This window comes from Oryzias latipes, chromosome 8 (assembly GCF_053564925.1).
Source record: "Oryzias latipes strain Hd-rR chromosome 8, Olatipes_Hd-rR_3.1".
NCBI lineage: Eukaryota > Metazoa > Chordata > Actinopteri > Beloniformes > Adrianichthyidae > Oryzias > Oryzias latipes.
In genome coordinates, this window is record NC_136244.1 from 19,463,215 (window position 1) to 19,532,491 (window position 69,277).

Consider the following 69,277-nt stretch of genomic DNA (forward strand, 5'->3'; position numbering starts at 1 on the left):
CAACTATAAAGGCAATGAGCGATGATGCAAGCCAGGAGAAACAGCAATGAAAGGGAAAGGCAGAAAAAGAAAAGGCTGAAGATACAGTTGGAAAAGCATATTCCCTGTCGGAGACACAGAGAAAATGCAGTGAATTCTGAGGCTTCTGTCAATCGATTCATCAGTGGATGAGGACACCGGCAGACAGTTTTGAGTCAGTCTGTGCCAGGTGTCCTTTTGACACGTGTACTGCTCTCCCAAATGACTTGTTGAGGCAGGAGAGTGTGTGCGGCTGCCACCAACACCAATTAAAACCTCTAATTAATCAGTGCTATGTAAAGAGAGACAAGCATTCCTGATGGCAGGAAGCACACTAACGAGAAGGAAAATCAACAACACAATACCAGTCTGATTTACCTTTTCTTCATGCTGCTCCTTAATGGCACTGCCACAGACTTGCAGGGTTGTTTTCGAAACACTAATACAAGGCAAAAAATGTATCTGACAAAGGAAGTTAATTTTCTTTCCATATTTTTGTCCACGCTTTTGAATTTTATGATTTGATTGTGTCTGGGCTAATAGATGCAATAGGTATTAAATAAAACAAAAAAAAAACAGTTACAAGTAAAAATTTAAAAAAAAATGGTCTGAAAATTGAGCTTCTCTGCATGTCACACTAAAGCCTTTGTTGTTCATTAGTGTCATAAAGGTTTGAACTTTCCATGTAATACATAGAATGCAGTCATGCATGTTGTGCAGAGAATGGATGGTTCCTCTCATCCTCAACTTTCAAAGAGTGCAGTGACTTCTAAAGAGATCTTTCATTTTTTCATCTTCATGTGTTGTGAAAGGACTGAAGCCCTAAAAAAAAGTCTCTTTCTTTCCTCATTGCATGGTGGAGTTTTTATTAAACATTCTTGGTTATGGTAGCAGTGAAGCTGCTGGTTTCTGACAATATTTCCATAAATTTGAAACCCATTCAGTGTATTTTAATAGAATGAGTGAAATTTAGTTGTTTATTCAGCTCAAAAGACTTTTCGCAATAAAAAACAATTTCTTGGATACATTCTTTAAATTAATTTAGCATGAAAAATAACTAAGAAACATTTTTTTTTCATGAGTTGATCGTTTTGTTTTTTTTTATTAAATTTTAAAGCTGCAGCATTTGTGACAGTAAAATTTTAACAATCTAAATTATCCTCAAATCAACTTTAAAAGGTTTATTAAAATGCATTTTTACTTCTCTTTTTAGATGCTGTTGGATTATCAATAATATTGGAGAGTTGCTGCCAAATTAACCCCCATGATCCCTCAGTCATTACTTGCCTTTTTTTAAATTACGGTAACTTTAGTTTTACATTCATATGTGATGTCTTTACACTAATATGAGTCAACATGCAGTTAAATGACCTTTACTATTATATTTTTAAAATATTAGTTAAAACTTGGCTTAAAATTATCTTTTATGCTTTGTAATATAGATTTGCAATGAGCATATTATATACTGTTTAAAGTATTTTTCTTGAAAAACACAGATGTGATTCTGATAAACCGCATTCAAGCACTTATATTATTTTGTTGCTTTTATGGAGTGGAAAAGGAAAGAAACATAATGGAGACGGCTAAATTTGGTTCAAAAGAGGCTGCATAAAGTTCTGCAGCTTTCAACTCAAATTTTGCTGTAAATATTTCAGTCTAATAGAGAATGTTTAGGATTTATGCTTCTACATATTTGGAGTCTGACTTTGTTGTAGAGCAACTGCTCTTGTCTATATACTTGCTCTACTTTGCATCCTTTGCTGTTTTTTGCTGGGTTCAGGTCAGAAAACAAAGTTTTTGTCATTCAGTCAGCCACCAGCTAATATTTGTTCCATAAGTTTGAGCACATAGAATGAGCAAAATATATGAAGAACGGGAACTAGATCAGGGAAAATGGAAAAATAGAGAGAGAGTTGAGCTCATAATAAAACTGGCTGTTATGAAACAAAATGTTGAATATTTTTAGCTCACAAATACATTTTCTTCCCAGTCCAAACTTTGTTGAATGCAGTTTTAGGGAATATATCTTGGCAGCCTGTGTTTTGTCTCCACAAAATAGCTCATTTTCATATCTTGCCCTTAATTCAGTCTCCCAGACGGAACCCCCGCTCATGTAGAATACAAATCCCACAACTTCATTTCAAAGCGAGACACCCAAAATCTCAGCATGACCACGGCCCAGTGAAATGGAACCACTTAATTAAATGACCTTCTTGGGGGACATTGAAGCTGAGAAGTTCAAACCAAGAAAGAAGTACTAATATAAAGTTCTCCTCTGTTTGCTTCTCCTTCATCAGACTTCAACAGAAGAAGCCTGATAGGTACTTAATGTGTTCTAATAACAAGAAATCTGCTATTTTTATATCTCAGAGTTTGGTTCAACACATTTTATTACTTCCACAATGAAAAAACTCAGAAGGTGGGCTAATTGAAAACATATTTTTTTAAAGGCTTTTCAGTTTATTTTTAAGGTTTATGGCTCTATCCCCTATGTGGAAAAGTATTAAAATTATTAATTAAATTATTCAAAAAAGGTTTTCTAGTTGGTGAAATTTTACACTGTGCACTAGTGACAGTAACATCTGTTCTGGAACTGCCATATTCCAAAGATCATGATTTACCAAGAGTTAACTGAAATAGAATGTAAGTTTAAATTAACATAATATGATATATTAATATGTGAATGTTGCTAGGAAAAATGACTAAATATTAAAATAATTAGAAAATAATTGTATAAGGTAAACTTGGGTTCTGGTCGTAGATCTTTTGACTAAACATTTATGCAGATTAATACCACAAAGATCAATCGCAAACAAAGTTTGTTCTCTATTTAAAAATGAGAAAAGACAAATCTGCACAATAACTGGTCCTTTTCAAAGGTAGCCTTATTTTATGCTGCAACGAAAGACAGTTAGGGAGGGCAAAAAGCTTGTCTTCTATGTCTAAAATAGTTTCTACAGTCTTTGATTTTATCTCAACTGTCGCCTTCATGAAAAAGGATTTCATGTCGTCAGAGGTCAGTCGAAGCTTTACGGTATTTCTGGTCGGAGATAAGAACACTGAACATCAATCAACATTTCAGCGGCTTTATTATCCCTTCATTTTCCTTCGTCCTGTTCAGGGTTGCACAGAGGCGGCAGTCAATCCCAGCTGTCATCAATATGAGGCGCAAAACTGTCAGTACAGGTTGCCAGTCCATCACGGGCCACACAGAGAAAACTAACAAGAGCTTTGATGTGTTCTTTTGAAAGAGCAGACACATATGCTCTAAGAGATAGAATGGAGAGACGCCTCTAAGCTTTAATGTTTTATAGAGGAAAAAAATGTCTTTCCGTTTGTAAAAATACATTTGGTCCAAGATGATACAAATACAGCTTTTATCGTTATATTTTATCATCATCTTACACCTGCCTGATATAATTTACTGAATTAGAAACCGACAACACCAGAAATGCCAGAGGTGGTAGACACTTCCAGCTCATCTTTGTGGATATTTAGTTTCAAAGAAAAGCAAATTACAACTTTGGGGATTTTATTCCAACAGAAGCAAGATAGTATTTGAAAGGGGTATTCACTCAGCCTTGCTTTCCAGAGCAAATGACTCACTCTAACACTGATTGTTATTTACCCCTGATACAGGATTCACTCTTATGTTAATGAGCTAGATGTGAGTAATGAAGCTGAGTGCTATGCTGCAGCATTTTGTTTGCATTAACCCCAGCTCTGCTACAACTGAAAAAAAGCTTGCAAGTAAAACACATTGATTAGTGCTATTTGTTAAAGGCTGTTTCATATTTGCAAAATGCATTGTGGTCTAGAGAGGCCCATAAGCGGAAAAGATACCGCAGATGAATCTTGTTAAGCTGCCAATTGTCTTTAGATTCTGCAAAGATGCTGCAAAACCTTGATTTTTAATCATGGCTGTTGGAATTCAAGATGTCGCACAAACTAGGAATTTGAAATATTAATAATTAGGAGATTGTCAGTTACTTCTTAAGACTTACTAAGTCCACAGAGATGCAGAGGATCTGAAGGGGTTGCTTCTGTCCCTGTGCTTTTACTTTGCAGACACTGCTGGAAGATTGATTTTTCAAGATCTTTAATCACCTGTGGCGCAATGAACACCAAAATAATTGCTTATTTTCTATCAGCACCCAGTATATTAAAAGAGCTCAGGAGATGATTTAGATTTTACAGAGACATCATTAGTGAATGCTCGCTCATTTTACAAGCTTTTTTCTGGATTAGAAAGACCTTCAACTGGTTTGGGATTTTGTTTTTTCATTTATCAACCCATGGTGTTTGAAGATAAGCAGCTGGATCATTGATTTTGTCAAAATAAAGGCTGCCGTTGAAATTTTCTGAAACCATGACAACCACATGCAAAGTCCGGTTAAAAAATGACTAAACTGTATTAAACACCATAGTATGTCACACTGGACCCACTAGGTATTTTTTCCAGAATGGAAATAAGGGAAAAATGTAGAATCAATATAAAAGTTATATTTAAGTCCCACTCCAGTGATCCCAGTGGTTTTTTAACCCATAACAACACAGACACATTTTTTTCTTCAAAATAAATTTGTGTATTTTACCACAAGCCAAGTGGACCACAGAATCCATTTCTTATATTTTTCTGTTATACTGATGTCACCACGGGTGTTAATCATGATTATGCAGTTTTTTGCACATATTTTATAAAAAACCTGTTTAGTTTCTGTAGAGCAGCAGTAGTTTTTTTAAAATGTCCCTCTTATGGGTGGGACTGTTGACAAAGAGCAACCCCGCCCCCCCTTTCCCTCTCTGTTGTTGAAAGCTTGGAGCAGGGAGCTTGTGGCCACAGGTAGTTGTGGTGTAGAAAATATATTTTCTACATCACAAATACCATCTTTTTCAAACTGCATTTTTATGCTCCTGATTTAAAATTATATGAATAAAGAAATACTCAGAATTGCAAAATTGTGCTTAATTATTTTCCAATATATATCCCCCCATCATTAAGAATGCCACAAGTACATGTTAAAAACACGACAAACACATTTTGGAGTGGGACATTTTACATATTTCTAGAGAATTTCTATTGCAGTCTATTTGTCAAAATGTTGGTTTCTGGCAAACTTAATTCAGGTTTAGGTCTGCAATTTGACTGAGCCATTACAATTAATCTTTTCTACTAAACTTTCTACAAATTTGCTGATATGCTTGAAAACATGATCCTGCACCGTTTGATTTTAGTTGGGCTTAAAGCCGCAAAGCATCTTTGTCGTCTTTCAGATACAACAGGCCATCCGACAACGGATGTTTTCAACACAGTATTATTGCTTCCAGCAACTTTCCAAACAAGCTGTTTCAGTGGAAGTTTTTTTGCTTGTTTGTTTTTTCATACGTGTACTGTCATGAACTTTGACATTTAACCTGCAAACCTGATTCAGATGTTCAACATAGAAGATTCTTCTTTCATTATTATTTTAAACTTTTTTCCAGACCTTGCAGAGTCTGACCTTCAGAATGATCTTTCTGGCACATCCGCCTCTAAGTGGATGGAAGCATTTTCCACTTCCACATAATTAAGTCTAGATTATTTAGACTTACCACCACTTTTGGACCAATGTGCAACCAGCTATTTTTCTGCAATCCTATCTGAGTGTTACAGATCTGCAAACATTCAAAACCTAAAAGTATTTTCACCTTCATTCATCAGAGCATGTTTGTAGACTCTAATAATGTTAACACAAGTCATGCATGTTATATTAGATAGTCCATACTTCCATTTTAGTGCTGCAACTACTTGGTTTTACATTTTTGTTGGGTAAGACAAAAGCAAGAGCAAAAATCTTTAAATTTGAAACAGACATTTTATAGAGTTTCCAACAAAAATGAATGAAAACAAGATAAATATGTATTAAGTACAATATTATGCATACTGGGGGTTTTGGGTCATGACTGGTATGTTTTTAAAGGTAAACAGCAATGACTCACACAGGTCACAATGAAGCAAAAGCTCTACTTTAAATAGCACTTTCAACAGCTGGGTTGAGCATCGGTGAGCACGGCATGCATAAAAGATGAACCAACTGCAACAGATGTTTTGTTCTCCTCTGTATGATGTGTATGTATTTCAGCATTAACATCTCTACCGGGGTGGGCTAAGATGTCAGCATGCAGAGCTGGCTCCCAGCTGAGCCCAGCTGCAAAATCTTGGCAGCTCCCAGTTGATTTTTCTTTCTTTTTTTTTTTTACATTTTTGGAGAAAAGCTGACCTTTAATAGGTCTTGCAATATAAGCTTTTACATACAGAAAAAGATCTATCAAACCCACACCCCTGCTAAAAGCTTCTATTCCTGAATAGATTATAATTTCTTATTCTCTTTGAAATTATGAGGGAATAATTCATTTAAGCCTCATTATTAACGGAGGCTGTGTTCTCTGTCTGCGCAAAACTATTGTTGCTTGTGAGTTTTGATGAAAGTGGGGCGCATGCCAGTTTGGGGTTATTTAATTAGTCATTAAAAATCCTGTGGTTTTGAAGCCAGTACAATTTAATCAGGTATGCAAATGCTGGCCTATATTGAGAATAAAATTATGCAGAGGTGTCAGCTGTAAGAAACAACACAACAATGCCACCTATTGAGAACAAGGTGCATATACTTAAATGAAATCTATAAAGCAACCTGTACTCAGTCCAAAAATGTAATATACTTCAGCTTTATTAGCCTCAGTCCATTTTCTAGGGCTTTTTATTAGATACGTTGCTGGAAATTTGTCCTTAAGTGCTGGAGAAATATGACAGACATCCAGTAAAACAATTCGATTTTTGAAAAATAACTGATTATCTTGTAAAATTAAATAAATATTACATATAATAAGGGAAATATATATTTTTTTAAGATTTACAGTATAAAAAAATAATAGAAACAAATAAAATCTTCAAAACTTTCATAAACAGCAACCCATGTGCATCAACTGTTTATTTTCCAAGGCCAGAGACATCATAACCACTTCTAATAGTGAAATGTGCTCTAAGTTTATTAAATGTGAAAAAACAAATGAGGAAAAAAATATATTATATGCAAAAGTGGTACGAAATGCATTTAACCAGAAAGGCACAAAAAGACACATTAAGTGGAAAGGTATTGCTTCCTGCTGGTTCTTCTGCAACATTAAAACATGAGTCAACATGTGTCAGACAATTCTACATAAAAACAGTACACAACATTACATACTTTCGGTTTTCTGTTGCAATAAAACATTCTTTATTTGAAAGGCTAAAAAGCTAATAAGACAATATTGGTGTGAAAGCTAAAATATATATTATAATATAAATACAACGGTCTTAATGAACCATATTTTTTATTGTGTGCATTTATAACTCCCTTTTGTGGCCACGGACCGTCCAATGGTTGTGCAACGAGAAAAGGAACATCTGAACATTTTTCTTACTACTTACAACTTCTGTCAAACATGAATATTTATTTATATACATTGGTAATAAATTAACTTTAGTACAATTTTTTTAAGGTGGTTTAAAAAAAAACGTCTGTTTTTCTTGGCATCGGATGGTCAGATGGAGAAATGACATTGCTAGGATTGTCTGGTCCTTTCACAAATTGGGTATGATCCTGCCGTCCACAGATTTGGCCCGTTGAAAATGTAAAAAAAAAAAAAAAAAAAAAAGGAATCATTCTTCCTCCCATGTTTGCTCAAAGGCTGTAACACTCTTGAAACAAATAAAGCAGGTTATTCATTCTGAATTCTGCAGTGGAGCTGGCTGTCGACTGAGCTTGTCAGTTTTAAGCAGGTGAGGTAACTTCCTCCTTAGTGTTGCAGGTGAACACTCAGTGGAAAGATGGCAGCAGCCATGATGCTCCTCCTCCTGGTCCTCAACTGCATCTTTTTATGTTCGGAACCCAAACTCCATAAGGCCACAGAATGACGCAAGCCCTTCCACTGCAGAACAAGACTTTTTATTCTTAGGGGAGGAATTGAAAATTTGAAGCGAAAAATCCTTTTTGAGTAACTACGATTGTAAAAATGGAAAGTAAGCCACGAGGATCACACTGCTAGCACCGTTTCTCTTCGCATGTAGGGCACCACTCTCAGGAAGTCCAGTGCTTGTTTTGAATCTTTTCAGGCAGTCCCAACCACAAGGTGATGAGGCGTCTTTATGGTTGGTCCAAGAAAGAACCACAAACAGTTTTGTGAAGTGTTAATCTGTTTCCTATTTTTTGAGAGTAATGCTGACATAAGAAGTAGGTATGTAGCCCTCATCTCCATTGTTCCTCCGGACTCGGGTCCAACCATCACCTTTGTCCTCCTCCACCACAGCCAAAGCCTCCCCTTCCTGCATGGCGATGGTTCCTTCACTGACACCTAAAAAGGAGTAATAGATGACATGAGCCAGATTTCACTGGTTTCTATGTGTGACAGATGTAACATCTGCATGCTATAGATTGTTTCAATTTTGTACTTTAAGTGTTTTTCTAGCTCTTGACCCACAAACGTGATAGGATCATCTCCGGCCCATGAGCTCATTTTTAAATATGGCAGAAATCTCTCAAGAAATACAAATTTGGTGCTCAAAGTCCCATAATGCCTTGCAGCACCAACCGTGCCAATGAACAAGCTAACAGCATTTTAATAGCTGAGACTTTCTGAAGAACAGGAAGAGAAATATGCAAAGGTAAAAGTAATAATCCTATGCTCAACAAAATATTCCTAATTTTGAATCCCTCCCAGAATATGTGGACATTTACAAGCTTCTTTTGAGCCCACCTGACTTCAAGAAACTCATTTCTAGGAATGTGAATATTTTTTCTGAAAAACTGGGGTGTAATACTTTGTGTGTGAAAAATTCTTGGGAGGAAGATCTGGGATTACAGATTGGGGATAGGCATTGGGAGAAGAGCCTGCAAAATATCCACTCTTGCTCCATAAATACAAGGCTTCAATCAATTCAATTTAAAGTACTGCACAGGATCTATTACTCAAAGGTTAAATTACACAAATATTTTCCTACCATTTCCCCCATATCCGACCGCTGCAAATATGCAATGGGCACTTTGACTCACATGTTCTGGACCTGCCTTAAATTGTACTACTTTTGGCAGGAGATTTTTCACTGGTTTTCAGATTTATACAAGCGCACCTTGGTACCGGATCCCAAACTAGCTTTGCTTAGAAATAGTTCATCCCTTCTGTACCTTCCATACACAAATAACAATTGTGTATGGAATGGTAATTGCAAAAAAAAATCATATCAACATGCTGGAAATCTGACACTGTGTCTCTATTTAAGATGTGACTTTCTGAACTCACCAGTGTTTTGCACATAGAAAGGATTTGATATGTTCTGGACAATAAGCATAATGTATTTTTTGATGTGTGGCAGCCCTTTTTGGATCATTTGAAGTAAAAAAAAAGTGACAACCCGCCCACAACAGATTAATTTAGCCGCTTTTCCATTTTTTTTCTCAATTGCTTGGAAATGATTTTTTCAAATTGCAGTGTAATATTATGTTCCCTTTGTAGTCTTTTATTCCTTGCCCTTGTTCTTGTGTATTTGGTTGTTTTTTTTCCGGTTTGTTTGTTTGTTTGTTTGGTTTTCCTTTTAGTGGTTCAAATGTATATTGTATAAAAAAAAAGAAAAAGAAAAAGATAATGATCCTATGGAGTAAAAAGCATGATGGAGCACTCTTTATGCCTTGCCATGCTCGGAGTGAATGCAGCTTGAAAGTCAACATATACTGTTCATAACCTGGCATTAAAACAAAAATAACTCGTGAACAAAAAAAAGTCTATTACTCTACTCAAAGAAAAGAAAAAAAAAATCAAAAAAAGTATTTATTCTTTTTGGCATTTTTTCTGAAGTATTTACTTTTTTTTATTTTAGAAGCAATGTTTTGTTCAATTATAAAATATATTTGTACATTAACTTTTTATTTTTGATTCAAGCTGTTTTGATTGTTTTATCAGAGAGACTACCATATAAACCTCAGTCTGGTTGTGCTCCATAAAAATGAATCCACTGTACGTCAAAGTCTTAATTGTGTTCTAGGTTTTAGTTTCTGATTGCGTTTACAGCATTTTTTTCATGAAGATAAGTATTTATTATTGCAATAAAATGTAAGGAACTACATCAAAGTCTCCCTGATTTATTAATCATAATAATATCACCCAGAAACTGACTCTGCAGCATTGATTTTTTTTTTTTATGTACTATAGCGAGTTAAAGCAACCTTTGACCTACCAGGGAAGTTGTACAAGGCGATGCATTCCCCGATAGGAGCTGTAAGTTCTTCATCGTCAAAGTCATCATCAAACTCAGCATAAATGGCTTGGGAGGGATCCGGAGTGCTTTCATCGGAATGAGCTCCATCGGGACTGAACAGGAAAAACAAAGGTTTCCTGTTCAGAAGGAAAAACTCATTTGTGCTTCAAATACAGTCTGTGATGGGAGTTCAACCTCACCTGTATACATCATGGGCTCCATTATTGTTAAAAGACTGGGCTCTATAGCGTAGCGTGTCTCCTCGGCCGCCTGCTTCAGCCAGCCAAGTCTGCACAGCAACCAAAGAGAGAATCAAAGATGTTCATAGCATTTAAATGGATCCTGGAGAAAACAACCTGAAGACATTTTGAAAAAAAAAAAAACACACAACTGAGGATTACCTCATACTTGCTCATATCTCCTCTAAGCTGCTCTATTTTCTGGGATGTTTGGTTAATTTGGGGTGCAAGACTAGCCGGGTCTCCCATTTGAGGATTTTTCTCATAAACATCTTTCATCTTTCCAAGAGCTTCACTAAAAAGAGAAAGAAAAAAAAGAAGACTTTTGGTGAAAATCTCTTCCCTGCAGGGCTCAAAGTGGCTAAACAATTCACTCACTCACAGACAGAACAGAGTTGTTTACTCTGCATGAATATTGGATCTGTGCTTCCAGCAGAGGTTGTAACCGAGGTTTTTATGAATGCATGAAAACGCCCCCTATAGACAGATGCAGGCTAACGCACACACCTCTTATCCACTTCCTTTTGCAACTCTTTGCAGATTTCTTCAAACTTCTGTTGTAACCTCTTCCTACGCTGCTCTGGAGGTAAGTGGCCAAAGTCTTCAGTCACTGTCGGCTGGAAGAGGTCACAGGAAGGGTGGGTTAACATGAACTCCGGCCTACATTCGACATTTTCCCAAGAAAAGGCCAAAAACCACACATTTGAGGAGAAGAAACACACCAAGTGGTTTCAGATCAACTCAAACTTTAAATTTAAAACTCAAGGTGTTACTGAGCTGAAGACAAAACAGCCACCCATGAATCATAAAGGTTGAATGTAAAGCCCAACCCACAACAGCAACACTAAGTCCCGTTATCTTTGGCAGAGTAAAAATAAAAATCTTAGTGCACAATCTCAACTCATTTTTGATGTCAGCAAGCATGGAGTTAAATCCCTTAATAATTATTTTATGGTTGTATTATGATATCCACACATGCATTATGTTTTTGTTGCAACCGCAAACTAAATGTATTCATTTGCAAAGAAAAAAGAAGAACAAATGCAGAATATTTTTGTGCTTTTTACATACTTGTCCTCTTGTAAAAAAAAAAAAAAAATTGTTTTTCACACTTCAAACATATAAATGAACCCTATAACCTCTGACTTTTGATATGAATCGAGCTAAACTAATCCACCAATCAGCACCTCTCTGCTGACCACAGCCAATCAGCACACCACCATATACTGGTTAATCAGATTTTAAAACATTTCACGAATTAATGAAAACAAATTTTTTCTTCTTTTTTTTTCTTGTAGTCAATTTTCTAAAGCTGAGACTTGGTCTATCTCTGTCACTGTGAACAGTGGAAGGGGGCAGATGACCTTGGAAGTGTGGCAAATGAGAACAGTAGAGTGGAAGGCCATTACAAATGAAAGTCAAAAATGTTTGTTAATAACATTAAAAAAGCAGTTATTTTAGTCGAGATGCCACTACTAATTCTTAAAGAAGCTTGTATTGGTGATTTAAATAATGATGATACTAATATTGACCCAGAAATTGAGGGGGCAAAGCTTTTTGCTAATGGGGGCAGAGGTCCCTAGCCCTCCTGTAGCTCCACCCCTGACTGTCAACTGTTTCATGTTACTCAATTTTCCTTCTGGAAAATTGTTATTGGGCGTGGAAAATTTCTCTATCTGCTTTAGTAGAACCAAAAAGTTGATTTTGAATAATTTAAATGGCTTTTATTTTTCCAAAACTAAATTATGTTTTCACAAATTTCTCTGCAGAGATCGGTAACCTTAAACTAAAGAATGAGCCATTTCAATTTCACTATGTTTTGTTTAATCTATTTTAATTCATACGTTTAACATTTTTCAATCTGTAGACAGGAGAAAAGTGCTGATTAGTGGATATTTTTAGATTAAATGTGTCAAAAGTCAGACGTTGAAACTTGCATTTGTATTTCTTTGCACGCACTCATAGAAAATACTTGTGTGTGGATGTGCCATTATGAAAACCTGACCAAATTTTACCAGACAAAATTTCTTCCATCTGTATGTCTTTTTCACACAGTCTCACAATATTTTTTGCATACACAAATCTTTTTTTATACAAGCATTTCCAAAGAAGAAAAATATCCTGCTCTGCTTAATGTAAATATGAACAAATGTTGCTTGCATATGCAAAAATTACTTGCTTGCAAGTGGAGGTCTCATTTTGCACGTGTTAAATAATTATGGAAAGAATAAAACTCCATGAACAAGTTTCAGTCCCCTCTTCCGCCACCAGATGGCCACCTTTTCATTACAGAACTGGACAGTTATTCTGAGGTACTAGGTCTTCAAAAAAAAAAGGGGGGGGGGGGGCTGTGTAAAGGAAAAGTGGCCATTTTTGTGTTTTGAACAAATGAAACCCCCACACCAGTTTTTTTTTCTGTCCACATTACCAAGGCCTTCTCTGGAGTCACTTTCTGAGGGGGAAAAAACAAACAAAACAGCACATGTATGGAACAATCTTACACCAGAAGTTGTGACCAGCCTATAATTATAGTTTTCTTTACTTTAATGCATATTTCTGCCATAAGCTCTACATGGTTTAAGACCAATTCGTGGAAAATGTCATCTAAAGAATTCAGTGATCCTTGCAGAGGCCAAATTGACACCCGAGCACAGGAGGCGAGGTCTCCGGGAACCCTGATCACCTCCTTGTCACTCACCGATCTCCTGAGTGTCCGGAATGAAGAGATTCTGGGTTTGACTGTCTTATTGATCTCCTTCAAACAGTACGACAGGGGGTCCCGGCCAAACTTGGGGGAAGTTGATCCATTAGAGGGTGAGGGGGTTGGTGGTGTGGAGAAAGGAGTGAGTGTGGAGGAAGAGAACTGAGCAAGACCAAAAGTACCAGCACCCGAGAGTAAGGTATGCAGGCATAGGTCAGAGGAGGAGGAGAGGGGCAGCAGAGAAATGGGGGGGGGGGGACAAAAAAAACAACAGGGTAACAAGGGGAAAGAAAAAGACACTGTCAACACCTCAGTGCACCACAGTGCCTGGGACAATACTGCAACAAACCCAGCACATGAGCCACAGCAGCATGAAAGAACAAACACACATCTCTGGCTCTTCTAAGCAACATGTTGAACAAAACAAGAAAAAAATTAGGCCAATCCAGACCAAGTCACCTAATTCTCCCTACACTTTTATTCCAAAAATACAATAACTACAGTTTCATGGCAACAAAATCTGTTTCAGGTAATTTTTGACTTGACGTATACTTTGAGATAAGTTAAGAAGGTCAACTATTTCTTTCTTTTTATGTCCTATTTTATTTTCAAGACTAAATATAAATCAGGCCATCATACTCTGCTTTCCATTACAAGAGCTTGCTTGTGTCTGATGGTGTAGCGCTCCCTGAATAGTTCATGTTTGTGTCACAAACTTGTGTTTCCTTCCTGCTGCCCAAAAGGCAACTGGAACGAGTTCCTACCAAACAACAATGCATACAAGGAAATTTCCCAGGAGGATGGAAAAAAAAGACCGAAATAATAAAAACATATGAAATCTCTGACATTTAAAAGAAAAAGAGAAAAAAAAGTGATAAATGCTGAACCTGTGTGCAGCAGGTTTTCGGCTGTCAGTCTAATATTTTGCATTGCCTCACTAAATTTGTAAGACTAATACACAGTATCAAATTTGCCTACCTGTGTTATTTACATTTATACTTATACACATTAATAAAAGGAAAAGGCTCCTTTAAGTATTTTTTACAAATCCAAGATATAAGTAATTCCTATATGGTTGGAAAACAGAGGTTGTTTGTGGTTTATATAAAGTTACAGGAATGTCTTTTATCAAGACCATTTTCAAATTTCATGCTCATACCTACATTTCACAGTAATTTTAAATATTTCCAAATGTAAACATTAGTATCATTTTAAATATGGTAACAAATATACATATATATTATATAATATATATGTTTAGCATTTAAATCTACATGTGTTACGTAATAAAACACATGAGCTACTTGTCAATTATGAGTTGGATTTTAATTAATAGCTTCAAAAAACAATAAAGAATCAAATATTGACTTGGTAGAGCTGTGTGACTGTGTATGGAATGACCAGCAACACAAAAAACACTACACAAAAGCAATCAGCCAGGGCTTCACACAGGGGCCACAGCAGCCCAGCACCTGCAGTCAGACTCAAGCAGAAGGGGGGCGCAACTAAAGAAACTTTAAAAAACAGGCAAATATGTAATGCTAAAATGTTGTTTTGATTTATAAAAAGACCTTTTTACCCTCCATTTTCCACCCTCTTTTGATATAACATTCTTATGAGTTTATCAATTACTTGTATTGCAATAATGTGAAGTCGGTATTAAAGCTGGTGCGGCTGGATCACGGCGTTCCAGAGGGTCTAAAATAAAACGATTTACCTGTCCATAAAATATGGCATATTTCAACAGTCCAAGCTAAAGTTAGCTGAGCCATCATAGCGACTCGGTGTGGAAAATCATGTTCAGAGTGAAGCGGCACCATCCTGACTGACCTACATAGATAATGCTTCAGTTCACAAACCAGTACAGTTGTTATAAATAGCTTGCATATCTACCATGGTGGAGTCGTGTACATAGATTTTTTGAGGTTCATGAATGTTCAGTGTTAGAAAAAGGTTAACTCGAACGCCGCCTGCAGTTAAGATTCGTACAAGGAAGCGTGGGAGTGGGACCTATTAGCTAAATGAAAATGGAGCCGTTTGGCTCACGGCCTTGAACACTGAGTGTCTAAAAGAGCCGTATAACAAGGTCCCACACGTAAACACTGGGGACGTGAAGTACAGCACTGTTATTATGTGGGCATCCACCACTTTGGTGCTACTTGTCCTAAGAGTTATGGGAATGTAAGTAGAGGGGAGCAGTTAATAGAAGTGTTTAGGGACCTTATGTGAACCAGGAGTTCTTACGCCAGGACAGCTAGCCTTCTGTTCCCACTCCTAACGCTTAATTGGTAAAACATGACTGATGACACAGAGCTGTGCGACACACACATACAAACAAAGAACAGGAAGAGTGCGCAGCGGAGCAAGGCCAACGGGGCATGCAAGGCAAGGAGAGGTGCTGAATAAGCAAAACACTGCAGAAAAGAAAGAAGTCATCGTTTAGCGTGGAGAATGGAGGAGAGGACTATTAACTGGTTGGTGTTCAGCCACTCGTACCACCAGTTTGATTTGGGCCGTTTGACATATTTATCATGGGGAAGTGAGAGAGACTCCGTTGTGATTCGGCCCCTAACGCCGGGATCCAGGCAGCATAATGGATGCAGTGTGTTTGTGGACGCCAGCAGAGGAAAATTGACTGTTGTTTGGGTCCCGTGCTGTTAAAAGCACAAGCGCAGCAGAATGCTGACTGCCAGCTGACCTACTGGAACCTCGCTGCAGAAATGGGGAGGGGGTGGAAGTCGAGGTTTAGTCACCTACAGCCAGGGAGTCATGCAAAGGTCCTGTGCTGGATGCAGTCATTTACTGTGAAATCCAATCATGCATTAATATTACCAAGCTTAAGAGTTTAAAAAAGACATTTTCAGTTGTTGCATGTGTGCCAAAATCCCAGAAAGAACATAACCGCTCTCTGAAGTGGATTTTCTGATTCTGCCAAAACGTTAAGACCATTAAAGCTGGGAGATGAGCAGCATTCAAACCTTTCAGTGCTGGGCAAAAATTAGTGCTCTGATACATTACACTGTCCTTACCTTAGTCCTCCTGCTGAAAAGCCAAAAGTTTTTGCTCCTGTTCTTTCCCAGAAGGTCTATAGGACCTTTAGGTGTACCCAAGCTACTGTCGGACGAGGCTCGATTGATTCCCTGACTGTAGTCCTCAAACTCCAGATCTCCAGGTCGCTCAAAGCCAGATTTATTCTGTTCTATTACAATCCTGGAGTCCTAAGTTTAATGGATATATATAAAAGAGTTAATTTTAAGAGCTTGGTGATAAAAAAAAAAATGCACAAAAGCACAATAATCAGTAATTTAACGCAACTCACATTCTTCTCATCAACACTGGAGCCGGCTTTAGTAATGCCCTCCAGGCATTTGCCGATGATAGGCATCACTTGCTTCTCTGTGTCCGAGAACAAGATGTAGCCTTGGGCCAACTTCTGCGCTCGCCTCTCATCCAGATCCTGCAATTTCTAAAGGAGGAAAATCGTTTTTCACAAACTGCAATTAAAAAAAAATAGACAACTATGTCTATTTTTATTATATGGAAAATAAAACTATTATTATTTACAATAAAATTGGGAATCCAGGTAAACAAAATACTGCATTTACTGATGAAACCTTTAGGTTTGATTAATAAAAACAAACAGGATCTAAAAGGTTTTTTTTTCTTAACACATTTCTTCTCCTCCTAGAAGTCGCCCCCTATTGGCTGCCAGATGTCACAGGTTTGAGGTCATTTGGATAAAGTTTGGTTCTGTTCTTTTTTTTTTCCTACGTTTTTTTTACTGCAGTAAATGACTAGAACAAATCCCAATGAAGAATTTTTCTACAACTAACTGAGATAAAAGACCCTGGAACACCACCTTTCACCCCTGGAAAGCACAGATGTTGACCCAGGATGCCACGCTGCCAGAGAAAACTCACATTGAAAATGAGGGGCATGTCATTAAAATAGAACTGGTTCTGCTCCTTGTTGTATTTTTGGAGCTGAGCAGCGTAGTCATTCTTGCACTCCTCTGCTATGTGTGCTTTTATGTGAGCTTGCTGTTTTGCCTAAAACACACAAATGAAAACACAGGTAAAAAGGTGACTCTGCTCTTGTTTTGCATCACATGAACCATGTGTGATGTAAATACATTTCTGCAGCTCCTACTTTTTCAACGTCGGCTTTGGTAGCGTTGATGTCCTGGTCTGTCTTCTCCGCGTGCTGTGCCGCTCGTTCTGCTTCCCTCCATTCTCTCTCAAAACGTTTTTTGCTCTAGTGAGGCGGGAGATTTAAAGCCAAATAAAGAAGAAAAGGATGTGACTTTAAAATGAAAGAGGAGTATCTCTTTTGGGTTTTTTTGACCAAAGTTTTATTGTCTAAAAAAAGGAGATCAAAGTTTTCCAACTCTGGGATTAAAAAAAAAAAATCACCTCTAAACAGATCTTGGGTTAAAAACAAGTTTAAACCACATCTGCTTGTTTGACTATAAACAAATAAAGCGACATGACAGAATCCATGTGGCCAGTAACTCACACAGAGCTTCTGGTGGCGTTCCGTTTACAACATAGTGTGTTCTGACCAGTGCTTTGAGTTGTAGCGGCACTCACATTGTCCAGCTGCTTGTAGGTGCTTTCCAGACTCTGCTGGGCCTTCTTGGCCTCCATTAAATACTGCAGACATTCATAAAAATAGACAGAGTGAGGGAAGGGGTCAGATGACATTGAAAGACACACAGAGAGTGAGTCGTGTGGAGGAGCAGACAGAATAAACAATGATCTCTACAAGCCACGCCGCACAACAGACAGGAAAACAAACAGCCGTGTGTTTAGCTGAGACATAAATTCGTCAACTTTTGCAATCCAACCCTACAGACAACGCATTTCTCGTTTTGACCAATGATCCCGAAGGAGACACTAAAATGTATTTCCTGCCGCAGCAGGGAGATATCCACCCCATCCACTCTCCCCCCATGCTTTAAACTCCTCCTTCTATGTGTTGTAACTTAAAAATATCTTTGGTTTGGTTTCATCAAATAACCTTGCTGCAGTGTGCAATTGTGCTGGGGGCGGGCTTACTCCGTACCAACAGTCCCGCCCACAACTTAGAGGTCAATTTCTAATGAACTGCTACTGCTCTGTAGAACCTGGGTCATAAAAAAACATCACTTTTTATTTTTATTTTTGGCTAAAACTGCAGAATTATATTTAAAAGAACACTAGGAATGCTGTTAGACAAGCTAAAAAGATGATCGAAGTTGGACTTTAAGGAAAGTTTCCAGTTTTGAACATCACGGAAAAGTTACCAAACTGAGGTAGTTAACAAGGGAAAGACTGCCAAACCAGTTCATTTGAACCTAATTGAACTTCCGAGCAGGTGCACTCTGTGCATCCTGGTCATTTGCATATCCAGCTCACCGTCTTTCGCTCCTGTTTGATCTCCTGCAGGTACTTGGTGAGATCAATGCAGATGTTCACAATCAAGTTCTCTGCAATCAGCTCCCTCTGGCCTGCGTAGTCATTCATCTCATTCAAGATGTCCAAAAACGACTGGTGGCTGGACAGCCTGTCGTTAGAGAAACGAGGGGAAGAGGAAAGGGTGGAGACAGAGGGACATGCTGATAGGAACACTGATATGGTGATAAACACACAGAGCTGAGTGGAGGATAAGAAGACCGTGATTCTCTTATTCCTGCTTCCCTCTGAGGGCATTTATTTATCCCACAAGCATTGGTTCCACCACCATACACAGATAACGCCAACAACAGCATGATTCCCGGCAGCTTTAAATGGGATCTTATTTGCCGTTTGTTCCAGTTTATTTATTGAGAGTGTGAGAGGCTTTTGGAAATGATGTGAACACTCCAAAACTTTAAAATGACTCACCTGCACTCTGGCTCATCTTTGTTGCTTCGTTTTTGGTTATATTTCTTTGAAAGATTCCTGTGGAGAGTGACAGTGCAGGACAAGTCATTGGTAAACACGTTTTGGTTTTTGTGAATCAATGGCTGCTTTAAAACTAAAAGTCCACCATCAACATATTAAAATAGCCATTCTTCCTCCTTTCGCTCTTCTTTTAACCACATCCATTTGATCATGTGGCAGTCTGCTCCCACTTCCTCTCCTCCCCAGCAAAGCTGCGCACTCCAACAGATGTGCTTCTGCACACGGAGAAACAACTGGAGAAAGGAAGAGCTGGGGATAAAAGGAGGGGAAAGCCAGCCAGCACACTGCAGCTGCAGAATCGGACCAGTGTTTCACATAAACAAACCAGATTCTGTCCCAACGCAGTCATGAGACCAACAAACATTCATAAACAACCCATTTAAGCACACAAAAATTACAAAACACAAGCCGCTTTTGAGCAGCAGGCTTGCACATTAGCATTTGACACAGTCAGCGCAGGAAAAAGGAAGAAAAAAAAAAGGAGCAAAAAGAAAGGCAACAAGAGCGAGGCCTACCTCAGCTGTTTGGCGTAGTTCTGCTCAATCTCTGTTCTCTCCTTTACAAACTTTGCATACTTCTCCACCAGCTCCAGACCAGACTGTGTGTGCTTCTCTATGATGTCATATTGGTCCTGGGGGAAGGAGCATGGGAAACAAGTGAGGAAAAGCCAAGTCAACAGCAGGCAAAGTGGCACATGTTAACCTCTAGGTTGCTCCTCCGGTCTGGTTTAAGGACAGGTTGAAGATGTTTTAACAGAAAACCATAAAGCTGACACACACACACACACACACACACACACCCACACACACACACACACACACAACAGTGTCTTTTTTTCTGCACACCAAGGCTGCAGGAATGTTCCCCATTTGTGTTGAATGAGCTGGTCAAAGTGTGTAAATATTTTTATCATTTAACTCACCAAGGAAAGACATCTGAAGGGTCTCTTACAGTCTATTACAAATATGATGTATTTACCTAAGAGAAATCTTAAAGAAACACAACCTATTTACAGTCATTAATCTAATCTATGACAGGATTGATAGGATTTTCTTCAGGACTGTTTCAAACAGTCCTTCTTTGTTCTTCTTACTCCATCATTGCTTATCTTCTGACACCCTCAAGCCCAGCCAAGTCTAGAAGAAGTTATTTTTCTGGCTGGTGGTTTTGCTGAGAGGAGATTTGTAACATGTTAGGCCTTGTTTTTCCGCACCTTTCAGGTGAGCCAAAGACTTGTAATCCGAGATCACAGGGAACCTCAAGCAAAGGAAAGGTGTTGGAGATTAAGATGGATAACAGCAGCACTGAGTCTCAAAAATAGAAAGACATAGAATACATAATATTTCACCAGAGAAACCCCTCAAAGTGTGGAGTTAAGATGGTCTTGCTTTTAATATAAACAGAAAACAGTCTATACACTTTTTTTCTGTACAGTGCATTAAGGTCTAAAACAGCTAATTGTTCTACAACTTCTTTTATTTGCTGTTTTTACATTACTGAGTGAGGGATACAAACTACAACTGTTTTTCTAAGAAATGGTTTTTATGTCAGCTATAGTTGCAAAGTACAAGAAAAACTGAAAATGAACGTGGAATATTTTGGTGGTAATATGAATTAAATTATATATTTTTAAAATGTTTTTTTTTTATTCTGTGTTCTCCTTTAAGTTTAATGTAAATTGAGGTTGGCCCATTAAATAATTTTCTTTATTGGTAGACAGAACTCAAAAACCTGCAGTTCCTTATCTCAAATTCAAAAGAGTATCCTTTGCTTTTTTTAAAACTTCAAAATTAGTGTTGTTATTCTGATATATTAAAGTATGGTGCACGCGTTGATCAATTCCTTTCATTTCTTACCAGGGGCTTCAACTTTTTTCAGAATTGCCTCAAAAATTGCTTGGAGGAAAATTGTTCAAAAGTGATGGTACAGGCTTAGCATAAGGAGGCAGACTGGATGATGGGTTGTCATGGAAACTTAAAATGTCCAAACATCACCATTTAAGTAAAAAAAAAATTGTATCATAGAATGTTTTACATTTGGGTACATTTAACTCATCCTGGGAAAACTACATTTGTTCTGCGTGGTCCAGTTTTCAGTCTGACTTAGACCAATGCTGAATTTATAGTGTAAGCAGTTCGCTGTTCCTCTAATTTTGACTTGTGGCTTCACACAATGTCTGCAGTCTCACAATACACAATACAATGCCAAATTGCAAATAATCTGTTACAGAGAAATGCCATAGGTAAAAAAAAAACAACCTATGTTTATTTTATTCCAACTGAACAAAAAAAAAAAATTTACCGTAAATTAATGATGAGGTCAACATCACAGCAAATCAATCAAAATGATTAAATATACTCTAATCTGTTCAGTTTTACTGAAGAATTATTTGTGACTCCAAAGAACAGAAATAAAATCAAATAAAATATAATAAAGTATGAAATCCACAATTATACAGTTTGAAGTAAAAGGGGTTTAAATAATCCCCATCCTGACCATGTGCAGAGCAGCTGGTGACCGTATAAAGGAGGAAATATGCCTCTTCTTATTTTCTTTTTTTAAAGAAAAATCCACTGCAAAGGCAAAACGACAAAGTGTGGACTTGGACCTTAACCAGTTGGGGTTGAGGAAACATAAAAAAAAAAGAGACTGAAATGTTACAAAACCCCAGTGCTTTTGTGATATGCACTATGAGAAAAGAAATACTGTTTTGTTGGTAAAAAAAAAAAGGAAGGAGAGAAGAACTGATAGCCACACAGAACTAAATAGGATGACTTTAGACAACAATATCTATACAATTCATCCAGAGATTGTCCTTCTATACGGTAAAGACTGTGTATCGAGGCTCTACACGAGAGGAGCTTCACATTTTTTCACATAGGCTTTGATAGCCAAATAACCTGACATAGATTCACAGAACAGGCCCAAACCATGATGCTACCAACAATATTGATTACAATCCAACTGTTGCAAGTCCTTTTCTATTTATTAATTTAAAAAAAATTCTACACATTCACATCATATTTTACTTTTATTTTTTTACATATTTTACTCAACATAGAAAATATTATTGCAATTATTTGCAGTTGTGCTCTAAAGTTTCTAGCTCATGCAGCTTGTAGGAAAACTTTATCATGTTTTCTGTTTTATTTATTTTACAAACTACATTTCATCTTTAGCTCTTAGTATTTTACATATTTTGTCTGCACATATTTCTTTTGTGGTTGTTGTCTTTGTCTTGTTTTCCTGCTGCTAAGCCTGTGACATAGTTGATGAGGTGGGTAGAAGAAGAAAAAAATGCAGGTAGGCATTTATTCACTTGAACCAGCTCGATAAAAACCACAGCTGCTGCCGGAAACCTGTGACTGCAAACATGGTTTTCAACAAATAAAAGGCCTTCTCTCAAGTCAAAGCTTAGTTTTTCTTTATGTTTACGCTTTCAAGTTAGTACATTAAAAATATGTTTTTTTAGCCGTTGATCATTTTATGAAGCAAAATCTGTGTTTCATCAATAAAAAAAATACTGAATAGAAGGACACTTGTTGAAACCACATTAACCATTTCCAAAACCTAAAATGCATTTTCAATTAACTAACACATACAAATCCCATTTAAGCCATTAAATGCATCATGAAAGAAAACCAACTTTTTTATGACAACCGTCACAGGAAGAACAACTATGTTCAGGTAAATAAGGCATCCTATAGGAGTTACCATCACAAAGTCATTCAAAGAAGTTATCGATATTCCAAAATTAGCTTTAGAGGTTTTAGAACATAAACTACCACAAAATTTTCCTTAGTTTAGTTTCTCTGAGTCACAGAAGAACAATCCCAAGAATTCTTTCTGGGTGACATTTTAACCCGTTAAACCCGCCGTGTCATCAAGTGAAAGCCGCAAAGCATCTGAAGGAGCTGCACAGGAAGTCACTTGATAACATTGCTGCTGTGAACATCAAGCCCTGAGTCACTGACTATCTGAACTAGAGGCAGATCTGCCACACAGGAGGGATGTTCACCATCACCCCCTGAAGAAGACACGGGGATCTTGCATGGCACAAAGTGTGGCTTAAAATAGCCACCAGATTACAATCAGGGGACAGATGCCAAAGGGTTGACTTGCTCCACAGGTTGACTTAAGAGCCAAACATTCACAAAACCAATTAGGGCTGCAGAGCTTTGTGCAGCTAGACAAGTGAGATCACACCAAACACAAGAGTCACGGTAAAATATCCACAACACCTAAAATCAATACTAGATTTTATGCATTTATCCATGACAGTTTATTAGGTTTATTGTTGAGAATTTCAACTAAGTCTATTGTAAAGTGGCACAACTAAATAGAGGGGGGAAAAATCTGGAAAAAACAAAAAAGCCTAAGTAAAATGTTTGATAAACACTGGGTCCTTGCACGAATCAAAGTAGGACAAAAACTAATTAGGCTATCGCAGCAACCAGCACAGGATGATAAAAGGGACAGGGGAAGAGGCCTAGGGGGAGACTGCAATGAGGTCAAAATCTCCCCTACCCTGCATCTCTGCAATGCTCCACTTCAGACTATTCAGGTTTACAGGGAGCATGTGCATGCTTCTGTTCTGAACATGCTCAATCCTGACAGTGGCGATATATAGTTTCTGAACCCCTTCATTTAAATGCATACCCAGTCCTGCGCGCGCACAGAAGGTGCATGATGGTACAGCAGTGATGTGGGATGTTGCCAAGAAACAGCACATCAGCTGATCAGATCTCTATGTAAACTAACACAAAGGACGCTGTCGTGCATCGGTGACTGAACAGGAAAAAAAAATGCATGTTTGCTGCGTCCTGTTTGAAAGAAAGATGACTTTAATCTAAAAATGTTAGAGCAAATAAATTGTTTGATTTTACTTTGAAGTAAACGTTTAAAAGTCGAGATGCGTTCATGACCAAACTTTCTTTAGACACTGATTACAAGCTCTTTTCCAACTCTCGTCTTTCAGAGTCTAAAAATATGTATATTTTTCACTTTCTGAGTTTACACAAGAGTCGACTGATGAACTCACCCAAAGGTCCGTGCCCCAGTCCATGTTCCGCTGGGTTTGCAGCGCTTTCTCCCGAGTACAAAGAAGTTCTCCAAAGTTATCCCAGCCGCTCGCAGGGAGGGAGGCCCCGCAAAAAGCTCTAATCCCGACGCGCTGAATCGGCCTCAAACACGACACGCTGCGGGGTTGATTTCGCTTGCAAATCACGTAAAACCCGCATCAAGATGAAGTAATCAACCTGGGCTGGCAGTCGTTAGGCTTGTTAGTCCAAATATTTTTCATAGCAAAGGAAACAGGGACAAACTGGCTCTCATGTCCGCGTCACTCCCAAATCCTAAATCTTAAAGGGCCAGCGCGCTAAAGCCAGGCCCTCCGTGCCACATCCTGACGGCCTGCAGGGGCGCGTCCAGCACACAGGGGGGTCAGGGGCTCAACAACCAGTACGGGTGACTTCACTGAAGCAGTACTCCAAATATGTCATATAGACAATTTCATCTGACTTCAAATGAAAAGAAAAACAAATAAAAACAGACATTTTCAAATGTGCCATTTTGGTCTCTTATTCTAAATATATATTGAGATAAAAAAAAAAAACATTTCAAAGCAAACAAAACGTTAAAAAAATTACAAAACAGAAATGATTGTTCTTAACATGCATACACATAAAAAATCATACCAAATATACTGCCAACCTTCACTAATAAAAATAACTGACATTTACCAGCTCTGTTTCTGTATCAAGTTTGCAAATATTTTAACACAATTCAGAAAAACCTAGCTCAACAGACTTCAAAAAAGGATTATGTCTGTTGTTCAACATTCCATACACTACCAAAACTGAATGGTTAGAAAGAAAAAAACTTTATTCTTGCAAAAAAAAAATTGTTGTTGCAAAATAATTTTAGTTTAAGAAAACATGTCTTCTTGACTAGAATTTTCTTTCTCAAGAAAAAAAAGTCTTGGTAAGACAATTTTTTTGTGCTTATTTAAAGAAAAATTTTCACATTTTAAGACGTTTTGACTTATTTGCAGAGTAAACACTCCTCTGATTGGTCAAAACTATTATAAATAATAAAAATAAATTCTCAGCTTGGCAGTCATGCAAAAAGGAAACGGACCTTGACTACAGTTAGCGTGTGAAATGTAGCTGCAGTCAAAACTGCAGTAGAAGAGGTCTGCCCTTCTTTACTGTCACATGCCTGTAACTGTTGGCAAACTTATTTTGGGGGCAGCAGCAGCTCAAAGTGACACTTCCAGTCACAGCATCTGATCTCAGTGACTCTGGTATCAACGTTAAATAATATCTGGTTTGTTTGGTGAAGGAAAGCTTAATGAGATTTATATTTATGTATTTACAGCTTTATTCTAAATACGTAGGCATCAATTGTTGTCTTCACATGCACAATCAGTGCCCAACTGCATGCAATGGTGAATTGGACACTTTTGAAGATAAAGCTGTTAAAAAATGATATTTTTTACTCATTTTATATCCATAAAAATAGGATATTGCGTATTTAATTTTAACACTGTAAAGCAATGACACAGGATTAATTAAATCATTTTATGAAAAAAGGAAAAACCTTTTGGTTTGGCTTTGATTGTTCAGCATGTCCACAGCCAGCTGAGGAAGATGAAGTTCCTCATGACCACCATATCAACCTACAGTCAGCAGACAGTCTGACTTATCTTGAATTTTGTACAATACTTTCTGTACTATCCAGATAAAGTGTAAAACAAAAATTATTCCAAACAACTTCAGATTTGGATACCTCTTCACAAGTAGCATCCAGGCTTTAACTGTCTATCAACGCTCATATTTGCTCAGAAATGCTGAGTCTTCTTTCAGTTCCCCAATGACGCACGACGGGTCTTGGAAAAATGAGTTTCACTTTATCTTTGCAGAGCTGAAACTGATTTATTGAGTTGATCAGTACCAGGTTTGTAGTATATGTTTGATTAGAAATTCAGATGTATAAAGAGAACGATCATCTCAGCGCGGTTGCATTGACACGGTTGCATTGACACCTCAAATTTGCCTTATTTCTTTCCACAACAATTTAATCAGGCTTTGTGAACAAGTAATATCGGTTACGTCCAAACAACTCTCAGTTTCCTTTTTTGAGTACAGTTTTTACATTTTAATGTGCAAACTATTACGTCATAACCGTAAGAGTTTGTCACAATTTCCTAGCATATTAGTTGCTTGAGAAACTGAGTAATGGACCAGCCCCCTTTAAAAGTAACCGTCTCCAAAGCTAAATTCAATATTTTCCATCATTTATTAAGTTGTCACAAAATCACTTGATTTTTGTTCTAACATCAAAATAAATGAGAGAAGTCAACAAAAACTGGAAAATCTATTCCCCTTTCTCCATCTTGTAAAGAGGTGGTATTTATTGTCACATGAATAATAATATACAATAACATGAATACTTTTACAAAAAAAACATACATTTCTTTAAATTGAGTTACTGAACTAATTGCTCTTAAAGGATATATGTTGTAACAACAAAAAAGTATGAAACTTGAAATTTTCTATGATATACAGTAAAAATGTAACTTGAAAACACAAAACACGTGTGGGTCAACACAACACAAGTTTGTTGATTTTACTGAGGTAACAGCATTGTGCTTCCGTACCTAAGGATTCGCTGCAGCAGTTATATTAATCATGGGGATCTGTGAGGGCTCCTGGTTTTTAACAACATTATATTTGCCACGTTTTCTCTTCTTGTAAAAAAACAAAACAACCAAAAAGACGAGGAGGAGGGTGAGGAAGATGCTACAGATGATGATCCACAAAACAGAGCCAGAGAGAGGCCCATCACTGGTTTTCCCTGTAAGATAAACCAAATAACCTACATAAAAATTGTGTTTTTCATCTGTAATCCACTTTGTAACCAACCGAAGTGTTTCCCCCTCAAGCAATCCCCATACATACCCATCTCAATCAGTAAAACAGATCTTGTCACCCTTCCAAGTTTATTTGAGGCAACACAGATGTAATGGCCAGCATTGGTAGACGTGGCTCTTGTGATGGTCATGATCTTGTGGCGCCCCACAGTGGCCATATGCAGATTCTCAGCAGAAGTGAAGTTCCAGTGGGTCTCTGGTTCAGGGTTGCCTTCAGCACTGCAGTCCAAAGTCATGTTTTGACCGGGGATTATCTCCTCGCTTGTGTTTCCCTGGTTGAATTCAGGTGGATCTATGGATGGAAGAAATGATGTTCCATTTAGCTCTAGTATATTAATTTTTGCACAGCTGTAATTGTGTGAAAGGGTAAACATACACAAAATCTCCAGATAAAACGTGTGTTGGGCTGTTCCGTGCTTGTTGGTTGCTTTGAGGGTGTAATTTCCACTGTGTTCCTTTGTCAAGTGCCGAGTGGAAAATACCTCTGCTCCATTTTTGAGCCAGGTAATTGTGGGTGGAGGTGATCCTTCTGGCTCACATGGAGTCTTTAGCTCACCGTTCATTTTAGCCTCGTAACGTGTTTTACAGTTAAAACTGGGGGGATCTGTAAGCAATCAAATTTAGATTATAAAAACATGTAATGTCAGGGTTTGAGTATTTTCTGTTGGAGAATGATGCACAGTTTACTCACATTCAACAGTGATATCAACAAAAATGGAATAGTTGCCAATACTGTTAGAAACACTTGCTCTATACAGTCCTGAGTCAGTTCTGGTGAGCATTTTATTCAGATCAGTCGGTTTTTGACTTGGATGGTACCATTTGACAGAGGGGGGAGGATACCCGTCAGTTTCACACTGAAGCTGGCTAATCCGGAAAGTGTTTTCTACAACGGTATGTCTGTCAGGGCAACGTTTGAAAGATGGCTTGTCTGCAAAAGAAAGACATAAAGAAATTAGTTTTGGGTTGGTTTTGAGAAACTTGAGACATAATCTGTCACTCTTACAGTGCACAAGGACGGTGTACGGAGCAGAGGATGTACGAGGGGAGAGCTCTGGACCCAACTGCAGTTCTGCTTCACACCGAAAAGTAGATCCATTGTCACCTCTCTCAAGCGGGAAAGTCCAAAAGGAAGTCTCATTTTGTGGTTTCAGAAGACTGCTGTTTTTTGGATCTGTGTGCAAACATTCATCTCCTCTGTACCACTTTACACGAAGCTTGTTCACAGGAGCCACACTCTGGATGTTGCACCTCAGCTGGTACTCTTTGCCCTCTATCATTGGACCGGGATCCACTGCAGTGACTGAAACAGAATCTGGAGTCTCTGCAGATCAACCACAGAAAACAACAGAGGTTCTAGCTCATCTCTGAACTTTTTACCATGTGACAGCAACCAAAAGATTTGTAGGAAGTCTCACTTATACGTACTATAAACTGTGATGACTGGTTCCCAAGTGCATTGAAATCCATTTGTGGATACTGCAAAGCAAATTGGCTTTAAAATCCAGCTCTCCACTTTTTTAATGGTCAAAGTTGAAGTAGAAGGGTTAATTTCCTCGTGGCTTCCGTAATCTGTTTCCCAGCTCACGAGAATCAATTCGGGGTCATCCACGCTGCAGTTGAGAACAACCGAATCTCCATATCTCACCACCATTTCAGGGGGTGTTATCCTTAAAGCTACAAGTCACAAGCACATACAAGAAATCAGCACTTCTATCTTTGGTAATGGGACAAAATATCTACCTGAGGAATCAACCCAAGAGACCTTTTTTCAGTGTGTCACAGGTGGCTTCTGGAGGATGTGCTTTTGTGGTATCACCCACACAGAGGGTGTAATTCAGTGTGGCACTTTCATCATCTTCAGTGGCTGAGCAGTTGATTCCTGTGAAATTTTCTGGTTTAGGCATGTTGAGTCGATGGGATACCGTGTTCGCCTCGACGAATTCAGGAGGGGGCGTCGTCTCAGCCTCAGAGGTCAAGTTAAAGCTCCCATGAGCAGTGGTGACATCCCTGGCAGTAGGAACTTCTTTAAAGAAAAAAAAAATGTTTAAAAATGGCTATTTTAGAATTGCTTTTCTTTTTAAAGACCCATTCCTATAAAAATTGTGTTTTTGTGGCATTTTTCTGATGATAGAGGACATTTATCAAGAAAATTAGGCAAAAAAAATGCATTTCGGAGTATTTCTTTTTTCAAATTGTTGTGAATCAGGAGCAAACAAAAAATGCAGTTTGAAAAAGAGCTTATTTGTGATGTAGACAATACACTGGGCAGGTCACAACCTCCTTGCTACAAGCTCTCTGGAACGGGGAGGGGAAGGGGGGGCGGGATTGCTCCGCCACAACTGCCCACAACTCAGCAGAAACAATGTCTAAGAAAACGACACAAGCTTTTTATTTTGGCTAAAATTGGCATAATCATAATTGAAAGACGAATGGGAGTGCTTTTAAAAATAGATCAAAAGATGATTGGAGTGGAACTTTGATTTTTAAAAAAAGTTTAAAATAAAAAATTAAAATATGCACTTCACTTGAAAACCAAAATATTTTTCTTACCGTTTGCTGAAATGTTGATTGTCTGAGAAACAGCAGCAGGAAGGGATCGTGACCTCATGTTCAGCTGAGCTTCACATCTAAACAGAGCAGCATTCTCCTCTCTGCTGATGTTGACTCTCAGCAGTGAGGACTCATTCACTGCTGCTTTGGTTGTTCCAGGGAAAGAGTTTGTTCTGATGAGATGGTCGTTTTTGTACCAGCGGACAGTGAGGTTCTGAACAGGAGCGACATTAAAGATGTCACACTGTAGCTCCCACTGCATCCTTTCCCCCGTGGCATCTTTTCTCTTCACAAAGAGATCAACTCCTGGGCTCTCTGTTTAAAGAAGTTTCATAAAACAATTTATTCCCATAATTTATATAGATATTCTTTCTCATATTTCTTTGCTTGTGTTTGATAACCATACTTACTGTACACAGTTATGTCCACATCCGTGTAGCATTTATGAGTGTCGTTTATATGTACACTACATTTGGCATCAATATTCCAGTCATCCAACTTAATTAGATGACCAACATAATTTTTGTAGGGTTCCTTATCAATTGTTTGGCCTTTTACTGTTAGGAAGATGTCGTTATAGTCAAGGGATTCAGAGGAACAGTTTAAGAAAGCATAACGTCCATATTCTCCGATAATCTCTGGAGGATACAGGAAGATAGGGTTGTAGAGGCAGGAATCCACAGAGCCTGTGGATCACACGACAGCATCAAGAAAACTGCTGCACTCCACTAGAAATATACACAAAATTCACAGGATATTTCATCTTTTTAACTGCTTTTACTGTCATGAAACCTCCAATAAAAAAGACGGTTTTGTCAGTGTACCTAGAAAAGCTAATCAGCTTTTCAGAAGTAGTAAACATCTAATCCAGTGCAATTCCAACAGCACAGAAACAACAAAAATGAATTCACTGTAATAATGTGTGATCCAAAAAGGGTGAAAAATGTCAATAAATGAGAAAAAAAACGAAGTTTTTGGCCTTATTCTGATAGTTCCACCTTAACTTTCTTTTTCTTGGAAGATTATTTGTACATCTTCCACAAAGACCAAAGTTGACTGTCTAAATTATTTTGTTTCTATGTGTTCAAGTGTGTTGATTTTCAAAGTGTTCGCTGTAAAAATGTCCACTCACACTCAGTGAAGAACAGTAGGGAGTTTATTATTTGCTGCAAACTTCATTACACCTACTCCTCCCAATGAAAACCACAAAATGTCACAAACATGTCACTCATTTCACAGTTATTCTTCAAATTGCAGACTGAGCTAACTCGTGGAAAAACTTTACTAAAATAAAACCGAAAGTAAAAGATCTATCCTGCTGCTAACTGTTCACACAGTCCTGCAATTGTATTTCTAAAAAAGTAATCAGGCAACATATTATCTCAGAAACCATTTAACCTCTACAAGTAGGAACTGTATCAAGGTCTTGCACCAATGATTTACTCACCACAGAATAGGATCGTGAGTGTGAGGATGACCAACATCCTCAGAGGCAGCGTGGTACTGCTGCCTCCAGAACCAAGGAGGCGCATGAGGAAGGGCAGGTGTCTTCCAGGATGCTACACCGAAAGTCCACTTTTAGAACGTGACCTAGATCGGCATTTAGCTGACGCTTAGCCCCAGAGAGGATGACTTGCTGCCAACAACTTTGTGCAAGCTAAAAATGTAAGTGAGCCTTTAGTGAAAATGTACCGCCCTGATGAACAGGAAACAGGAAACTGTGGGGAAACTGTCGATGATCTCGCTCTCCACCCAAATGTTGCAGCAACCTGTATCGAATCATCACAAAGCTGTTGTGTTGATATGGTTTTATTGAAAAAGATATTGCAGGATATCAAACTTGGCTTTCAATATTACATCTTTGCCATCATCCAGTCATCGTCAGTTTCAGAAATCAGATTCATATCAAGTCCCTAGGTGTGTGTTTGTGTGTGTGTCAGAGTGATTGTGTGGCCCTGTGACATACTGGCAACCTGTCCTGTGTGTACCCCGCCTTCGCCCAACAGTAGCCGGAAAGGCTCCAGTGACCCACGAAAGAGATACAGCTGGATAGGAAAATGGATGGATTCATATCAAAGTCTTTCATTTACTGTTTTTATTTATGCATCTAATAAAAACTTTTATTTGTTTCCCCCTACATTTGCCTTTGTCATTCACATCAGTGTTTCCTTCTCACGTCCATAATGCCACTATGTGGGCTTAATCATCATGGAAACTTTTTTCAGGGAGTACGACCCTCCGTGGAACTCGGCCCAGTAGACTCCATCCTGGTAGCGGCTTTGATAGTGGCCCCCCCGATACCACATACCATTCAGGTTTGAGTGGGCGCACATATGGTACCACCAGCCGCCTTTATGGTATTGAGCGCAGTTGCCTTGCGACACAAGAAAACAAAAGACACAGTTATTAAGAGGATATTTTCCCCGGTGATGTGGATCTGTGGCGCAGCAGCAGACCTCTATAGCTGTCCTTGTCCTTGTCCAGAGTGGTGAAGGCCTTGTTGTTGTGCCATGACAGGGAGTCCCCAGCATTTCCCTGGTACTGTCCAAGCCGCAGGCGGTACCAGTCGCTCTCTGGTTCCACATAAAAGCTGTCATACTCTGCAAACACCTGCTGACCCCGCCAGTCCTCCAGGACCACTCGCAGCTTGTACTGGGCCTGTTTGGTCAACCAGTAGAGGTGTTCCAAGCCCAGCCAGTATTCTCCATCCAGGTTACCAAAACCTTGCTGCAGCAAAAAAAAAAAAAAATTGCACTAAATTGGATACATTGTTAAAGTGTCTTAATTCGATCTAGCCCTGTAGAACCCTAGAAAAAAATGTCTGGGCTTTTAAAGTTAATTTGCTGTTTGTTTATTTTAGGTAGCAGCAATTAACAGTGCCCGAAAAATAAAATGGGTACATATAAATTAAAATGAAAAAGAAATAAATGAGTTTAAAAATGTGTAAATGTGTAAATGTGTAAAAAATAAAAAAAATAAAAAAAACAGTGGCTAGATTTAACCTTGTGGGTTCTCCAGGGACCTGTCCAAGGTGTACCTCACCTTCACCCAAAGGTAAGTGGGACAGGCTCCAGCAACCCCTGACCCCAGAAGGGATATAAGGGATATAACGGTTAAGAGGATGGATGGATGGATGGATGGATGGATGGGTGGGTTCTGGTGCACATGCTCTTCTTATAAAGTTATCCAAAAGAATATGAATGTGGAGATTGTGCATCACCTTAAGGAAAAGCATCATTTTGCCTCAAAAGAAAATCTATTAAAGCTCTAAAATTGACTGACTTTTTGCAGTGATTCTTCCAAGAACATTGAGAATTAATAATTAGAACAATCTGAGAGTAAACCCAATCAGCATTCCCATGGCATTGCTACAGTCAGAGAAAATGTGATTACAACTTATTCGAATTGAGTTTTTGATCTTTTAATTTGGCTTTTTTTTTCCTTTATAACATTTTAATTTTGAACTTCTGGGAGTTCTTTAAATAAGGGTTAATGGCCGACGAAGTGTGCGGTTACTACTTTTTAACGCACGCCGTAGAAGCCTGAACGGTTGCTTCCGCGAAGTGCGTTAAAAAGTAGTAACCGCACACTTCGAAGGCCATTAACCCGCTCATACCATGGTCACTCACAAAAGCAATACATATTAACCAGGTTTTAGTCCTTAATTCTTGTTTTTTTGTTCGATTTGGATCACTTTTCCCATAAACAGCGTACTATATGTTACGTGATGCGGCGCGATGCGCCGCATCACGTAACATATAGTCCGCGTCGCGCAGCACCACCGCTGCAGTTAAGATTCGGCGATATATATATGCTGATCGTCCCGATGAGTTGAATAAAGCATCAATTCAGAGGGAAAGTTAATCGCTTACCGCTTGTTTTTGCCCCGATGATGAAGCAAAAGGTTGTTTTACAGAAGCCGGCGCAGTGATACAAATCATTTAAGCTAGCCGACCGGAACTTCTTTTTTCACCGTGCGGTTATCAGGTTTTAACGCATACACAGCAGCCAATCAGAATCGAGTATTCAACCGGACCATGGTATAACATTATTTAACCCTCCTCTGCCTCTGCACATTACACTCCTTGTGAGACTTACCATCTTATATTCTTTCAAAACAAATCCTTTGATTCTTTATACATGTCTAAATGCTTGGACTTTTGTTCAAACTACTTACTTGTAAATCCAGTGACAGACTTTTGTAAGTTTATGAAATTAAAAGAAATAAGAGAAAAAGAAAAGAAAGGCATCACTTTGTACTGCTCCCAGTTCCTGTAGAAGTAGACAGAACCATCCTGTCTCCTCTGAATGACAGTCCAACCTCCTTGACTGTGACTTTGCTCACACCAGGCCTGCAGGAGTCGGTTGGTGCTCTGCAGGCGGAGCAGGTAGATCCCACTGGTTGTCTCACCAGAGTTCAGAACATGCTGGCAGTCCTGCCACGGCCCTGAGGCAGCAGAATGAACAACTTAACTTTCATTTTTGTGATATTCTGAAAGCACATTACTTTTACTGAACGCTACAAAGAACTTGAATTAGTAGCAGCAGAGTCGATTAAATAAAACTACTGCATGCAGATCTGCAAATGAATTCCAGAGTCTGGAGGATCACAGATAAACCACATGTTTATCTGTTTGGAGCTGAGGAATTCCTTCTCCAGCACATGCTCAGCATCACAGTGATAAGGCAGACTAAGGTGGGCTGGGACAAAATGTACACAGAGAAGAAAGTGGTCTAGAGCGACTGCACAAGCCTTTTCACACAGCCTACATGGGGAAATCTGCCTTTCTTCAAAATGTTGCAAATGTCTGAATCAGCATGCCCACCTTGGATTTCTTTAACCTTTGACTTTCACTTCCTTAATTATGTGACATGGCATGTCTGGCTGTAACATTCGACATTTAACATTTAACATTTAACATAAGGGTTAAATTACAAAGATCCTGCAAAATGAGGTTTGCAGAGATGTTCATGAGGAATGTAATGCTCTGATAGCAGCTGCAAGCTGTTCGTGACTTTGTTTATGTTCTTCTGGAGAGATGAATCTTAAGCCAGCAGGTCAATGACTCCTTGAGCATCTGCTGTTTCTCTGAGCTGCTAAGTATCTTTGACAGATTGATACACAACTACACAATGCAAGTGAAACTCAGACAGACATACCAGGAGATTTTGTGACCGGGAAGCTGATAAAAGGCAGGTCGGTGGGTGGGTTGGAGTTGGTGATGAGTGGGGGACGAACTCCCTCTCGTTTAACGGGTTGGAGTTGGGGGGCACTTTGATCCCTTTGAGCATTGTTGGTCATTTCATCGGCTTCAGAGCTGTAATTATGATGCACGCTCGACTGGCTCTTCTCTGGTTCACTTTTTGGCTGCAACCAAAACAATGTCGTGGTTACATTTTATCAATAAGGTCGCAAAACATCTGCATTTTTTTCTACCAAAGACGGCTGGCTGGAGTCCCGGCACTGACAATGCTTCTCCAGACGGGTGATCAACTGGTTCTGAGAGCTCATCATGGAGGCTAAGGTTCCATATTTCTTCTCCAATTCTCTGTGGTTATTGGATATGTCCAGGGCCTAAAATGTCCACCACCCACAGTAACATGGAGATGAGTCTTATTGAGAGGTTGAAGCTGTGTTTTGAGGTCTCTGCTCACCTGGGTTGTGGCGTTCAGCAGCAGGCCCTCCATCCTTTGCTGCTCCAAAGCCAGGTCCTTTTTCAGGATGACTTCATTGAGCAGCTGTGCATAAAGCTGAGCAATGCGAGAGTTCATGTGGTTGCTCTGTCTGCGCAGGTTTCTCACCTCCACAGCGAGAGAGCCTTCTTGCTCCAGTTGGCGCTGGAGCATCTCCAGCTGCTCCTGCTGTCGTCGGAGCTCCATCTGCAGCAGGGCCAACTCTGAGCGGTTGGTCACACCTGACTGTGTGTTCACGCACAAAGCCCCTGTCAGTTTCTGCTGCGGAACAATGAAGGTGTACGAGCAACGGCTGCCTGCTTTTGTCTCTGAGGAGCGAGGTGAATGTTTGTGTTCGCCTTTGGCCCCTTCCTTCTGTCCTCCAGCTCCTGGTGTGCTCACACAAAGTGTGAGAAACAGAGTCAGACTTATAGTTATTGATGTGTCCATGAATCTGTTGAAGAGTCTGTTTGTGGAAGACAGAATAACAATTAGAAACACAGCGACAGTAACACAAAACTGCACTTTTCTGTAGGTTTTCAGTCCTACGACTTCAATTTTGCATTTGGTGAAAATGGTGGTAAATGGAGTTTAACGGAACCCAGATGTTTGCAAAAGAACCAGACAGGAGCTTAGCATGTAAACAATGAGGGGACAACAGTCAACCGAAACCAGACGGAACCAACACAGTGCACCTTTACAATCACCAGTGACCCACAATAATGTCTTCAGCAATGCAAACAGGTTATTACTGACATAATGACCTATATAATAAAAAAAAGAAACATCACTGCGCTTTTGGCATGTGCAGACAAATCACCTTTTTCTATCCAATGTGTCCTGTATCAGTTAACTCCTGCTACAAATGTCTAAAATCAACCACCAATAGTTGAGACTTACTTTATGACGTACTGTGAGAGATGAAACTTGTTTCTTTGCTTAAGTTAAAAAAAATGCAAATCCTTAAATGATATTGTCAGAGGTTTAAGAAATGCTTATTCCTAATCGAAAGCTTTAACTCTGAAGGCAGAGATTTGGGGAAAAATAAGAAGCTTTCAGGTTTCACAGGAGCTGAGTTTGCTCTTCAGAAGTCCAGTTTCTGTCTCAAGTTCCACAAGGAAAGAGGCAACTAATTACAAACTATCCCCTTGACGCCGCCTCCCTGGGCTTGTTTAACTTAGGGCTCCATGTAGGAATCTTGCTGTCTCCTCCCTGTGCCACCCCACTGCAGCACAAAAGGGCTCTGACACACAAATATCGAGGGCTGTCCGGTCACCATAGACTACATGTGAAAGATGCAACATTGGTAGTATTTGATTTGAGTTCTTTTTTGCACTCAAATGTGGACTTGACAGGTTTTTTTAACCCCACTTTGGAGCATTATAACCTCTCAGATCTGAGCTCTTGTTTGCTTTACCTTTTTCATTTCTCTTTGACAGGGTCTCAGTAAAGCTGAATTCACTGGTGTGGAAACATAACCCAAAATGTGATGTCCACGCATTTGGATATCCTCTTGAGATATCCAGATCAAGTACAGCATACAGTAAATGTTACAGCGAAGAGATTCTAAACCCGATTTTTTTTATAAAATTAATAAAGAAGAACCAAAAAAAGAACCAACTTTCAACGTTTACTCTTTAAATATATCATTCACTTAATCTTTCTCTGGATGAGTGTTGCTGCATTGCTGCCATGTGAGACAGCATTAACCTTAAAAGCAGTTTTTTAATCAATAAACGTTTTGGAAAACATTTTCTGATGTGATTCCTGTGGATTTTGTACTGCATGCTGTAGCCTGGAAAGTGTGATAAAAGCTTAACATTTTTTATTCTATTTTTAGTAATTATAGAGCTCTGTTAGAATTATACCACTTCTTCAGATTAAAACAAAGTTTTGACTTTGAACAACAAATATTTTTACTATACGTGAATGAAACTACGTCTCTAAAAAGAAAACTGAAAAAACTCCACCTCCTACAATAAGAGAAATCTCCATTGGCTGTGAATGGAAATATCGAAAAAGTGCTCCCTCTTGTGGTCTAAAGCAACAATTGCTATTCCAACCGAACAGGATAGGAACTACAAAGCGTTGTCCAACACGGAACATTTAGTGTGTGACACGCTGTGAACGAACCATGTGGAGGTCTTAGCGTTTGTGGCGAAGTCGATATTTTACTCTTCGGATGTCCTAAAATGAGGAAAACTGATCACATGGGTTACATAGATTTAATGTATTTGTCGTTATTTTGATTTATTTTAAAATTAAAACCGTCAACGGCGACTTGAATCATGGGTAAATCAAAGGTAAGTTCTCGGCCCTGCGGTTCCAGAAACCTTAAGACGTTTAGCATTTTTTTAACCTAAAAAAATATTTTGCCATACGTAAGTTGTAGCTCCATGTAACACTAACTTAAATGAAGAGAAAATTAGAGTGGAACGTCTATTTACTTTGAGCAAAGTAAGTTGATACTTGAAGTCGTTGTGTGTAAATTCGCATATTTAAACTTTTTTGTGTGTGTGATCAGACTAAGAACCAGAAGAAGGCCCGAGTCGAGGCCGACCATGTGGCCGAGGAAGCCTACTCCACTGTGCCGCACTCGTTCGTCTTCCACCGGGGTCAGGTGGGGAAGAACGTGGGTCAGCTCATCCAGGACATGCGCACTGTGATGCAGCCTTACACCGCGGAGTCTCTGAGGGTCCGTCTGCAAACAGCACAGCTTTGACTGTGATTTTTCATTGATGTGCTAAAGGAACAGAAACAGTGTCCTGGCAACACTTTAATCATTCATCATCATATCCATTTGGTTGGTTTCAGGTTCGGAAGAAGAATGTCCTGAAGGACTTTGTGGCGATGGCGGGCCCTCTGGGAGTAACTCACTTTATGATCTTCAGTAAGACTGACAACAGTGTGAACATGGTGAGACCTGCAACCGAGCAGCCCAACTTCTGGCTGAGTTCATGTCTAACAAAGCGTTTCTTGTTTTTACAGCGACTGGCTCGACTTCCCAAAGGTCCCACGCTGAACTTTCGAGTCCTCAAAGTAAATGTTCCACGTCTATGTTTTAAAAATGAAAGGGTTCAGATGATGATGCTTTTTTTTATTGATTGTTTAGTGATGCTTCTTCAAAGTAAACGCACTGATGAGCCCAAACTACTTAAATTATGGCCACAAAAGCATTTCCTCAGCCGACTTTTAAAGTGTTTTTTTTCTTTTTTTGTAGTATTCTCTTATCAAAGATGTAGTTTCATCTCAGAAGAAGCATCGGATGCACGAGCAGCAGTTCACACATCATCCGCTCATCATCCTCAGTAACTTTGGAGTCGACGGAATGCACATAAAGCTCATGTCCACCATGTTTCAAAACATGTTCCCCTCCATAAATGTCCAAAAGGTGAGTAAAGGGAACGTTTTCTTCTTACTGTCGTGGAAAAACAAACCTGATGAAAGTATAGTCTTCTGAGTTTTCCATGAAGATTTTTGAAAAAAGTAAACGCTTTCTGATTTGTTTGTGAATGCGCTGCTAACGTTGAGGTTCGTCCTAAACTGTTGTGAGACTTTTTTTTTTTTTTTTTTTTTTTTTGGGCTTTTTTTAGGTGAATCTCAACAACATCAAACGCTGTGTGCTTTTTACCTACGACCCGACATCTCAGGAGATTCAGTTTCGACATTAGTAAGATTTCTTCTGTTTTTATTACAAAACCTTATCATTTTAGGAAAGTCACTTCAAACCTAACTGGGCTCAAATGATGACATACTTTGACTTGACTGTTCAGTGATGTTTGTCCAAAGTAAACGCACTTATGAGCCCCATCGCTAAAACAAAAAGTCTTGTGTTTTGCCGTTGGGAGCTCGGTGTTAGAAAGTGAATGTTTTTTCATCCTGCAGCAGCCTGAAGGTGGTTCCTGTGGGAATGAGCCGCGGGGTGAAGAAACTGATGCAGGAGAAATTCCCCAACATGAGCAAGTTTGAGGACATCAGTGAGCTGCTGATCAAGTAAGAGCACCAAGTCTGGGCCTCATGATATTTCAAATGTCAGAACAGACTTGTTAACTTACAACCTACACCAGCAAAACACGGTTCTTTGTTAAGTTAGTGAGATCCAGCTTCACTAAACTGTTTCACATTAAAGCTAAAGCTTTTTTTAAGGAATGTTTCATCACTAAAGTCTCTAAGCCCCGGGCGGACAGTAAACCAGTACCAGTCTGTGGGGCCGTTGGTACCGGGCCACAGAGAAGAACACTCAGCCTACAATTTTTGTGTGTTATTAATAATCTGATTCGGAAGGAAGTTTTATTTTGGAAAACTACTGGATTCTATCCACCACATCCGCCTCCTTCCTGCTCCATGTCAAGTCAGTTACAGATGCTACTTCCTCAAAATGGCTGCACTGACAGCTAAATAGAAACCTCCAAGCTAGTAAAGTGGACATATTTGGAAAGTTTGCTTTTGCAGGAAAGAACCAGTGAGGAAAAAGAAGAGCCTTTGATTTCAAAATAAAAGAGAGCTTCATTTAACAGCCAAGAACCAGGAGTCTTGACTCTAAATATGGAAATATTTTGCGACAATTGTTTTCACACATCGACCCCTCTGTGGCTAATCAAGTGTCTAATGTTACCAGGATGCTGCTAATAAAGTTGGGGCATCCATTTTTATTTTTTTAGAAAATACCAGTTTTAGAGGTCACATTTATTGTTGCACCTGAAAAGTCTAATAACATGACTGAAGTTGGCATTCAATTCAATCGTATTTTTTTAGTTTCCTTTGACAGTTATTGATTAAGGGATATCAAGTTTACAAAATGCAGTTTAAAGCAGCTATTTTACAGATGAAGAAGATAAACTTTACCCTCATACGTTAAGAGAACGCCCACCTAAGCGTCGTACTGGCCAGTCTGTGAAAAGACCGTCTGACATGAATCATTAATCTGACTTTAATATTTTTGCAACAAAACTGAGTAAATGTTGACGTCTTCTCAGGGGAACAAACCTCTCGGAAAGTGAGGCGGAACCAGACGGGGAGGACAACATAACTGAGCTTCCACAGCTGTATTCTGGAAGAGGCAACATCGCGTCCCAAAAGAGCGCGGTCCGCCTGACCGAAGTGCGTAAGCAAACAGGAGTGTCGCTCCAAAACCACTTCGGGTGTTCGCTGACTGTTGTCCTCTGCAGATCGGCCCCCGCATGACCCTTCAGCTCATAAAGATTCAGGAGGGGATGGGCGACGGGAACGTCCTTTACCATTCAACCAGTAAGTGGTCCTCGTTTTACTGAAGCTTGCTGGCGCTCAGGTGTGCGTGATGACAAAAGCAGTATGAAATATGTGATTCATTTCTCAAAAGTAAACGCTTACTGATTCACCTGAGACCGGCTGGTTTAAGACGAAGCTGGCAAAGAAGTTTTTTCAGTTGCAATGTTGTTTACCGTCCTCACAGTCTCCAAAACCGAAGAAGAAATCCAGGAGATCCTGGAGAGGAAGGAGGCTCAGCTTAAAGAGAAGGAGGAGCGGCGGAAGCACCAGGAGCAGAATGTTGCTAAGAAGAAAGAACAACGAGCAGAGCACAAGTACATAAAGCTTTAACATATTTAATTTTTTAAAGCTGGGTTGTGAAACAAAATGTATTTTCTTCTCAAGGAAAAAGAGTCTGGAAGGCATAAAGAAAAAAACATCTGAAGCTGACGAGGACAGCGAGGTGGAGGATCCAGGAATGCAGGACGGTCAGACTGCTGATGTCCAATCTGATGATGATGAGGAGTACTACAGACAGGCTGTGGGGCAGGAACCCGATGAAGGTAGTCACAAGGTCTAAATAATCCCCATCCTGATTGATTTTACCTCTTATCTATTTAACAATGTCTTTTTGTTCAGATATGTTTCCACGGGCCAAGAAAAGGAAGCTGGCTCCTGGGTCATCCTCTAAAGAGTTCAAAGCCCCTAAAAGGAAACGGCCCACAGGACAGCATGGAGACAAACCAGGGAAAGAGCCACAAGGAAAAAGATGGAAGAAGTCCAGAGAGGGAGAAAAGGCATTTGGACAGAAAAGGAAGCCTGCAGGAAAAGCATTTGGCTTCAAGAAACAAGGGGACAGGGAAAATAAATTTGGTGGAAAAAAGAAGTTTGGTGGGAACAAAAATAAGGACAAGTCATTTAAATCAAAGAATCCAAAAGGCTCGTCGGGCTTTAAGAAGAAGGCTGGTGAGAGGAAGCAAGGCTTCAAACAGAGGAAGGGGAAAGGTTGAATTTATCTGGTCAATGCAGACTTTGGGTTGCAGTTCCACCGGGAGGCTGTAGATGGCACTGTTGCACACAGTCTCACTGTCAATGGGGACTTGATGTGTAGTTTTGCAACTTGTGGAATTTAAAACAATAAAAGAGCCACAAGTTGAGAAATGGATACTGCTTTCCGATTTGGTTAATGAACATACAAAAGTAACTTTTTTATTTTTCATCTGTTTTGTGAGTTTCTTTTTTGTCATATTTGTACACATTGTCATGACTAAAGCTAAAAAATATTAAACATACTTCAAAGCTTCAAAGTAAATGTGGAAATAGGTGGTCTTTTTTTGTTTTTTAAAGATTAAATTAGAAAAAAATCACAACCTATTTAAATATGACATTTTCAAAAGGTTTGACTTTTGCTCAGTTTCCATTTTGAGGTTTCACATTTAATGTTTTTCAAGTAGACTTGCAAAAACATGAAGGTACAGCTTTAATTAGATTAATATATTTTTTTGAACATTGTGTTGAACAAGATATTGACTATAAATGTGGCAGCATACCATTCAAATAAAATTTGTCTGTCATAATTTTTAAACTGATTTTAAGGGATTGATCTTCAAAATATGTCATGTAGATATCCTTTTGATATATCAAAATTTAAAACGGACAGAAAAATCTCACGCAGGTGGAAATCAAATTATTTGATTTAAATCATATCTTACTGTTGTTACAGAGTGATCACAGGTGTGTATGAAATTTGTTAAAAAGCAGTTAAGCTTGATTTTAAAAGTTTATTCAACATCTAAGAAGCAAGAAAATTTATTGGTAAAAATCAACTAAACCTCAACTAAGCTACTTGCTCAAATGTAAATCTAAACTAAATGATGGAATCAATACTTTTATTTTCCAAATTAGAGTAAAATATTAGTTTGCAGACAATTTACTGATGGTTCGAACTCAAGTATGGGTAGTTAGTATTCAAAACACCCCAAACAGGAAGTATAAACTGTTATAATATAATAGGCAAAAAAGGCTGACAATTAGAAGCATCTTTTAAAATAGTTGAGCACAAGAGCACCTCAAAAATCAAATTTAAAAAAAACATCTGTAATTTCAAAACTTTCACTGTTCATAATTATTTATAGAACACAGTCAAAAAATGTATTTGGTTAAAACAGGCAATGAAAACACTTCTTTCACCTTTCGCAGTCAAAAAACTCAACAATTGTGGATGGAATTCTAGATTTTAAATTATATTAGATTTAAAACTGAGTCAAGGCTAACGTAATGTATTTATAGCCTTTTTTTGTGCAGATGGCAGAAGTGGTCATGTTCCTCGTCAGATTGTGAAACGCATGTGTCGGTAAGAGGAAATGACACTCAGGCTTTTTTGTGTCACTAGATGCAACACTTGAGATAATCGAGCGATATCTTTAGTCTTAAGTTTCTACACAGGAACTGCTTTCATCGCTCCTTGATAAATACAGTTTGTAGCACATTTTGGGTAAGTTAACATCATTTTTATAGATTTAGTGAAACCTGTTTTGACAAGTTTCTTGATAAGTTTTTGTATCTTTTTTAAAAGATACCTTTTACCTTTTCACAAAATCTCATTTTTTGTGTTCAAATGTGTTCAAGTAAACATCAGGGCAGCTGATCAAACTGTTCACATGCTTTCACAGCCACTGCCCTCCACACAATTGATCAATCACCTGTAGAGAAAGATGGTGAACTTCTCTGATTGCGAGAAGTTTCAGATCGGCGTGCTTCCTGCCATGTATGGAGTGGAGTTTATCGTTGCTCTTGTGGGAAATGCGTTGGCCTTGTTTCTGCTGCTCACCAAGGAAAGAAAGAACTGGCACCCAGGTGTGGTCCTGTCCTGTAATCTGGCCATCAGTGACCTGCTGTATGTCCTAACTCTGCCTCTCCTGATCGTTTATTATTCACTGGAGAAACGCTGGATGTTTGGGAATGCTGTGTGTAAGATGGAGAGGTTTCTTTTTATCCTCAACCTATACGTGAGCGTCTTCTTCATCATGGCCATCAGCGTGAACCGATGTGTGGCCCTCGTTTGGCCTTTCTTTAACCGTTCCTACGTGGAGCCTTTCCACGCCAAACTCGCCAGCGTCATCATATGGACTATCGTCGCAGTCGTCTCCCTACCTGTGCTGAAATTTGCATCTGTTTGCCAGCATGAAGACAACAACAACACTCTGTGTGTGTCTTTCTGTGACCACGTTTCTAATAATGCAAGCTCTCACTTCATCTACAAACTATTCCTGGCCGTGTTTGGCTGCCTTGTGCCCTTTCTGGTGACTTTCACTTCTTACTTTCTGGTGATTCGTGTAGTGTGGAAAAATGTCAACATAACAAAGCAAGAAAAGTACAAGGTTGGCCTGTTAGTTTCATCGGTGATCTTTCTTTATGGCATCTCCTTTGTACCGTATCACTTTGCTCAAGTCTATCATTTGTACCAAAGGTTACACTTTCCTAACCTGTCTGTTTGTTGGGTCTACAACATGTACCAGGTGTCTAAGGGACTGGCAACTCTGAACATGTGCATCCATCCCATCCTCTACATGGCCGTGTTTGACAGTATAAGAGTGGCATGCTGTGGAAAAGATTCAGACGACAGAATGCAGGAATAAGAAGCCCTTTATGTCTTTACAGCTGAACCCTTCTCTCTCTCTCTGGCTTGCAATAGCTTATGATGCTTTTCTATTGTTGAATCTATGTTTTTATACAGTTTTGTGTCCATTGTTTTAATGTCTCTTGTTCTATTACACTTTAGTTGGGTTTTTGATTGACAGGGAAAGTACTGCTTTGGTGGCTTTTGTCAAAAAAAATACTTTCTATCTGACTGGAAGAGTAAATTATAGGTTTTATCTGCAATAACAGTTTATATACACTCTTTAATATTTTTGCCTTCCATATGTTGAACTTTGACACTCACATGTTATGCATCAAATCGTTTTTCTTTTTCTGTTCATACCTGTCTAAAATAAACTGTTTCTGTGTTATGAAGCTGTTTGTGCAATCATTTCTTACTTGTTATTAGATGTTCAGGTAAAAGTTTTTCATAATTAATATATTATGTGTTTCTAAAATAGTTGAATCAGTGATTAAAAGAATAAATAAATTCCATCTGAACAAAACAAACTTGCTTCAAATCCCTCTCTTTTTGTCATATAGATTTTGTAAGTAAGTGAATAAATAATTATTTCATTTACACAATTTCTAGTGTGGTCTGAATTGATTTTAGGTTGATAAATTCAACTTATTTTATCAAATTGTTAAATGAAATATGATGTGGTTCTGCTACAACTATCTCAAAAATGTATGTCAAATTCTAAACTTATTGCCTGATGGCTAAACCTATTTGGTAGGAAAAAAATGTGAAACAATGCACGATTGCACAAATCTATCAACTTGAAGAAAACCCAAAACGAATCCAAACTTTAGATAACAAATAATAATCCAGTTTGATTCTTGTCAGAGTTGCCCAACAGAGCTTTAAGGTGTATAAAAGACTACACGCTTCTGAAGTCTTTTGTTTAAATGCCAATCATCTGTTCATTGTCTTTTTTTAATAAATTATTCTTTATGTAGCTTTTATTAAATTTCAACACTTTATAAAAATGTATATAAACGCATAGGAAAATGTCAAATTATCGAATAGAAATCTGTTTTTAATTAGAAAAATCAGAGAACTACAATCACCAGACAATAACTGATCAGATTCAGATGGCAATTAAAAAAAACAGATTATAATCCGATTTGTGCCATGCATGTAGCGAAAAAGTTTTTTCTTTTATTATTATTATTATTATTATTATTATTATTATTATTATTATTATTATTATTATTATTATTATGCTATTATTTTGAAGTTTAAGTTCCGGAAGCGACCTGCTCTCGGCGCGGCTCGGTCCTTCTCGAGCTAAGCTAACACGCAGGATGCCGTCGGTGGAGTACGACGAGTGAGTGTCATTTAGATTTTCCATCAGTGTTTATATGTCACAAATGTCTTTTTTACTGGTTTAATGTTGATTATCTTCTCTGTATTTTAGCTCTAAGCCCAGCTGGGCCGACCAAGTCGAGGAGGAAGTAGATGAAAGTAAGAAAGAAAGCTGTTAGCATTGAAGCTAATTTATGGTAACACTGCTTGGTTCAAGGAGGCCGGCTAACCCGGCTTCATGTCCACGTGTTCGTCTGCTTTTTAAAATAAATATATCCAGGGAAAAACGTTGCGTATACACGTGTTAAAATTGTTTTTATTTTAAAAGAAATAGGTTTTAGAGAAATGTCATGTTGGACGGTTGTTGGCGCAAATTTTCTGTTGTCAAAATAGCATCGATGTGGCTAACATAAAAGCTTGCAGCTAACAAGCTCCGTTAGGTTAGGAGACGGTAACTGCTCTCAAATTAATTATTTTGCAGTATGTCAAATATTCAAAATATTCGTGTTTGGCTCGCATTTAATTCATGTCCGTCCCGAGACTTTTGGCAAATCCCGTTAAAAATTGGGACAGTTGTGTGTAGTGAATTCAACATGTAATTCAATGTAATTTAATGATAAAATGTAGTTGGAACATCTGTACACAAATTATAGATACAAAATATTTGTAATTAATTATGTTAAACGCGCAATACAACTTATTAACAATATTTTGATAAAAGTAGCCCATTCATCCAAATATTATTGTGCCCTCTACTTGTTAGGTTTTAAATTAATAAATCATTATAAACGCATACAAAATTTACTTCTGTTGTTTTCATAAAACATGTTAGCATCACCACAACCCAAAAACAAAAACCGCAATACAAAGATTCGTTACAAATTAACATATTACTTATTAGCTGCTTTGTGAACTAATTTTTTTGTTTAGACCCAGTTGAAAAAATTAAATGACCTAAAATATCTTCTAAGAATTTTTAGGCTGTAATTCATTTGTCTACTTGTTTTTGTGTCATTGACAGCCACACTTCCCTCCCCAAAGGAGACGATTAGAGGTAATATCAAAACTATCACAGAGTATAAAATCGACGAGGAAGATGGAAAGAAATATAAGGTAAACAGCATGTCCACAGTGGTTAAAGTGATGACCTGCTTCAACTGAATTATTTCATGGATTCTTTTTCAATCTCTGTAGATTGTACGGACTTTTAAGATTGAGACGAGGAAAGCATCAAAAGCCGTTGCCAGGAGGAAGGTTTGTGGAGTTGTGTTTAAACTGGGATTACTTTTGTGGGATTGGTTGTTGTGCAACAGTGAGTTTACTCTTTTCAGAACTGGAAAAAGTTTGGCAACTCTGAGTTTGATGCTCCTGGCCCAAATGTTGCCACCACCACAGTCAGTGATGATGTCTTCATGACTTTCATCTCCAGCAAAGAGGTAATAACTTGCATTAAATATTATTTTCTGCTTAATTGTTGTGAACCAACTTTCCTTGTGGATTTACTAATTTTGCTTTTTGCAGGATTTGAATGCTCAAGACCAGGATGAGGATCCCATGAACAAGCTAAAGGGACAGAAGATTGTGTCCTGTCGTATTTGTAAAGGCGACCACTGGACCACCCGCTGTCCATACAAGGACACCCTGGGCCCCATGCAGAAAGAGCTGGCTGAGCAGCTTGGACTGTCTACCGGAGACAAGGAAAAGCCCGCTGGCGCCGGTAGCATTTGCTCTTTATTCTCAGAAACACTATTTGAGAATTTTTTTTTTCTAAACACCTCACCAGTGACTCCTGCTTCCTCTTACTTTCCTTAGCGGAACCAGAGCCTGCTCAGCCCGCCCAAAGCAAGACGGGGAAGTACGTTCCTCCAAGTCTGAGGGATGGAGGCCGGGGAAGAGGAGAGTCCATGCAGCCCAACCGCAGAGGTGAGGCTTCAGGGCAAAACATGTACAATTATTTTCAGCAGCAAAACTTTATCCCTTGAAATTGTATGTGATTGCACAGCTGATGACAATGCAACCATTCGTGTGACCAACCTGTCGGAGGACACCCGTGAGACGGACCTGCAGGAACTCTTCAGACCGTTTGGCTCCATCTCAAGGATTTATCTGGCCAAGGATAAGAATACAGGGCAGTCCAAGGTTAGAGGCCATTTCAAAAAAAGCAGTACAGATCAGTTATGAAGGCTTGTTTCAACTGAAAATAGGTTACTTTAACCCAATCATGGTTCTGTTTGTAATCACAACTATTAACCCTAACTTATATAAGCCAAAAAGATCTTTTTGGTGAGAGCTGCCTTCTGTCTGCATCTGATATTAATATGTCGATAGACAGTTGATGTGTGCTCTCATGAGCGAATGACGCGCTCCAGTTAACGCTGCATCTCATTTCCTGCAGGGGTTTGCCTTCATCAGTTTCCATCGTCGGGAGGATGCCGCCAGAGCCATCGCGGGGGTCTCAGGATTTGGATATGACCATCTTATTCTTAATGTTGAATGGGCCAAGTAAGCTTCTTCTCCCATTCAAGTATTTGTGTTAAAACATTGCTTTAAAACTGGTGCTAACATTGTTTATTCTCTTTACAGGCCTTCAAACAACTGAGTTCAAACGGATTTCTAGAAAGATGCCAGATTCTATTGTGGTAAAATGTGGCTATTGCTTCAATAAAGAGAATGAATTCAGAAATATCGTTGCAGTTTTATTAATTTTAAGGTTTTTTGATTGATTTCTATACCAAATTCACAGATTGTGTGCTTATGTTGCATTTACACACCATAGAATTTCAACAAAGCCAATATTAAATAAATAAAGCCCTGGTCTCGTGGATTGAGGACTACCTGACAGGTCAACCTCAGTTTGTGAGACTGCAGAGCTGTGTGTCTGACACCCTGATAAGCAACACAGGAGCCCCTCAGGGAACCGTGCTGTCCCTCTTCCTATTCACCACATACACAGCTGACTTCCAGTACCACTCTGAGCTCTGTCACCTCCAGAAGCACTTGGATGACACAGCTGTAGTCGGGTGTGTGAAAGATGGACGGGAAGAGGAGTATAGGAGCCTCGTGGAGTGTTTCGTCAGGTGGTCTGGGGAAAATTACCTGCTGCTGAACGTGGCCAAGACTAAAGAGATGGCGATTGACTTTAGCAGGAGAAAGTCTCCGCCCTCCCCAGTCTGTATCGGTGGGACGGATGTGGAAATTGTCTCGTCCTACAAGTTCCTGGGTGTACATCTAGACGATAAACTGGACTGGTCCACAAACACTGAGGCGGTTTAGAAGAAGGGTACGAGCAGACTTTACTTCCTGAGGAGACTCAGGTCCTTCAATGTTTGCAGTAGGATGCTCCACATGTTCTACCAGTCTGTCATGGCGAGCACCATCTTCTTTGCTGCAGTGTGCTGGCATCAAAGCAAAGGACGCCAACAGACTGAACAAACTTATTAGAAAAGCAGGGTCTGTTATTGACTTCAAGCCTGCCAATCTGGAAGAGGTAGTGGGGGACAGACTACTGGCTAAACTGGGGACCATCATGGACAATCCCTCCCATCCCCTCTTCAGGTAGGTGGACAACCTGAGAAGCAGTTTCAGCGGAAGACTTATACAACCCCGCTGTGCCTGAGAACGATACAGGAAGTCATTTCTCCCATTAGACTCCACAATTCATCTGGCAGACTTGGATGTACATGAGAATTCTAGAGTTACAGACTGTACAGTTATACTATTATTTTATTCCAATTTTTCCTTTTTTCTTCCCTGTATATTTTGTGTCTGTCTTTATCCCCCCTATTTCCTTAGTGCTGCTACTGCAACTAAATTTCCCTTCGGGGATTAATAAAGTTGTTCTTGAATCTTGAAATAATACATTTAATACAGATTTCCAGCTTCATGTTGCTTTTAAGTGAATACTTAACTTGATTAGATTTGTCAAAATGACAAATGCCTTTAAGTACAAAAGAGCTTTTATAAATCAAAATCTACAAAAGGAAGTACTTCAAACTTGAAGGGCCGTAACCCTTGTGCTATCTTAGATGACCCCACCCTTACATTGACATGTTCTCCCTACCATGACAAAGGTGGAAAGATTTCATGTAATCCATGGACACCAGTGAAGATCACAAATCATTGAAGAAAAAAGGTTCAGAGCACTGTCTAGTGGGTCTAGATGACCCCACTCCCAATGTTAAAGTGCCTAGGATAGCACAAGGGTTAAAAGAATGTGTGCATTTTTCATTTTCCAATGACTAAACTTAATCTACATACTTTTAGTCTGAATTGCTTGCAATAAACAAATTTCAAAGCATAGTAGGGAAATTTGTAAAAACTTTAGCCAATTCTAAACAGGAAAAAATCCAGGGACACTTTCAGTTCTTTAGAACCTTGTCTGTTTCAAAGCATTAACATTAAATCTGGACTTAGATTAAAAAAGGACATTTTGGATTTGACCTGCATACATGAATGGGAGTTAATGCTATAGATAACAGGTTGCGGAGTGAAATATCCATTTACTTCAGTCTAAAATAAAATTTCATAAGAGCTTTATTTGAATTTTAACATATAAAAACTACATACAATTTGTTGCACATTAAACATCGAGGAACATGATTAAAAGCAGTTAAAACACGGGATGGGTACTACATTACATGTCCATAGTGGTCAATTCACAGACAGCAAATAGTAAAAAATAAAACAATCCCAAAACCCAGAACTTCTAGATCTTATTGTGCTTGAACAGGAAATGAACTAATCAGAGACTTCCATCTTTTCTTGTTTGATGACATCTGCAGACAAAAAATAAAGAAAACATGTTCATATTTCTCTTTTTTAAAGAAAAATCAGAGAAGTTAGCATTGACCCAAAATCAGGCACCTGTTGTTTCTTCTTCCTTCATTCTCTCAATGACACACTTCTTAATCTCCAGCCCAATAGCTCTGGAGAGCGGAGGTGGAACGGCATTTCCAACCTGAAGAACATAAAACATAAAAACAATAAAAGTAAATGACAAAGCAAAGAAAGAAAACGTCTTGAAATGGTGTCAATCCAATGACTGAAAGACTTCACCTGTCTGTGTTTGTCCAGGATGTTTCCAAAGAAGCGGTAGGTGTCAGGAAATCCTTGAGAGCGAGCACATTCCCTGACACTGACCACTCGGTGCTGCTCAGGGTGCAGAACGCGGCCCTGAATATCAACGAGTTAAAACCAAAAGATTAAATGCTGATCTCCAGCTTGAAGAGTCCAGTCAGCTGATCAAATTCTAACTTCTAACAACACAGCCCGATATTCTTAAATACACTTTGATAATAATGGACTACTTTTATATTCTAATTTTTGATTACTCTGATCATCACTCTTCTGCTTATGATTGCTCTTTTTAAAGTAATACAGAAAAGCAAAGTCTCTGCACCTGCTTGCCCATGGGTTCGGGGTTGGTGACAGTCGTGCTGAAAAACCCATCCCACTCCAGTCTGCCATAAAGCCCGGCCCAGTGGTTGTGGCGGTTCCCGGTGTGGGGCAGACACCAGGGGATCAGAGTGTTGAACTGCCGGTCTGCGGGATCACAAGGCTTCCCTAAAACGACACACAGAGCGGGTCAGAGTCACACTGGAGATGATTTCAGGACATCCTGAAAAAAGTGCTGCTCACCTCCGGCACAAGTACAGACGCCTCTGAGGGCGCCGGTGCTGCTGCGGCCATTCTTCTTGTCAGTGTGGGTGTAGCGCAGCTTCTTGGTCATGGTGCCATCTTTGAGGCGAACCTCAATGTTGGGCAGATCTCTCCAATCAGAGCCTGGAGCCAAGGGAATGTGACGCATCCGACCCTCAACCAGAGCGCTCATGTCCTTCAAACAGACAGACAGATGCTCTTTGGTACATCTACACACACGTTATGCATCATTTAGGTATTTTTGAAGAGCATCAGGTAAACTTACCTTGCAGATATGATCCCTGAGAATGGGCTGATACTGCGTGCCTCTGATCTGTCTCTGAAACCAAGACTGAGGCTCCCCGTTGTAGGAAATCTCCAGGGCAGATGCACCATTGCGAATCTCGGGGAGGTCGGACATGCTGTCTCTGACTGTGATGGTTCTGTAGATGCCCCCGTTACCTCTGATGTTAAAAACAAAAATAATCCCAGAAGTGTTAGACATATTTTTCTTTCATCTGAAGTCAGTGAAGCAGACAGCTTCACTGTTTTATTTTATAGGGTTTTCTTTACCGGGTAACATTACTGACGTATCTCTTTTCATCCACCACCACGCTCAGAGAGCAGGCTCTGGGCGCAAACACGTGCAGCGGTTCAGGGTAGCGAGGCAGCTTCTCTCCTGGAGCAGCAGCCAGGATGATAGCTCTGCGGCGTGTTTGGGCAACGCCATACTGACCCGCCTGAGGAGCAGAACAAACGTCACCTCAGGGACTCGTGCTTAGGTGCAGTATAAGAGCTTCACACATGCAGAAGACCCGTAGGAACAGTCTAGGCCGCAGTCTGAAGGTCAGTCTCACCTGAAGAACACCAAAGGTACACTGGTAGCCCATCCGCACAAGGCAGCGCAGAGTCAGCTTCAGAACCATGGAGTTCTTGAAGGAAACAAAGTTCCTCACATTCTCCAGCAAGAAGAACTTGGGTCTGTAGTAATCACAGTAACTAGGGGGGGGGGGGGGGGGGGGGGGCAAATAAAATCATTTTAACAGTCAGTTCAACTGTAAAACAGCAACAACATCCTGACAAGAAATACCTCAGATAGGAAACCACAAGCGAGTTCTTGAACTTGGAGTAAGTGCGAGAGTTGAAGCGATTCATTCCACTGAAGCCTTGACATGGAGGCCCCCCACAAAGCATCTCCACGTCTCCCTTCTGCGGCAGCTTCTGACCCAGAGAATTGGTCTTCTCCCCGGACATGACCAGCTTCAGCAGGACGTTGCAGTCCTCTGTGAAGACTGTGGTGCCGGGGTTGTTGAGCCTGAAGGCCTGAGCTGCCGGCTCCCACATCTCGATGGCCCACAGTGACTCCGAGATGCCTGAAAGCAGCAGATTGAGTCTGAGCAATGCACTGCAAAATAAACAACTGTGTGTTTTATTCCACACATGAAGTCCTCCATTTTCCAAAAGATTCACTGCTTACTTAAATACAAAGCTAATTTTTTGCATAATTGATCAGAAAACGAAAAAAAAAGACATTCCAGACCCCCAAACATTCTGACATGGATTTATTACCGGCTTGATGGAAACCCTCGGACAGGCCCCCACAGCCAGAGAAAACATCAAGGGTGCGATATTTTGGAACTTTAGGCATCTGTGGGCCAACGTTGGAGTCCTGCTGTTCCTGTGAAGCCTTCCCTTTGCCTTTTCCTGATGGGATAGAGACCAGGTTTCAGTGATCTCAGAGGTGATTCATTTCTACATGTCAGAGTTCAAACCAACCTTTTCCTTTGCCCTTTCCTTTTCCTTTATGAACTGCAGACCGGGCGTGATTTGGAGGATCCTCAAAGCTTTTAGACCTTGCATTGTAGGCCTGTGAGGGAAACAAACATTAAACATTGGTTCCATTTTCACCTGCGTACACAATCATACAACCAGTCACCTATAAAGAAGCTGAACAGCAAGTTCTTGAATTATGGTACAAAAAGTAATCCTAACGGTACCTCCAGAAAATAGAAGCGGTCTGGTCCACCGCTGGAATAGTCTTGGACCGATTCAATCAGGTCTTCTGCATATTCTATTTGACAGCGGCCCAGAACTTCAGACATGCGGACAGTCACTTCTTCATCACTCCAGTAGAGCTGGTTAATGTCAGCATGGTAACTCGCTTTAACACCTTTGTGAGTGTTTTCTGGTCTGGGGGGTGAGGAAAAACAAAAAAAACAGTAGTTTATTTCTTTAATACATATATCTATATAAAAAAAATTTCAGTAACAGATTTTCAATTCCTTTTCCTACCTGTAGAACTTGTAAAGTGTCAGTTTGACGTCTGCAGTGTCAGATTTTCCGTTGCTACGGCGATGACAGAAGATCTCCTTGATGCGGCCGACACGGAAAGGCTCCGGAGCATCCAGGTTTGACCCTTTGATGTAGTCTGAGGACTTCCGGTAGTACTCGGGATACAGATCTTCATCCACGTCCTCCTTCCTGTGGGAGCGCTTCACTGGGCTAGCAGGCTTCATACTAAACGCAGAAAATATAAGGTGGAAAACAATAATCCAATTTAATTTTGTGCCCTGTACATAAGAAAACCATTTGAAATACACAACACTCACTTGAAACTGAAGGAGTCAGGAGGCAGGTAAACTCCATCTCCAATTTTAAACTGCTCGCCTTTGAAGCAAGCCAGCGCATACAGAACCTTTGTGTCGCCGCTTTCATTCTCTAGAGGTTCGAGTGCTTGAGGCACTTCCTGCTCTGCTCTCTCTTTAATGCGAGCACAGCTGCCACAGAACCTGAAGGTAAAAGAAAAGAAGAGGAAGAGTCAAGTTTAGCCATCGCATCAAAGAAAGAACATCACAAACATCAGAACATCAGTCACCTGTACTTGCAGTCCTCTGGTTCTGAAGTCTTGGGAGGAGTCTCAAATCGGGCAAACTCTGTGTCATACCAAAACTGGTAGAAAAAACTCTTCCCATCATCCTCAACCACCTTGAGGTCAACATCCATTCCACCCTAAAACGTTAAACGTCACATGTGAACGTTTCTGAAAATGACAGCATGAATCTGGAAACTTTTGATCAGCTTTGATCCACTGACCTCCATGAACCAGTTGTTGGAGGGAGCTTTGTACATAACGTTCACTTTTTCATGGACATAACTGAGCAGCATGTCCTCGCATTCATCCACGACGACGAGCTCCAGTGGATCAGAGGATTCTCCGAGCGCTGTGTGAATCCCTCGAAGGAACCAGTGAGCATGGAAGGTCTTCCCGTGGGAACCCTCCCACATTGAAGTGATCCTGAGAGACAATACACGAACGGAGGTTACTCCTCTGTAAAACAAAACATCACCAAAGTACACCTTTTCTTTCTTGTACCTGGCCAGATACAGAGGAACGGATGGATCATCAGATAAAACCGAAACGCAGTCTCCCACTTCCAAAACCTCATCATTGACGGACACTTTCTTGTAGTAGTGTTTCTTCCCCTCCGACTAAAGCCAAACAGATCATTGTCAGTTACATTTGTGGCTTAAGTAAATCAATCAAAAAAACTAAAAGACATACCAGTATAGGCTCTCCGATCCATGCAAGCTTGCACTGAGTTTGTTTCTTCTTCTTGGTGTTGGCGTCCTTCTTTGCCTTTTCTACCAAAACATCTTCCTCAACAATCTCATCATCTTCAGCCTCTTTTACAGCAAGATTAGGGCATCTAAACAGCATGAAAAGAAGGCCATCAGAGAGTTTAATAGATCGGATTTCTCTGTCGCAACCACAACAAAAGTATGAAGAGTTGAAGCAGAAGAGACACGAGGATTTCTGTAAAAAAAAATATTTATCCTGCAGCAATGATTGTAGCGGCATATACGGCAAAGTTAAACTGAACCAGAACTTTTTTCCCATCAAAACGTTTGTGATGACTTGGACTTCCCACAAAGAGATCCTCAGACATCCTCACCTTCTCTGTTTACAGGCTTGCTTGCTTCGACCGCTTCCTCCAAACTTGATCATATCTTTGCAGGCGGTACATTTGCCGCAATCAGGAGACTGGCAAACCTAAAAAGATTCCAGTTTGTTAGATTTGGAGTTGTAACTTCACAAAAAACAAACAAACCAAAGAACACAATAACCAACTCACTTCACAAACGCCACAACGCTGCCTTTTGAGCGCACTCTCTTTATCGTTCTGCTCTATCTGGTCAGAGAAGAAGGCATCGAAGATCTGGTAGACCAGTTTAGTGGTTGTTGCCTTCGTCGGTCCTTTGCTGTCCTTCTCGATCTTCGTCGGGTGACGGATGGCTTGTCTTCTGGCAGCTCTCCTATCAACAAAACAGAGTCAGCGTTTAGAGGAGAGGCGGGTTTTGGAGCAGCACAAACACAGGATCGTATGGTGAGGGATGGAACTAAGAAGCTCCTGGCCGTAAACACACCACAGCATCAGGCCATGCAGCAGTACAAGCAAACAAAACTTAACCTTTGACCTTTGGAGAACTATGGAAAAAAACTTTAAAGATGAAATATTAACACTTAAACAGGATTTTTTTTCTTTGAAACTCTTTACCTCGGAAAATTTGTCAGAGAAATAAATCTAGTGATAATTCACGGCTTTTAAAATTTTGAAAGTATAAAACGTGAAATAATTTTATTTTGGAAAGACTTTTTTTTAAAAATTACTCTATTACCTTGAAAATAAAGCCAACTCTAGGCCTATTAATTTACCTCAAAACACAAATAAACATAAAAGATAAAAAAAGAAAGGAAGTTCTTAAGAAACATTTTCTTCAAGTTTCATGATAGTTTCATTTTTTTTTACATTTCTGACCTTTGACTTAAAATAATTTTGTTTCATCCCAAACTATTCCAACAAAACTTTACAAAAGCAAATCACACTGAAAGACCACAATATAAATCAAAATAACTGAAAATGAAAATAGTTTAAAAACCATGTATGTGTCTCAGTGTGAACTCTGTTCACTTTCTAAATGTTTGACAGAAAAACACCACATAGCAGAATAAAGATGCAATCACAGCAAGAACCACCTACCAGTACAGCAGCGTGCTGCATTAGGAAGTGTTAAAAACATGTTAGACATCAGGGAGACAAAGACTGACGTGCAGAAAATTAAAAAATAAAATTTAAAAAGGGTTCAATCTAAATACAATTAAGTGTTTTTAAGGATACATGGTCATAATCCCAAACTGTTCTACTTTATTATACAATAGTCGGGCAATTAAGTATCCCACCAAAAGGAGAGACCCTTTTTTCTTTTTAACTTTGAGGTGATGTCACTTAATTATGAACTTAAAAATTCTTAAATATAAATTTATTTACAAGCGTCTGAATGTATTAACTGTACCTTTTCCCCAGAGTGACTCCTGCGAGTTTGATGAGGTCTCTCATGCAGGGAGTGACGATGATGGGCTGCTCATCCGAGTCGCCAGCCTCGTCGTAGCTCTCCACCTGTTCCACCACAAACTGGGCGTGGCGCAGCAGAGTGTCTTCAGTGAAACAGTTGAAGTTTAGTCCTGCAGGAGGAACTGTTGTCTGAAAGTAGAAAAAGAAGATAGTCTGTCAAGATTCACATTTGATAAGGGGGGGGGGGGGGGGGGGGGGGTGTTAAAAAGAAAAACTTTAACTGAAAAACACCACCTCAATTTTGTTGAGGAGGTCTTCATAAGTAACATCTGGGTTTTTCTGGAGGAATTCTACCACTATCTTGCTCATATAGATCTTTTCCTGCATCAGTGCGAAAATGGGGGCATACTCCTCGCTGGGCTGCATCAAGATGTAATCCGCAAACGCTGCACAGAGAGAGTTGACATTAGTCTGAGAAACACTGGAAATTAAACTTTAGACGTGAAAACAACTGCGTTACCTGTTGTGAAACCAATTAGAGCCTTTTCTCCTCCATCAAACCCAGTGATCCACCAGGCGTTGATCGGCCCAAGCTTCTTTGCAGGAACTCCACCTGATTTTGCATCAAAAGAAGATGGATAAAGCAACAATAGAAACAAAATAAAATCTTTTATCAGTGCTTGAACTGAAGCATTTCTTACCATCCAAGCAAGGATTGTCATCGTAGATGGGTTTAACGGCACAGCTGAAGTAAAGCTCCACGTTCTTCTCAATCAGTCCGGAGTCAAACGGACACAGATGACCGCGTTTATCATACACGCTGAAAGGTAAAATATGCCATTATTCATGAAAAAATTAACAATAAAGCTAAGAAAAGGAGAATGTGGTGCAAACATTGTAAATATCTCTGGCGTCATTGTAACACTTAAACAACTGCAAACCTGAAATTTGTGATTCTGTGCTGTGGCAGATCATCGTAGCTCTCAAACCCATCCTCGTTTGAGTCAAAGAGGGAGAGACGCTCATCTGTTAACATCTCAGGTTCATCAAGCTGAAAAAGGGAAAGAAACCCATAAGGCAAAATAAAAATGTGTGTGCACCCACTATATATTAAATGGGTAGGAAATTCTCACAGCATTATCAGGATCTCCTTGAAAGAACTTCAGATCTGAGTCATCCAAAAACTGTCGGCAATCTTGACATTTGGGAGGTGGGGTCTAGAAAGACAACAAAAAAATGTATAAAAAAAAATGTATAAATAGTTTGTGTGTTTGGAATCACAGATGTTGGAAAAACAAAAGACATAAAAGAGCAGTTCTATCGATTAAATACCTTTGCAGCAGATACTGGCTTGGTTGTGTCATTCTTACAATCTTCTGCAGCAGAACTACAGCAGGAGAAGCGTAAATCAGTTTATCCGACATCAAAAAGTCAACACAAAAAGATCAGGAAAAATGAGTTACTTTTCATCAGATTCCACTTTGAGGCGCTTCTTCTCTTGAGACTACAATGCAAAACAATAAAACACTCAATTATATTAGACAATGAAGGCCACAAAGATGCCTCTTAATATGCACCTCTTCGACATCCTCCTCTTTCTTCACTTCATCTTTTCCATTGACACTTTCTTCACTCATTTCCTCAGACTTGCGCTTTTGACTGCAAAACAAATGTAATATTTATACATTACCACTTTTTTTGAATAAATGGAGCTTCCAATTATGCATATATACATATAAAACTTATACGCACACTTTGGAGAACATTGACAAGATAGTTGGCTGTTTCCCACTATTCCTGGTGACTCTTGCACTTGCTGGAGACTCTAGAAGTGGATGATTTTATATTTTAACACACTGATTTTTTAAAACCCATGACTGCATAATTAAAAAAAAAAAAAAAGGCCTACTTTTTGAATCACCATTGGACTTGCTCCTGCGTCCAGCCTTCCCTTTGGAAGGAGGCGGTGATTTGACATCATCTGTGCCCATGGCTTCTTCATCCTGCTCATCTTCATGAGAGCCGTTTGAGAAGCCATTTGTTTTTCCAACTTCCAAGTCATTCTCCAGATGAAGTTCCTTTCCCAATAAGGCCTTTACTTTTGATATGTATACCTCCTAAAAATGAAAAACAAACAAGAAATCAGCAAGCAGCCAACCAACAGAGGTAATTATTAAATTATGTTGCCATAATGGGATGTATCAAACCTTCGAGATCTCAGAACTTTTCATTTCTTTTTCAAGACTGGTCAACTGGGTTTGAGTATCATCATGCAGAAAGTCCTGCACCAACTTTAGCTTCTCTTTGACTTGATCCTAAAAAATATATATATTTTGTTTGTTTTCCAGATAAAAATATAAATCTTAAAACACACACAAACTACCATGACAGTTAAAAAAATATTTTTTTTAATAGGTAGCTACATCTTACATTCAAAAGAAGAAAGTATGCAGTAGCAAGATAACAGGGCAGCTTTTTTTTTTAAAGAAAAAAAAGCCATATTTGTATCCATGGTCTCATAATAAAATATGTTGGAAGCCTGGGCTCTAAATGAAACCATCTTTGCATGCATATTCAAAGTTGTCAAAGCAGAACACCCACATTGGGATTAACTACACTAAGAGCTTTTACCTCCTCTGAAGATCCGTCCTCCTCCAGCATCTGCAGTCTGTAAACAAATGGCATGTATTTGAACCGGAAATTGCAAGTTACAGGGCGCCAATCTTACAGAGCTACACATATTGTCTGTGATACCAAGATAATGATAAAAAAAAGCGTGGGTATCAGGACTTCCCAACTGGCGCCAAATGTCATGTCGTTCCATCACTGTGATGCTAACGTTGCTAGCGGGCTAGTAGAAGGGAAAACTACTTCAAACCTCCCTAATTGGTCGAATGGCATATGCTACAGCTAGCTGCAGCTGCTAGTACAAACCAAGGGTAACGTGCTCGTTAAGCCGAGCCCGCACAGGTAAACTCTAACTAAGGGAGTGACGAATGCGTGAGGGTCGTTGTTGTAGACTCTGACTCAGGATAAAACCACACTAGCTTCATCATGATTAGGGCAGCATTTAAGACACGTTATAAGTACCTTTTTCTGACATCGTCTGGCAAAGACAGGGACGTTCTGGATGGCATCGTAACTGCAAACTAAAAAATAAAACCGCTAAAACGAACTTTAGTACGCCGTCATCAAACACAAAGCAGAACCACTGGTAGCGACTGCCGCGTGCTGTCTCCTTATGTGAATGCTATAAGCAATTCGGGCGCGCGGGCCGTCTTTTCGCGCGGAAACCCGGGTGTTGTGGACTGTACCACCGTAACAATCCATGGGTAATACGTATTAAAAATAATGAACAATATTTCTACTAAAGTCATTTTAGGTTACCACAAACCCACGAACCACATACACAAATATAAGTTGCTCCTCAAAGAACTCCTAAATTATCAAAATGAGGTCATTTTACTTAATGATATGTAACCAGATGGATCGGTAAACCCCCACTCCTTTCCACAAACGTGTAGGTTAACTGTCAAAGCGGAAGCGACACGAAGTGTTTACATTGAGTTATGGATAAGGGGTGGGGGCTCCTTTCACACAATATATATATATATATATATATATATATATATATATATATATATATATATATATATATATATATATATATATATATATTGTCTAAAAACAACAACAACAACAAAAACGGCCAAACCTCAGGCTCAGTGTCGAAGCCTTTTTGAATATTCAAATATTATTACAAAATTATAAATCACATTATAGCTAAAACAGTAACGGCTTTGGGGAATTTAATATCGAGTTCTAAGCAAAACCTCCCGGGTTATTTCCTTTAATTTATTTGCCTGTCTTGTATCCTAATTTTCTAGAAATAATTTTGCCAGGTGTACAGCACGTTTTACCTTTAAATAACTTTATATAAAGGCATCTGAAATTAGCATTTAAGCAGTCTTCTGTTTTATTTTTAGTTTAAAAAAAACTAAATCCCTTGCTACTGGTTTTACTTCCGGCTTTCGACTGGATTTCAAAATAATATTTCGATTCTGTCTTTTGTGCCAGTGAAAATTTGACTTTTTTAACTTAAAAAATTAATACAAAATACAATTTTGTTTATTTGTTTATTTCTTTAGCAAAGTTTAAGAACAACTGACTCTTGGGAAACAATTATAAAAAGGAAAAATAAACCGATTTCCTTAACCCTTGGGCTATCCTAGGCACTTCAACATTGGGAGTGAGGTCATCTAGACCCCACTAGACAGTGCGCTGAACCTTTTTCTTCAACGATTTGTGGTCTTCACTGGTGTCCATGGATTACATGACATCTTTCCACCTTAATCCACCTTTGTCATGGTATGAATAACCCTTGTGCTATTTTAGATGACCCCACCCTTACTTTGATGTGTTATTCCTACCATGACAAAGGTGGATAAAGGTGGAAAGATGTCATGTAATCCATGGACACCAGTGAGGTTCACAAAACATTGAAAAAAAAGGTTCAGTGCACTCTCTAGTGGGTCTAGATGACCCAACTCCCAATGGTAAAGTGCCTAGGATAGCACAAGGGATAGCGCGTCAATGGTCATCTTGACCCCATAGGATAGCACAAGGGTTAAGTTAGTGAAATTTATTTACTAACAGTCTAAAGCCAAAATACATTTCCATGTTTGGGTTTTAAGTAATGTCAAATCTGCAAGGATGTAAGCAGATCTGGTGCATTCAGAAAGAAATAGCTTATTTTGTCATACTTGGGAAGTTACAACATTTTTTTTCATTGGCTTCTGAAATAATGATGTGGCTTTGGAGTTACACAGGCAGAAGTTTGTTGCTGACTTGACTTTAAGATGCCAAGTTTATTTCAATTATTGGTATTTTAAGTATCCAAGTTATACTTTCAAAGATTGATGTTTTTACTTTATTCTTATTTTGATTAGCACAAAAAGAAAATATTGCTCAAGATCAACAGCTATTGTGCAGTTTTTCCACAAGATGGCGTCGTTACACAAGTGATGCCATGTGATTTTAAGCATCCTCTTATCATTTTTACAAATAAAATATTTCAAAAATAACTATCAATTGTTTTTCCAATAGCATAGTGTGTCAAAGGCTACTTATTGGTTTAAATGAACAAGAGAATGGACTGAAAAATGCAACATTTCAGTGACAAAACAAAGCAAAATGTTTCTTTTGGGGATGCTTTGGTCCACTGTCCTCTTTAATGTTTAATATAAAACAGAAATTCCGTCATTTCAAGAGTGTGAAATCTTGTGTTGGTGAAGCAACTTTAGATTCTCAAAGTCAAAAAGTGAAACTGGCTCTGTGACTGGGAGACAAACACTTGGCAAAACCTGGAAAATCAAATGGTTGATGTCACAAAATTGTGAAATTTAAAGTAACTTTACTCAATAAGCTGTTGAAACTATGGAGTACTTTCAGCCAAAACTTTCCAGGTGTGATGCTGTAAATTGCATTGCCAATCTAACTGAGGGTCCTTCCACCATACCATCATACAATGTCAGCAGACAATAAGATTTTAAGAGTTAATGCATATTCTAATCAAGATTTCCTTTTTACTATACATATGACACATTTCTAATCTACTTTAAAGTGTTTTAGGTGCATTACAAGATTATTTTTGTTTTCTGTAAAGATTTTTGTAGATTCAACTTGGAGGTTTTTGGTCCTGATGTAATATCCTGCTGGGCAATGGAAAGACTTGGCGGAATTCCCAACAGCAGAGCCTCCTGGGACGGATTCAGTCAATGTTCCCACCCAGGAATTCTGGACGTCTGACAGGAAACAGCCCCAACTCTCTCAAGGCCACCATAAGTCAGCCTCTGCCCCCTCCACCCCAAGCATCCCCCTCACCAAAAGCCCCTACAGGGTTATTTTGCTATGCTTCTCCCAGACAGTTATCAAACGAATAGACATAATTCTTTGCCACACCCATTATTTAGCCTCCCCATCTTCTGCCCAGCTTCCCATCATTGCCTCGTCTTGTTTTAGCCTTTAAGCAACGAAATAATTTTATTAGGCAACAGAGCTATGATTAATGCCCACGCAGTGTTTGCACGCACAATTTGAACCTTTTATGTTGGAGCAAAGGTTTCTCTGACCTTGTCAGAGCATGTTTGGATTTAATGCTGTATTCAAGTACTTTGAAGATGAAGGGAAAAAAAGAAAAAAAACAGAACATCTCTGGACCTGCAGAGAAATTTGAGAAATGACAGACAGCTCAAAATGAAAGTCATGCACACAAACACAATTTTCATAATTCATTTATTTTATAAAACTGGAATGCAATGAACAAAATGTTTATGTACCTACATTAGTGTTTTAGTTTGTACCAGTTTAACACACGCAGCGTGCTACAAGACACACAAAGCTATTGCACACAACACATCTCAGAAGTCATAAATTCATACATAGTATACAAAGATACAAACATACATACATATTGTTCATGTTTTCAATAAAAACCATGGTCAGGTTTTAATGAAGTCACTGGTACATTGATTGAAACATCTTACCACCTGATTGGAGTAAACTGGGAGAAGGAAACATCATTGAAGCTGCCAAAGTGCTTTTCACCAATTTCTACTTGGACATAACAGTCACTACAAAGAGGACTATCAGAGAGAATAGTTGTATTTTTGTCTAAAGGAAAAAGGTTCTTGTAACCTTGAACAACAGGAACCGGACAAGTAAAAAAAACAAAAAGACTTCCTAAAGCTGGAGGAAGCTACATGTCACTGCATGTCAGAGGATGAAGATGAAGCTGACCTCCTATGAGGGCAAATCCCTCACAGGCTTTCAAAACTGGAGGCGAGCGAATTCTGAAAACATGGATGCTTTTATACCCCAGGTTTTGCAATAATTAACTAAATGATGCCAACTACCGGTTCTTGTCATTGATGCAATGAGGCCACATAGTAAGAGGGACCGAACCCGCTCTCTCTTTGCTCACCAATGATTTAGGAATTCTGACCATTAATACTGTCATAGTGGAGCACACACCCCAAACACTTCATACATACATTCAGCCTTTTTCCCAAAGAGAAGAACTCAGACAGAAATTGGCACACCGCTGTTCCAAGTTGCTAAAACACTGTCATGTGTCACTGGCAAAGTGGCCGAAGAATTTCTGTAAAATTCAGCAAATGCCAGCACACTCAAGGAAATGTGAGTTCTGATTTGGCCTTCCTCAACGGAAATTGTTTCGATACAAAAGACAACAGTAAAAGCAAGAGGGACAGATTATGAGGCGCAACAATGAAAAGGGGTGTTAGTGGTGGAAGATGGAGCTGAGTATATGCTATCATAGGCATAAGGATTTCATGCATTAAATGTAAGCAGATTATGTACTTTTGATGAAGTTTAACAAATTGGTTAAGGAAGATTATATATGGTATACATAGATTTTTTTTGTCGCTAAATATTTTTGGCTTTAAAACGGTGGTGAGCTCACTGATGGTGCAAGAATGAGTGATAAACCTATAGGCCTTATGTGGAGAGAATCATGCCAGTCTCCTTTTAAAAGTGCAACTTTGCTATTTTAAAAATTAATAATGTTGTTTAAAAAACTTCCCGACTAAATATTCAGTACTCTGAATACTCTGCTTTTCTGTTTAAGGCTTTCAGGAGGGTTTGGGTTGTTAAACAAAAAAACTATGTAAAAATTGTTTGCTCCATATATAAAAGTACCTATTAAATGTTGCTTTTTTCACATTTCTTAATCCACACAACTGGCTCCCTCTTGAAACACTGTGTATTAACACACTTATTTTGTTCAAATTGAACCGTCTTGGGAAGTTGCTCAGTTATGATTGAATTATGAAGGAAACCATCCATCTTACAATGTTGTCCCTGTAGATAGATGTCTCTCAGCCTCCAAGACATTTTGAGTCACATGACCTGCTCTCCGTCAACATTTTCCCTATGAACACAGCTTCTCCGTCGGATCTCATGCAAGCCTCTGATGTCTCTCACATGTGCATGAATGAAACTCCTCTGTTGTGGCGTATCAGACACAGGTGGTACAGTCTTTCATGATGGGAACCATCTGATGTTCGTGTTTGTTTGTACAGTGTTCCAGAGAGCTAGAGCTCTTCAGGGGGATCAGACAGCGATCGGATGGACGCCCGCTTTGCAGCACCCCCCAGCAGCACAACACCCGCAGAAACTCTCTTCTCATGTCCTTACTGCGCAGCGTGTAGATCACTGGGTTGAGTGCTGAGTTCAGAGTGGCGAAGCCGAAAAAGATTTTGGCCTTGTCCAGGATGGTGCAGACTTGTATACTGCAGGAGGAATCCAGGAGGAGGATGGTAAAAGCAGGCAGCCAGCACACGATGAAGACTCCCAGCACTATTGTGACCGTTTTCAGAAGGGAGTATGCTTGCATGTTGGTTGTTACTTGGTTGCTGGAGCGCACAATCAAGTAGATTCTCACGTAGAGAATGAGAATGGAGAGCAGTATGAGGCTGAAAACAGTGACAACAAAGACAATGTACTTCTTGGAGTAGAGTGGCAGCACAGTCGAGCAATCTCCAAGGTCAAAAATACAGTTCCAGCCGAGGATGGGAAGTCCCCCGAGCAGGATGGAGGTGACCCAGCATGCTCCTATCAGCAGAAACATGCGGCATGATTTGTTGGAGCCGTATACTTTGACCTTTGTGATAGCAACATAGCGCTCTATAGCTATGGCCAACAAGCTGAAGACTGAAGCAGCCAGAGCTATGAACGCTGTGCCTTCCCTGATGAACCACTGCACTGGGCACAGTGAATAGGTCCGTGGCCCTGACAGGATTATATTGACTATGTAGGCACAGCCCGCCAGCAGGTCGGAGAATGCCAAGTTTCCAATGAAGAAAAACATGGCAGAGTGAAATTTCTTGTTGCGCCACACAGCCATCAGAACCAGGAGATTCTCGAAGATGATGATGGTGCAGATGACCAGGATGATAATACTGAGAAGGTCGGGGTGATCCTTTTCTGATTCCCTTTCATGTATTTCAGCTTTGCTCATGTTCTTGGCATGAGCATAGTGTAAACGTATGAGATTTGTGTTGTAGTACTGGGAGTACTTGCTCTGCATGGTGACAGGATGGCAAAGCAAAGGGGCACTATGGGAAAGACTCATTAAAACTTTAGTTCCAGAGTCTGTATATCATAAATTCTGCCTTTATGGAAAGGACAGAAAACAGCAGGAGGGTAGGATGTCCGTCCCACAGTCACGTCTCTGGAGTGTTAGGTGGGTCACCTGTGGACAGAGAGAATGACTGCATTAAGGATTGAGGAAAAGTGGTTCCATCATTGAAATAAACCTTAAAGCAAACAGACATGACTGGAAAAGGAACTGAACTTGCTGCAAAACAAAGTATCCAGGCAGCAACGTGCTCTTCAGCCGACAGCTTAAAAAAAATTGTTTAAAAAAAAAAAAAATCTTCACCAATCAAAAAGAACTTGAAAGTTACAGGAAAAAAATCAGGATTAAAGTCCAACTAAGAGAGCAAAAACAGAAAACTCTTGTTAAGTTACTTCGCAGAAATGTAGGACTGTGCAGACATGCTGCGCCTAAAAGGAAATCAACTATGTTTAGATAAAGCCATTAATAAGCAAATAGTTAATTTTCCCAATTTAGAAATAAAAAAGAACAATAAACACATTTTTATTGATCCCGAACCTGTGCAGAGGACGTCATCTTCAAGTAAAAGATTCAAAACCCTCGGAGGGTGGAAGTGTCTAGACAAAGGGTTGCCCTCATAGTCCGAATGGGGCATTCCACCAACCCTGTCCGAGCACTCGGCTGTCAACGCGCTGCATTGTTGTAGGGAGTGAACCATTCCACTTCGGTGAGCTACTTCTTTAAACTGCAGCAAAGCTAGTAGATCAGCCAGACCTCTTCGTCCTGACCTGCCCAACCACCCACTTCCAGCCTCCTGAGAAAAGCTAACAACAAATCAAACAGACACCTGAGGAGGAAAAAAGTGGGGGCTCGGCTCACTTATAGGGAAAAAGCTTGTTAAGACTTGATTGTGGTGTACAGTAGCATCACACGTTGACAAGCCTAAACAGAAAGTATTCACTTCAGAGACACTTCTCATAAAATCAGATTAGTGAGAAAACAGTCAGAAACTTTTTAACGAACAAGTTTTATCCCAAAAAAAAAAAAAAAAAAGGAACAGACGCACTGCTCGTCTGGTTTCAAATTACTCTTTAAAGTGAACTAAAGTGGACTGCAGCGTCACGACTGAGCACAAAAGAAAGTTTGAGGGCCTGCAAATCTAATTAGAGACGGAGCCGGTGTCTTAAACCTGTCAAAAGTAACTGGATCTCTACACCGCTCCTAAGGTAATTCAACGCTGATGCTTCCACTCCCCTTTTTTTTTTCTAAGCTGGACAGCTGCAGCAAACCCTGGCCTGAAAACTGAGCTGCTTCGCCGTTTAGTTGAGCTAGAGTCAAACCTTAGGAGACCGAAATTTGAAAAAAGGAAACGAGACATACACAGTGAGCATGCATGTGGAACGGCATCTGGACACAAAGGCAAGAATCTGAGACCTGACTGGGATGAGTATACACGCACTCACAATTTCGACTCTTGTGCAAGCAGAGAAATCTGTTTTTACCAACACAGCTAATTGCTACAGCTACTCACAAGCAAGCATGTTGTGCTCGCAGCTGCAACAAGACTGCCAGTAAGATCTAGCTTCCTCTAACAGGAACAACTAACTGTAGTCTGCTTCACTGTGGAGAGCTCTGGCCTTCAACCAGAATCCCCCATTGGGCGGATATAACTGTATCATGGCAGAAATGTAGTTACAGTCCATCACTTCTTTATTGAACTGCCATGTCAGGAGGGCTCTCCATCGCTTTTTTTTTCCATCAAGAGACACAAATGGAAGAGTTGAGATTAACCACTCACACCAGCTGTGCCTGGGTAATTACATTATTCAGCAATATGGACACATAATGATTTTATGCATGGAAAGTCCACATCTGCTTCCTCCCAGTCTCCTGTCTGCTTAAAGAAAACCCTGGATTTTTATTTTATTTCTCTAATACTGTCCTATCTTTTTGTTCAGCTAGTTTTTTTTTATTCTTTTCTGGACATCTCTCTTCCCATCTGTTGTTTAGACAACTGCAGATCCTCCTATCACGAGTCATCTGTTATCAAGGGATTTCACTCCTTGTTCCAAACCTGACGGGCTGGTTTGCCAACAGCGGTGACTCGAAGGAGCCCAGCCCTTCTTCTACCTGCCATGTGCAATTCAGATGCTGCCACACTGATTGGCCAACCGAGACGCAGGCTTGCTCCAACACAAACCCCCGCCTCTTTTGTTAAACTTGTGCCCTACATTCGACCCAGACACCTCTGTCAGACTGTCACAAAAGAGACGCCGACACATTGTCAAAAGTGTTGTCATGCACTGACAATTAATGGTTGCTTTGTTAACCAACATCAAAATAATGAGAAACTGCAATAAAAAAGTCAAAATGGCAACTATTGCTGCAACATTTAGTACACTTTTTAGACTATAAACATATTTCCCTTTAGCTCATAAATACAGAAGACATATGAGTGCTTCAGCATGACAAAGAAGCCATATATGTAGGCTTTGAGGTGAAAAGTTGATGTGGTTTCATGTGCACTGTGTTCATAGCTGCAGCCATTTCACAGAAAAACAGCTCCATATCCTGTCAGGAATTCACAGCAAATCTTAAAACTAGCTTGTGTTGGTGGCAAAACAAGTGAGTGAGTGTAACAAGGACAGTGGAAGAAAGGTGATAGACAAGCGACACTCTATTGAAACAGGATATGCTATCAAAAGTCACGTAGCTATCACTGGAACGTGTGCAGCTCTTTGAAAACAGGCACGCAATTGGCGCCGCATATTTTAACAAGGGGATGTGACCAGAAATCACACTTTTGTGAGCTCAGCTTTTTCAAAACCACACAAGCAAAAGGAAAAAAACCAACAACTCGTGCTTATCACCAAAGCTACGCACGGAAGCCTTTTGTGCAGATATTACACACAGTTTATAAAAATTTGCATGGACGGTTTTACAAAGGCATCAGGTGTTTCCCTTACTACACCTGATAAGCACTAATTAGAAAACGTCTGTTTACCAGGTCTCCACGCCCACTTTGTACCTGTAATCCACCACTGAAACCCCACTCTACTTTCCCTAGGGGGTAAGTTCCTAAAACAACAGCACCCACGTTTGATGCAGCTGCTGCACTCGGAAATACATTTAAAGGGACACACTGTTCCTCACACTCTGCAACAGTTGTTTCAGATAAGAAGCCTAGACAGTTATCGTTTGTATTTAATCTTGCAGGCATTCAAATGGATTTGTGTTTGACAAATAGAGGAGTCACCAGTGTCGAGCTGCTGTACGGCACTTTGTGGTCAAACACATCCTGTGACATATTTCTCCAGTTTGACCTTTTTTTCTCCCTGCACGAAAGCAGCTGTAATGACAACAAACAGGTACAATCCAGTTTTTTTTAGCTTCTTCCTGTCACGCTTACGTGCCAGCATCATCGGATAGTTCAGACAGGATGCTCACTTTTGGAACAAATATATTTATTTTTGTGCTTTTTTAAGATTGTGGAGCTTTTGTAGCTTCCTTTGTTCTTTACAATATTTTTCATGGAATTATCCCAATTGGACAAAAACTTTCTGTCGCTGTGAAATTCTCTAATCTGCTTTGTTCATCTGCTAAAAAGGTAAATCTCATCTGGGGGAATGATTTGCCAACAGAAAGAAAGATTTGTGTACACCTGTCTT

At 39.4% G+C, this 69,277-nt stretch overlaps 6 protein-coding genes and 1 long non-coding RNA gene across 14 annotated transcripts in view; 3 read left to right on the plus strand and 4 right to left on the minus strand.

Annotated features, from left to right (window-relative positions):
* Positions 1-6,971: 6,971 nt before the first annotated feature.
* On the minus strand, positions 6,972-24,623 carry trip10a (thyroid hormone receptor interactor 10a). Of its 4 annotated transcripts, XM_011478051.4 has the most exons (16): positions 24,191-24,623; positions 19,665-19,780; positions 19,090-19,146; positions 18,622-18,769; positions 17,815-17,877; positions 17,375-17,479; positions 17,146-17,274; positions 16,545-16,691; positions 16,255-16,443; positions 13,223-13,387; positions 12,953-12,976; positions 11,032-11,141; positions 10,687-10,819; positions 10,486-10,574; positions 10,265-10,398; positions 6,972-8,388 (listed from the first exon to the last, which is right to left on the minus strand). In XM_011478051.4, the coding sequence occupies exons 1-16, from the start codon at positions 24,212-24,214 to the stop codon at positions 8,237-8,239; spliced, it is 1,785 nt and encodes a 594-aa protein (XP_011476353.2). In that variant the 5' UTR covers positions 24,215-24,623; the 3' UTR covers positions 6,972-8,236. The 4 variants fall into 4 exon arrangements, with proteins under 4 accessions (XP_011476353.2, XP_078807809.1, XP_011476354.2 ...); XM_078951683.1 differs by lacking the exon at positions 13,223-13,387; XM_011478052.4 differs by lacking the exon at positions 12,953-12,976.
* Positions 24,624-26,543: 1,920 nt separating this feature from the next.
* Positions 26,544-36,435, minus strand: angptl6 (angiopoietin-like 6). The gene is made up of 18 exons (XM_004071611.5): positions 36,209-36,435; positions 35,291-35,774; positions 35,073-35,210; positions 34,796-35,003; positions 33,889-34,082; positions 32,092-32,362; positions 31,826-32,009; positions 31,247-31,292; positions 31,083-31,194; positions 30,046-30,321; positions 29,636-29,950; positions 28,848-29,108; positions 28,511-28,759; positions 28,089-28,406; positions 27,774-28,013; positions 27,459-27,686; positions 27,111-27,374; positions 26,544-27,006 (listed from the first exon to the last, which is right to left on the minus strand). Exons 2-18 carry the CDS (start codon positions 35,756-35,758, stop codon positions 26,810-26,812), a joined length of 3,969 nt encoding a protein of 1,322 aa, XP_004071659.2. The 5' UTR covers positions 35,759-35,774; positions 36,209-36,435; the 3' UTR covers positions 26,544-26,809.
* Positions 36,436-37,372: 937 nt separating this feature from the next.
* Positions 37,373-44,270, plus strand: ppan (peter pan homolog). The gene is made up of 14 exons (XM_078950812.1): positions 37,373-37,611; positions 37,833-38,003; positions 38,123-38,224; positions 38,297-38,347; positions 38,529-38,699; positions 38,902-38,978; positions 39,194-39,301; positions 40,285-40,408; positions 40,477-40,555; positions 40,740-40,869; positions 40,940-41,097; positions 41,174-41,539; positions 42,868-42,887; positions 43,243-44,270. Exons 1-14 carry the CDS (start codon positions 37,597-37,599, stop codon positions 44,170-44,172), a joined length of 2,502 nt encoding a protein of 833 aa, XP_078806938.1. The 5' UTR covers positions 37,373-37,596; the 3' UTR covers positions 44,173-44,270.
* Positions 42,951-48,165, plus strand: eif3g (eukaryotic translation initiation factor 3, subunit G). Its single transcript, XM_023957478.2, has 11 exons — positions 42,951-43,028; positions 45,415-45,504; positions 45,595-45,641; positions 46,504-46,595; positions 46,677-46,736; positions 46,814-46,918; positions 47,004-47,199; positions 47,295-47,405; positions 47,485-47,621; positions 47,878-47,984; positions 48,066-48,165. The coding sequence occupies exons 2-11, from the start codon at positions 45,482-45,484 to the stop codon at positions 48,079-48,081; spliced, it is 894 nt and encodes a 297-aa protein (XP_023813246.1). The 5' UTR covers positions 42,951-43,028; positions 45,415-45,481; the 3' UTR covers positions 48,082-48,165.
* Positions 48,166-49,997: 1,832 nt separating this feature from the next.
* Positions 49,998-59,790, minus strand: dnmt1 (DNA (cytosine-5-)-methyltransferase 1). 2 transcript variants are annotated; one of them, XM_023957476.2, is made up of 35 exons: positions 59,561-59,790; positions 59,102-59,138; positions 58,678-58,785; positions 58,380-58,587; positions 58,223-58,295; positions 58,048-58,129; positions 57,934-57,974; positions 57,803-57,857; positions 57,604-57,687; positions 57,412-57,521; positions 57,172-57,290; positions 56,991-57,083; positions 56,765-56,916; positions 56,472-56,659; positions 56,159-56,173; positions 55,253-55,433; positions 55,073-55,170; positions 54,682-54,826; positions 54,493-54,608; positions 54,213-54,414; positions 53,995-54,128; positions 53,729-53,908; positions 53,412-53,636; positions 53,117-53,309; positions 52,896-52,986; positions 52,689-52,823; positions 52,210-52,492; positions 51,977-52,118; positions 51,693-51,859; positions 51,406-51,583; positions 51,120-51,315; positions 50,881-51,044; positions 50,538-50,654; positions 50,346-50,439; positions 49,998-50,257 (listed from the first exon to the last, which is right to left on the minus strand). In XM_023957476.2, the coding sequence occupies exons 1-35, from the start codon at positions 59,605-59,607 to the stop codon at positions 50,220-50,222; spliced, it is 4,491 nt and encodes a 1,496-aa protein (XP_023813244.1). In that variant the 5' UTR covers positions 59,608-59,790; the 3' UTR covers positions 49,998-50,219. The 2 variants fall into 2 exon arrangements, with proteins under 2 accessions (XP_023813244.1, XP_023813245.1); XM_023957477.2 differs by lacking the exon at positions 56,159-56,173.
* Positions 59,791-62,747: 2,957 nt separating this feature from the next.
* Positions 62,748-69,277, minus strand: part of s1pr2 (sphingosine-1-phosphate receptor 2) — a 13,761-nt gene continuing 7,231 nt past the window's right edge. For 3 of the 4 annotated variants that reach the window (XM_004071353.5, XM_078951685.1, XM_020705217.2), the window contains exon 2: positions 62,748-65,744. In XM_004071353.5, coding sequence (XP_004071401.1) covers positions 64,509-65,624 — 1,116 coding nt within the window. In that variant the 5' untranslated portion in view covers positions 65,625-65,744 and the 3' untranslated portion in view covers positions 62,748-64,508. Of the gene's footprint in view, positions 65,745-66,167; positions 66,848-69,277 lie in introns of those variants that run through there. The other variant, XM_011478049.4, reaches the window with a different exon arrangement.
* On the plus strand, positions 66,853-67,998 carry LOC144994308 (uncharacterized). The gene is made up of 2 exons (XR_013657777.1): positions 66,853-67,028; positions 67,620-67,998. It is a non-coding gene; the product is annotated as an uncharacterized LOC144994308 (long non-coding RNA).

Coding starts and splice junctions, on each gene's coding strand:
- angptl6 (XM_004071611.5), bottom strand. CDS start 35,758: ATGGACACATCAATAACTATAAGTCTGACTCTGTTTCTCACACTTTGT. Junction 35,004..35,072: donor ACTCCAGCCAGCCGTCTTTG/GTAGAAAAAAAT, acceptor TTTTGGTTGCAG/CCAAAAAGTGAACCAGAGAA. Junction 27,687..27,773: donor TGTTGATATCACTGTTGAAT/GTGAGTAAACTG, acceptor GATTGCTTACAG/ATCCCCCCAGTTTTAACTGT.
- ppan (XM_078950812.1), top strand. Junction 38,225..38,296: donor CTGACAACAGTGTGAACATG/GTGAGACCTGCA, acceptor TTGTTTTTACAG/CGACTGGCTCGACTTCCCAA. Junction 41,540..42,867: donor CAAACAGAGGAAGGGGAAAG/GTTGAATTTATC, acceptor GTTCCTCGTCAG/ATTGTGAAACGCATGTGTCG.
- dnmt1 (XM_023957476.2), bottom strand. CDS start 59,607: ATGCCATCCAGAACGTCCCTGTCTTTGCCAGACGATGTCAGAAAAAG. Junction 58,296..58,379: donor GTCCAATGGTGATTCAAAAA/GTAGGCCTTTTT, acceptor ATCCACTTCTAG/AGTCTCCAGCAAGTGCAAGA. Junction 55,171..55,252: donor AGCGTTGTGGCGTTTGTGAA/GTGAGTTGGTTA, acceptor GAATCTTTTTAG/GTTTGCCAGTCTCCTGATTG.
- trip10a (XM_011478051.4), bottom strand. CDS start 24,214: ATGGACTGGGGCACGGACCTTTGG. Junction 19,781..24,190: donor ACTGGGGCACGGACCTTTGG/GTGAGTTCATCA, acceptor TCCTTCCCCCAG/GACCAATATGACATCATAGA. Junction 10,575..10,686: donor GAGATATGAGCAAGTATGAG/GTAATCCTCAGT, acceptor GTTGCTGTGCAG/ACTTGGCTGGCTGAAGCAGG.
- eif3g (XM_023957478.2), top strand. CDS start 45,482: ATGCCGTCGGTGGAGTACGACGA. Junction 46,919..47,003: donor CTTTCATCTCCAGCAAAGAG/GTAATAACTTGC, acceptor TGCTTTTTGCAG/GATTTGAATGCTCAAGACCA. Junction 47,406..47,484: donor CATGCAGCCCAACCGCAGAG/GTGAGGCTTCAG, acceptor GTGATTGCACAG/CTGATGACAATGCAACCATT.